This window comes from Aphelocoma coerulescens, chromosome 2 (genome assembly GCF_041296385.1).
Source record: "Aphelocoma coerulescens isolate FSJ_1873_10779 chromosome 2, UR_Acoe_1.0, whole genome shotgun sequence".
NCBI lineage: Eukaryota > Metazoa > Chordata > Aves > Passeriformes > Corvidae > Aphelocoma > Aphelocoma coerulescens.
In genome coordinates this window covers 57,166,790-57,238,878 of record NC_091015.1, presented here as the reverse complement: position 1 = coordinate 57,238,878, position 72,089 = coordinate 57,166,790, and the positions used below count along the sequence as shown (strand labels likewise).

The 72,089-nt window shown below is 40.8% G+C and overlaps 1 protein-coding gene across 1 annotated transcript; it reads right to left on the bottom strand.

Annotated features, from left to right (window-relative positions):
- Positions 1–11,477: 11,477 nt before the first annotated feature.
- TRANK1 (tetratricopeptide repeat and ankyrin repeat containing 1) lies at positions 11,478–60,989 on the bottom strand. Its single transcript, XM_069007653.1, has 24 exons — positions 60,960–60,989; positions 51,101–51,235; positions 49,903–50,026; positions 48,602–48,752; positions 47,494–47,612; positions 44,454–44,537; positions 41,568–41,706; positions 41,012–41,143; positions 39,117–39,284; positions 37,194–37,349; positions 36,571–36,822; positions 35,523–35,699; positions 31,226–34,102; positions 30,422–30,621; positions 29,823–29,960; positions 27,565–27,705; positions 26,703–26,859; positions 25,747–25,835; positions 21,642–21,745; positions 20,043–20,175; positions 19,047–19,192; positions 14,952–18,028; positions 13,284–13,385; positions 11,478–12,340 (listed from the first exon to the last, which is right to left on the bottom strand). The coding sequence occupies exons 2-24, from the start codon at positions 51,232–51,234 to the stop codon at positions 12,228–12,230; spliced, it is 8,913 nt and encodes a 2,970-aa protein (XP_068863754.1). The 5' UTR covers position 51,235; positions 60,960–60,989; the 3' UTR covers positions 11,478–12,227.
- Positions 60,990–72,089: the final 11,100 nt, after the last annotated feature.

Below are 72,089 nucleotides of genomic sequence, written 5' to 3'. Positions count from 1 at the left end.
TGAGTTAAGCTAATTTGGATGGAAATATCAATTATATATAATAGGCAAAAACTTGATTACTTTAAGCAAATAAATATAATTACATGGAATATTATGATTAATAACAACACATTTATTGAATTATATTTTGAAGTTAAAACTATTTGAATAAGGACTTCTTTGTGGTCATATGTCCTTCAAGACATCTAGAAGCAGAGGAGGTTAACTCCTCCTCTTCAAGGTTTGTCATTAGGTTGTAAATTCTCTTCCACCCAGGTTTCAACACCCAATCAACTTGTCAAGTTCTAATGGTCCTTGTATTGAATTTAGCTTTTCATGCAGAAAAAAAGGATATAATTTATTCCTTCAGCAAATCCTACGCACCAAATCACAAGAGGTGATTTCGCCTATTACACTGACTGGACTTCTGTGACTGACAACAAATACAGATATTTTCCTTGGCATAATTTGCAAGGATTTCATAATAACTCTAATCTGCAATACACATTTTCATGGCAATATTCAGGACATAAGCAGTAAACACATTTTAGTAGAAAGCATTAATGACAGTGGGCCCAGCTGTAGCTCTTTTTTGAAGCCACTCTTGTTTTATTCTGTCTTTTCATACCAAGGCAGAAAAATAAACCAGCAAACTATACATTTTAGTTTCTTTGTTAACCTACTCATAACTTAGTCTGGAAATGGATCAGTTAATGCTCTTTCATTCTGCTTAAGGTATTTTCCTGATACATGAAGCAAAATAATTTTCTATCATTGTTTATAAGGCTGGTTTTGCTCAGGGCTCTTTATCTTGTCATATCAATTGGCCAAAGCTAATATGTGTGATGGAAAGTAGGACAGAGATCCCCAAAGAGGGACGAAAAAATGAAATTACAAATAAGCTGGAAAAGATGCAGGGTCATTTCCCTTTCAGCCTCAGTGAAATACCTTGCTTTGTGAGTCAGCATTGAAGATATAAATAGTTTGCAATGATATAAATAGTTTGCAATATAGTCAGATTATGAATGTCAGACATTTGCAGACTGTATTTTGTTACCTCGGTTTAGCAAGGCAGGAACAAACAGGACTGATTGATCTGAGATAGCACAGTTCAAAAGCATAAACCCAGGGGTGAATCCATGTTTTGGTTACCTAATCAATCAGCCAGAACACCAGGCCCTTGTGCAACACAGGCAGAATCACCTTTCAAAGGCTGAAAAACAGCAATCAGTCTTTGAGACTGATTTGAGACCATCAGCTGAGGAAATCCTCCTGTGTACAGACACACTCTCCCAAGCCACAGGAATAAACACTTTCTAGAGCCAGAGAAAGCAAACAAGAGCTTCATTGGTGTGCAGCCTTCCATTCAGTAGTATCCATGTCCAGTCCAGCTGGCAAGAGAACATCCCTGTTTTGATTTCTGACTAGATGAACAGGTCAGGAGGTTGGTGTAGTTCACAAAGTACACCTCAGCTTGTACATGGAGACCTGACTGCCCTGCAGTAAGACCTCAAGAACCTGACCCTGGTTCTGCTTGTTTTGCCTTTATGGCAATGGAAGTAATCTGATTTTTACCAGGTTTACTCCACTTTTCCACAAGTATAAATAAGATTAAGATGTGTTTGGAAGCATTTATGCTGGGTGCAAATATAGTTCCTTCCAGTGCAGGGGCAGCAGAACTTAAGCTCTCTCTGAGCTCATGTTTAAACATTTCACCCAAATACATATATCTTCATGTAACCGTGGTTTTGACCTTGTTTTAAAACAGCAGCCCTTTTTTGAGGAAATGTAGAAAGCTAATTAATTTATATTGCAACAAATTATCAGAGATGATTTTTTACTCCCCCCCACCCCCTATTTAAAACAAAGGTCGAGGGAGGAATAAGTAAAATTTTGCAGGTGGAAACAATACAGATACTCTCACTTCGTGATTCTCTCCCTGCCATTTTCAGATGAGAACATTTGCTTTCCAGGAGAGTTTTAAAGTCATCAGTTCTAATGAAAGTGATAGGTAAATTAAGCCTGATCATGGAAAGCATGCATTGCAGTGTATTCCAAGGGGAGGCTGGGTTAGGCAGAACTGTCCATGTTACTCCAGGCAGCTAGTCAAAGTCTGAACAACATACAGGGAGTGAGGTCCTGTATTGGAAGCAGAAGATGACAATAGCATGAAGTCCAGCCCTACAAATCAATATTCTTTTGCACCTAAATCTTGCCACGCACTTTCTATTCCTGAATTTCTTAATCTCTAAATAGGAATGATCAATACCTGTCCACTGGGATATCACAAAGCTCAGCTGTCTGGTGTTTGTAAAGCATTTTGACAGTTCCAGATGGAAGCTGCTCCATGGAGAGTTGCCTCTATCTCCTTGATGCTGCTACACTTTTTATTCCACCCTTTTATCAACTGGTATTTCATGCACTCTCCCTTGCAGACGAAGCAGTGAGCGAACAGAAATGACAAAGTGCGCTTCCAAACTTCCCTCCCACTCACCTCTCCTCCATCTGTTGGAGAGAGAGATTTTATTTGCTGCAGAACTGCTGTCTGGCTAAAAATGTGAGCACTTTTTACAGCACAATCCCACTCTCTCCTCCACACACACCCACTGCCCAAGTGCTTCATTTTGAAATATGACATTGCTTCTTAGCTAATCCCCTGTGTAAGAAGAGGCTTCTACAGCCCATTTGACTAAATGACTAAAAAGCTGCTGTAAAATCCCACATGGTGTTCACTGCTGATCACCTCCACCCTACCTATTAGGAACAGAAAGAAACAGAGGATATCTGACAATAAAGACTATTTTTCTTCCTCTTTTCCCTGCCACAGTCAAATTCAGTCATACATCTCACTATTTCCAAATTTTGAGGTTTAATCCTGAGTCTTATGGCCAGTTGGTATTTATCTTTGATATCTGGCTCCTGGAAGGAAGTGCTCACTTCAGATTTTCTGTTTCTTTTAAAGAAAGCAGTAAGTCAAGTACTCTTGGATGGGGAGGAAAACTAGGTTTGGCTGAAGACAGTCGAAAAAACTCAGGAAATAAAGGTATCAAATTTCATTAAACACACAATGTAATCCTATGGCTTTAAGCTGACTATTGTGCAACAATTCTAAATTGGTGGATCTGGCAGTATGAGGAGTGGGGGGAAGTTGGTGGTCATGGAATACAAAATTGTCCACCATGTGTAACTAAGAAGAATATCAAAACCTGTGTTCAGACAGTATTTTAGTCCAGATCTCAAGGTCTGGAATTGAGATGCTGCTGAAAGAGGAAACACAGAAAAAATCAGGCAAAAAAGAGAGACAACATCCCATTTATCACTGAGGTGAAACCTCTCAAATTCAAACACCTCCCAATTTAATTCTTACTGTGGATATTGCAGCTTTCATAAAGAGAAAAGTTTGTATGGCTTGGGACTTTTTCAGTTTGAATGCTCAAAGGAACTATTTTTCCCCTTGATTACCTATAATGGTCTATCTATCAATCAAACTAGGTGGATAGATAATTTTATTCCACATTTCAGGTAAATTTTTTAGTAATCTTTGCAGAATGAGTTAAAAAATGGGGATGGCTGCAATACCCAGGTGTTAGAAAGGTTGTTGGTGGAATTGCCTTGTTAAGATTGAGGGCTTGATCATTTCAATGATCTCAGACTTAGGGGAGAAGGATGTATTACTATAGTAGACAAAAAGAATGCAGAATTTACGGGCCACAAGGATGTTTGGAAAAACTCCCAAGATAAGGAAGAAACTAACAAGCCAACTCAAGCAACTGTGCTGAAATCAGCTCCAAGTGGGTAAAAGGTAGTTCTGGCAGGGGGATTTCGTGACTACTGACTCAAGAAACCCACTATCTGAAGAGAAAAATTGAGCATGTGGACCAATCAGCATAAGAAGTGAGGGACTCAACCAACAGAAGACAGAATACTAATTAATAAGAGAACTGTGTAACTTGAAGCAAGTGAATATTAATGTCTTTGTTTGTTAAAATGTATAAATAGTGAAAGTTTTTGATAGCCATCATGATGGCTTTGTGGATTGGCCACCCAGCATCCCTTTCTGTGCAGAACTCTAAATAAATACCTTGACTCTATGTTTGGAATGCCCTCATGCACACCAGGTTGAAGAACCATATTTTGGGACAATGCTTTGAAAATAAGCATCAGACAAGACATGGCATTTTCTCTTCGTTCTCACCCCAATTTAGTTAGAAGGAATAATGGTGATGCCTTGGGGGCCTACCTAAAAACAGAGGCTAGACAAAATTAAGAGGATAAAAGCAGGTATTTATTGAAGGGCCTTCAATAAGGTAGACTATGGACAGACAGAGCCCTAGGGCTACATTCAAAATGGACGACGGGTGATGGGTTTTTCACACTTTTTTAAGTTTGGCCTATTTGCATATTGGCATTAATCTTCCAATTACAATTTCAGGTAATGATGTGATTACCCCAAGTTTGTTCCCCTTTTTAAGAGGCTTTGTTTACATATTTCAGGGCCTGGGACAACAAGGTGTCCTTGAGTCTCTGGCCTAGAGAAGATTTGTTATGTCTAACCAGAATGGGAGAACAGTAGCTAACAGGCTATATGGAGTTTTAGAGTTACACACTAAAGCAGTACAGGATCTGAAAAATATAAAAGCCAAAATCCTAAGGCATCATGGGGATGGAGGTCCATACTACAACTTCGAACCTGGACAGATTGTGTCCTTTTTCCATAAGGACACAACTTTCTCAGTTTGTGCTCTAGCAGTTTCAATCAAAAGGCTTCAGTCAGACAAGCAGATACATCACTGTTTCCAATTAGAGGCCAAGGCTAAATTACTAGGTGATTACAGCTCCTATTAAAAACTCATTACTCCTAGAAGGAAATGTTTTTCAGTTGGGGAACAGTGAGTAGTCCCAGGTGGTGATCCCAGCCTTGGACAAGATTCAGTCAATCCTGACAGCTTCTCAAGAGAGTTACAGCTCCTGCCAGACAAAGGGGATTGTCCAACCTAGGTCCTCAAAAGCAGGAAGTTCAGCATGTTTATCTTGTCTATTCACAAGCCACAAGAACTTCAAAAAGATCCTCCAGCAAAAAAACAGGTGGAGTTAGCAATTTATGAACTAGACAACACAAAGTGGGCAAGGTGAGGTCATAAAGGACTTATGTCCTTAGGTTGGTGGTGGAAATAGGCAAAAATCCCCTCCCCATATCGGTATTCACTGTTCAGTGAAAAACAGTAACCTAATTTTAATTCACAATGCAAAACATATTCCACACAACAACCAAAGCCTTTTCTTCGCCCCTGCAACCAGACTGCTGCATGAAGCTATAAATACCCCAGCTCACAGGTACAGTTCACTGTACTACAAGTTTATTCCTTTCTTAAACATCAGACTCCTCCAGCAAAAGTAAAGAATGGAGACAAACTGTGAACGTAACATCAGGAAATTCCCTCCTATTAGCTGGTGTTGAATCTTGTCTGAGTAACATTGGCTCAAACAGCAGAGACTTTCAAAGTGACAGGGTCAAAAAAAAGTGATAGTTACCCAGGCATGTTATTTACAGAGACAAGCAGAGCAACTTGGATACTGTTTTTTGGCACTTATTTATTTCAGCTTGATCTTTCTGTTCTTTATGCAGGTCTCTAACCAAGAGTTCCTTGTTAACTGCTCGAAGTGCATCTTTCAGGGAAACTTGACCATGTTTTATCTAGTAACTGTGGAAAATATGGTTCTGCATGACTTGTTAAAACTAAGTATTTAAGTGCTTTATATCCGCCCAATAATCATGATTCAAATAAATTCAACAGCACTGCTTACTTACTCCAGTGAAAGATTATCATACAAGATTGCAAAGCACCAGTTGCCCTAAGATCTCTCAATTCTAAAACTGATGGAGTTATGTGAGGAATATTAGTATCTGCATTTAAGGGACACAAGGGCAGGAGTAACCTCATCAGTATGGGGATGGCCTGTGGGGCAGCATTCCTTACCTTGAAGGTAATGTCACTTTGAACATGACCCTACACAGCAGCAGAATGACTGGGAGAAAGGAAAGGGCTCCAAAATGGGTGGGATTAGCAGTTGCCCAGTATCAAACCCAAGATACTGGTGTGCATCACACTTGGTTTGACCCTGTACCTCTATCATATGCCCAGAACTGCCATATTTTGACAAATTCGGTAGCTCAACATGTTAGGTATCCACCAAGTCCAGCCAGGATCCAGAAAAAGGCAGCTCTTTCTCATCATCTACTTTAGATCAATAAAGCACTCCCCAAGATTCTTGCATACCCATTGGCATCTTCATAAAACAGTCACTGTTGACTAGCTCCTGAATCAGAGCGTTCTCCCAGGGAACAGGAGATCCAGGTTTTACTCCACATCCACCTATCACTTAGCAGTGGTGAGGCTGGTCGGGGGGCTGCTGGCAATCCCACCTCCCCTACTGAAACTGTTTCACTGCACAATGAATTCAGCAGTCATTTATCAAAGAAAGGGAACTCAACCCCACCCTGGAAACCAGGCACCACCAGCACTGGAGACGCAGGTCCCCTTCCAAGATCTGGAGGATCTTTTTCATGTGTAGGACTACTGTGTTAACACCTGCAACTTGAATGCATGCATTCCCTTCCCAAATGGGTCCCACTTCCACCCTCTCTCTGGCCCCAAAATATCCTGAATTAGGCACCTTCAGCAGCAGCTGCAGTGAATGTTTTCTAGGCAAATTGGCATCCGATGGCTTAGAGCATCCTCCTGGGAGGGCTGAGTTTGAAACCTGGCTGTCTCAGCAGCCTGGAGAAGTATTCCAGCCACTTAGCTGTTACATAAGTATTCATCATCACGTATTCCTCCAAGCAAACTTTTTCTGTCTGTCTCCTGGTGAAAGTGAAGAACTCTGATACATTCTTTTGACAGGGGGATGCCTGAAGGTTTCCACACTTCAGACACTCCTTCACCCAGACTTCCCCAGTCAAAGCTCCAGTGATACTGAGGGTCGGTAACTCACCTGTATTCAGCAGTTTCCTTTCTGCACGTCTTCTGGCATCTGAAACGCCATTTCAGATCACCAGCACCTTTCAGCTCAGTGCTCTTTTGCTCCATAAACCATAATGTGGTACCCAACTTTCTCCATAGAAATTAGGCACCTGCATTACTCTGCTTCAGCATCCTGTCAAGCTACTCTGTGTTCAAAGGCTCTTCTAGTTTTGGGGACCCTGTCCAAAACTACCATTAATGTAGTACAAGACCAGCTAATTCTACAATGAATAGTATAGAGTGGTATATAGCACTATACTCATGTAATGTAGCTTCAGTAATGATCTACTCACCCCTCCCTGAAAGAGAATTGCAAGGATTTACTTCTACAAGACCTTATGAAAACCCTGGTATCGCTATTTGCCTGCAGAATGTTGAAGAGGCAACCTAATTCTGTCAATTATTTGCTAAAGTTTCAGTGCTGGTTTACACAGGACAGTTTAGAAACCAGTTGATCAGAAGACCAATGAAAGTAACTTCTAAATGTCTAGAGTAGCAACATTACTTAAATCACTAGCAACTACACCTTTAAACCATGAAGCTTTGTGTGTGGCCTAAGCAGAAGATGGGATGTGGGGAGGTTAAGAATCTCCTACCAATTTCTTTCCAAAGAAATTTGAACTATTTCCATAGATCAAGCAGCACAGAATGACCGTAACAGGCTTCAAAGACACTGCAACCCATCCTCTTGCAACAAGGCAGGATGAACACAGCAAAGGTAAGAATATGAATAGACATTACCTGTGCACATGCATGTTCAGATGACAGGCTGAAAACAGTTACAGAAGTCCATGTCAGAAAACTGAAATAAATGCTCTGATTCACAGAATACTTATTTGTAATGGTTATTAATCTGACAATTCAACTGCTTTGGTATCTGACTCTTTAAGTATTTCACACTGATGTTGAGTATATGTAGAGTCAGAAATCTTGGTGTATGAATGTAGTCATGAAAATTACAAACTAAAGTACATAAACTCTTCCACTCCCCACCACACCAGCTCTTACAGAGAGGGAAGATACTCAAAATTTCTGCCATCTACCAGAAGAAGATAAAGAGTAGGGGTGTTGCCTGGTACTTTGCTAATATATTTCTGAGTTACAAGCTAATGCAGACATGCCATAAATCTAACACCAAGGTGTCTCTGGGTCTTGCTGTGTAAGTGTAGATGTGAAGGTTTTAATGAGAAGTGAGTTATAGAACAGTTTGGATTGGAAGGGACCTCAGACTGTGTGGTTCCAACCCTCCTGCCATGGACAGGGACACCTTCCACTAAACCAGGCTGCTCAGAGCCCCATCCAACCTGGCCCTGAACACTGCCAGAGATGGGGCATTTACAGCTTCTCTGGGGAACATGTTCCAGTGCCTTACCACCCTCATAGAAGAATTTCTTCCTAATCTCTAATTTAAACCTATCCTCTGTCAGTTAAAAGCATTTCCCCCTTGTCCTATCACAGGTACTTGTAAAAAGTCCCTCTCTGGCTCTCTTTTAGGACACCTTTAGGTAGTAGAAAATACTCTAAGGTGTCCCCAGAGCCTTTTCTGCTCCATGCTGAACAACCTCAACTCTCTCACGCTTGTTTTCACACGGGAGATGTTCCAGCCCTCCTACCATCTTCATGTCACTCCTCTGTACTCATTCTAGCAGGTCTACATCCTTCCTGTGTTGATCAGCAATAACCATTTCAGTGAATACAGATACAGTAGTGTGTCCCTGTCTATCATTATTTTAGTTGCCACTTTGTTGTTGCTGGTTATATTTTTTTTAGCTCTTTTTTTCTGTATTTAACTTTCTAAATACTCCAACAAAAAAGGTTGAAGCTCGGTAGCAACAGCTGTGGTCCCTTTCATGGTAATGAAGGGTGCTTCCTACTGGTTTTCAGCAAATACTGTCACAGGGATTGCTTGCAGGAAAAGCTTTTAATTTATTTACAGAGATAAGACAATTTCTCCCCTCCTATATTTTCAGTAAGTACAGAAGTAAAAGGCTTCCCTTTAGGAATGACAGCAAATGCTTAAAAAATGGCAAGTGTTTAAATGATTTGCTGAGTCAGAGTTTGTAACAGCTGACTGTTAGAAAAGTGTTTTGGATAAAACTGTGGGCATGTATTGGTTTGCCAGTATAATGAAAAAACGTTTTTAAGAGAAATAAAAGAAAAAGGTGAAAAGTACACATCATTTACCACACGGCCCTTTGTATTAATATAAGATTCAAGCAAGCAAGAGATTTTTTTTCTTGGAGAGTCTGAAATTTGGAGACTTGTCTTCTTTAGGACCACACACCCCATCTTCCAACTGCAGGAAATAGTTTGTTCTTCTTTTTCATTTAGGTGTCATTTTTGTATCACCAGGGAGAGAGATTTTAAGTCACCAGTTTCTGAGCTTTTGAAGCCTTTTCAAAATTCTTTTCAACATGGCTTAGACAGGCAGAAGTGGGTGGATTAGCTCAACAGCCTGCATCCACTGCTTAGTTCCAAGGTTTCAGTGCAATATGCATCTCACACATACCAAGGCACCTGTCGTGGGTCTTAAGCCCTTTGAGTCATAGGCATTAGCTGATGCCAGAACACTGGGGCTTCCACCAGAGGTGGGAAAGATTTAAAAAAAAAAAAAAGGAAAAAAATAGAGCAAAAAATCCCCACAACCTAAGGGTATATCTGGACGAACTCATTTTGCTAATGTAACATGTAAATAGGATTAATGCACTGAGATCACTATTATCTGAAGAGACTGCCAGGGAAAGGGAAGGTTCATGTTTATTTACGCAGATCAGCACAGGGGAAAAAACCCTTAAAGCAGTGATATTGGTCTGGAGATCCAGCTAGATTTCCCATCTCTGCTTGAACATTACTGAAATCTTGACCTAATATATCTCTGAAACTGTAACCTCTGAAATTTGAATTGCCATTATTTTTGTCTAGCAGTCAGTATTTCATATGTTATTGAAATAAGTTCCATCTGGGAGTGCTGATTCAAAGTCAGAGAAAAACCAGGGGGTTGCATGGAACCACATCAAGGATCACAGGTACCCAAGGAAAGGTACCCAAGATTAAGTTCTTGGCAACTTCTGTTCTTATTTCTTTTTCTTTGTTCCCCCTTTGCTTGGTATTTCACAATAGTGTTTAAGTTGGGATTTTTTTCCATAAAGAGAAAGAAAAAGTATAATCATTAGGTCTTTAAAATGTGGCCAGCCAGGATTCTGAAATTGTAATTGTCCTTAAAAGGTTTAGGTAGTGTTTACTGCCACAAACATAAACAGTGAAGCTGATAAACCAAACAGGAAAAGTTTCTGCAAAATACCCATCATAACAGAAAACAAAGCCAAATTAGTTACATTAATGATACAGCTTTCTTAATTCTTGACTTCTGTACAGTGCAAGTGACTTGCATTACATTTCATCAATGTATGTTTCTAAACTATCTTCTAAATGCTTGCTTAAGCAATAAGACTTCTTTAAGAAGAAATACCTGGAAAGAATCTTTTACAATGCAATAGAAAATTATTACTGCTACCCACGTAGCTCCATTCTACAGCAGCATTTCATTTTTACCCATGAAAATGTCCCATTTCCACAACACTGAGCATAATAATAAGTGATTATGTTTTTGACAAAAGGTAATTATTGAAGCAATTTGTTATGTATACAAAGAGGAACCCTTTTAAAGGCAAAATATTTCAACAACGAAATAATACTCTAATTATGTTTAACACACAAATGTTTTAAATAAAAGGGTTACTAAAGGGGACTACGTGTTGTGGTTTAACCCCAGCCAGCAACTAATTACCACACAGCTGCTCACTCACCCTCCAACCTTCCCTGTGGGATGGGGAGGAGAATCAGAGGAAAGGGTAAAACCTGTGGGTTGAGATAAGAACAGTTTAATAATTGAAATTAAGTAACATACAGTACTAATGACAATAATAATAATTTTAGTGAAAAGGGAGATAAAAAAGAGAGGGTGGAATAAAACCCAAGAAAAACAGTGATGCACAATACAATCGCTCACTCCCCCGACCGATGCTCAGCCCCTCCCTGGTAGTGATCAGCCCCTCCCATCCACCTCCTCCCAGTTCATGTGCTGAGAAGATGTTTTTATGCTGTGGAATGTGTCCCTTTGTCCAGTTGGGGCCAGCTGTCCTGGCCATGCTCCCTCTCAGCTTCTTGTGCACCTGCTCTCTAGCAGAGCACGGGAAACTGAGAAGTCCTTGACCTACGGTAAGCACTGCTCAGCAACAACCAAAACATCTGTGTGTTGTCAACATTATTCTCATCCTAAATTCAAATACACAGCACTATACCAGCTACTAGGAAGAAAATAACTCTATCCCAGCCAAAACCAGCACACTACAGTATGCTGGAGATCCACTGAGATCCCATCAGAACAAACTGATACTCTGGACCCAATTTACAAATCCCACTCATGCAGTCACATACGGCTTTTGGAAAGCATTCAAAAAATAAGACAAGATCAAGTGATTTTAAAAATTTTATAGGTTTTATAAAAACATCATACATTACAAAAATGTATCAATTAAACCTTACAATTACAAAGCACTAAAAATGTGTAACATTCTTTGAAATTAAGATTATCCATTTTTTCAACAGGTACAGGTAGAAGTTTATATCAAAACTTTATCAAATAAAACAACCCCTAACATTCATACCTATCTAATCAGAAGAATATACAGTGTCAGAAATACGAATGTGTTTAGAGATTTCTTGTCTATAAAAATAGAAAAGAGGGATACTGTAAGTATCTCACCTGAAGACTCAAAAAGTTCTAAACATACCAGGACTCTCAAAATCAGAGAAACTATCAATCTATTTTTCTGAGGATTCCAGCTCAGAGGAACGATGATGCAAGTTTACAAGGAAGAAGAAAAAAAGACTGAGTGGAAAAATAACCCTGAGATAAGTCAGAATATTAATATTTTTTTCTACTTGCTTGTTTCTTTGGCTTTTGTTACTTTTAAGCTACCACACAGGTTTGAAAGGAAATTGGTCCAGTCATAGGTTTTAACAATTACATTATCATAACATAGGTAATTATTCTGACACAATACAAGCAATAAAAAAACCCCAAAACAAAACACAGCATAAGCTGCTCTTTTTCTTCAGATTCTTCCCATTTCTGATCCCATCCCTCTATTTTTTAAAAAAATTTTTCATTCTAAACTTAGATTGTTAAGAGGATAAAATAGCCATCTGGAGTAATTTTTCAAATTATAGTTTCCCATGTCTTCCTTTCTTCCTTGAGATTTTTTTATGGACAAGTTCTTCAAAAGCCATAATTTCATCTTCCACTTCATTTTCCAAGTCTTTATCATGCACCAAGCCTATATTAAAAACAATAAATTAATGCAGAATGGAAAACCCCAACACTTTTTGCTCTTAACAGCATGACAAGCTATGCCATTGCTATTTTATATGTCAGCAATATACCTTCATATGCGCATAATCATGTTTAAGAAGTATTTAGCTTAATATGACAATGTGCTTAAGAGCTCTGCAAGGAAGCAGCAACTGCTATGCCACTTGCTGCACTACTAATTAATTTTCACACTGATAATCTGTTTCTATTGTTATTTCCTTTGACTTTTCTAAGAAGTTTGTCTCATCTCTCTCTCAAGATTCCGTTTCAGCAGACACTACATTTGCTTGCTGATTTTCAAGACAGACTCTAAGGTTGCTTTTGGGACTACAAGAGCACCCCCAGTCTTATTACCCATATCTGCTGGAATAGGAAGATGCAATACAAGGCTTTAATTACAACCAATTTTTCTAAAATTGAGCTACTTTAATGCTTTACATATGGTCCGTTTTTTAAGTCTGATCACTTCACTGCTGCCTGTTTCTGCAATTGTTGTAATCCCACCGCCTAAACATATGTTTAAACCTGAACATTCAGGGAGGCACAAGGAAGTCTTAAACATGCCCTCAGAGATCTGTGATGCAACAGACTGCATCAATGTATGCTACTTTTTGTATGAAACCAAGAGAAATGCAAGTGAAAATAAAAGAAACAAACACAAGCTGGGATCCGCCGAGGGCCAGCGAGAAGGCTTGCTCCACTCTGGTCACCCTGCAACCAGCTGCCCTGTTTTGAAGAGCCACTGAGGAAAGCCTGGTTATCTCATGTTTCCCAGAGGGGCCCTGTGGGGCTGCCTCTCAAAGGTCAGTGAATATCTGCAATGCTGCTGACAGGGAGACTGAAGTGATGCTTAGATACCACTACTGTTCAGTAGTGGGCACAGAAAGCTGTGCAGTTTTAAAACATACCTTCTTCTGTTATCCTGTGAGAGTCCATTTGCTTCAGCCACTTACGAGCGTCATCAATGGTGCCAACCAATTTGTTGGCATGTGTGGTTATTACTTCTTCAGCTGAAATGGAGCACAGTTAACATTCTGTGAGAACACTTAGCTGAGAAATGGACAGCAGCTACAGGTCAAGCACAAAATGACGTTACACAGAGCCATGTTGGATGATGATGCTGCAAACCCCGAAGTCATGGTCGCCAGTGATCTCATACGGGGCATATTTCACTAATGTGGATGAAGATTATGCATGTATGACTCCCCATTCCAATCAGCATTACTAGCACTGTCAGAAGAGAAGTTCTACATCCTTGTGCTGCCCTTTTTGAGTTACATCTGAATCCTGAAAACATTCTATTTTTTTTTTGGGTATTAAAATTCTGACTTTCGTTATCTCTCTGAAATTATACAAATCAAAGTAAAACTGAGATGTTTCAGCTTTTGCTGAAATGCACCATTAAGAACCTGAAAAATGCCTGTTATAAAGAGAGGAAAAAGTAATCTCAGAGACTTATATAATTTCTGTATATATATTTTCACTGAGTGGAAGAACAAGGTAACATTCATCGAGCAATTGTCATAAGGAAATCCACTATTACCTAATTAAGCCTACTACGTCTATCTTATTCATCACTATCATGGTTCACTGAGCAGAAAGCCAAGTAAACAATAAGCAAAACTTCATGGACTTCATCCATATGTAAAACTTTCCACTAGGACTAAAGATAAAGCTTACACGTGACGAGCACAACCTAACATTTAGTTACAAATTTAACGTATTTCACTGATCAGAGCTGATGAACATATCAAATACTACAGGTTTTCACTACTGTCAGACATCACAGGCAAAATGACAACTTGACAGGACTGGTGGATTTCTACAACTGAAGCCAGTAACAATGTTATGACTTAAGTTGTCACTTTCCCGAAGTAAGTACACCAAACAATTTTGCTTCTAGGCCACTCATTCAGTAATTCAATTTTGCTTGCAAAAATCAGCACAGAATAATGCTTTAAGCATATAAGGGGGGGAGAATCTAATATCAAAATATGTATCTCAAGCACCGTAATTTACTGAACTTTTTAATACTAGGGTGGCCTTTGAGTACCTGACACACCACAGATTTGTAGTCAAGTATCCATGTCTGTTTAGCCCTAGCAAAATTACAAGTTCAAGGGCAGAATAGTCAGAGATACCCTTAGTCAAAGACTCCAAGTACTCCCACCATGCTACCCCTGCATATCCAAATTACTGTGCCTGGAAGAAGTAAATAGGAAAAAGTAGAAACAGTAGAAAAATTAGTAAAGATGACCTGTCAGTAAAACTGTAAAGTTGATGTAAAACTACGTAAGTTCAGAGAACACAGTACACCTGACCATGCGGTTAAAATTCACTTTACTACCTATAAAAAATCACTACTATTCACTTTACCTGTACTATGTAATTTATTAAGTTGTAAGAGTTTAGAATACATTTTCAGTATTTCCAGCTCTCTCAGTTCTTTTCCTCAGCTACCTGAAATACCTTTCTCTTGACCACATTAAGATTTTCAAACAGAAAATTGTCAGGTCTAGAGGTCTGGCCAAAAAATTACATATTAAATTGTTTAAAGAAAACTGTAAAGGTCCTACCTTTAGCCCAGGCTTTTTTCTCATATATTTCCTCTACTGCATCTGAAATTTTTTTAATATTCTCTTTGATTTTCCTCTGGCATAAGTTGGAACCTTCTTTATATGCCAAACGGTCTCGGGTGTAACCCCTTTCTCTAATGGCCTCTGCTACTTCCAGTCCATCATGTATTATTGGATCTATCCTTGTTCTGAAAAACTCGGCATAGTGTCTGTAGGCAGCATGGTTATTTGTGTGTTCTTCTGTGTTTCTGTGCTCCATGTAGGCCTCATTGGCCACAGAAATTGCATTTCCTTCTGCATGCAACTTTTCTTCCCCACTGTTCTCTGTTGGTGTCAGAGGTTCAGAAGTGTCTGCCTCCATGCTTTCTGACCGGCTGAAATAGTTCTCAGAGCTCTGGATGAATCTGACTCCACAGAGGTCACACTGGGTTTGGTCAATATCTGCTCTTTTGAATATCTCTGATAAAAATTCCTCTTCTTTCATTGCAACAGGATGAACTCTGGAGCGGGCCTTCCTTTTCCACTTCATGTATAGAGAAATGAAATGGAACATACGATACAGCTGGCGTTGAGCAGATGCTTTCTGCTCTTGCTTCTGTTGCTTGCTGAGTGCAATGACTTCCAGGGGATCCTTTTGGTCCTCTAAGCAATGAACCTCTTCAAATTCCTCTTCCAGCTCATCAGCATATTCTGTTTCATCCAAAGAGGTTATAAATCTGTCAAGGTTTACGCGTTCATACTGGATGCCCCGTATGGGTGAATGCCCCTGAGTGTAGGCAGTGTCCCACTTCCAGCGGCAGTCAACCAAGTGCTCTTCATCTCGCTCTGTCAGCAGCTCTTGCAGGCCTGCAGCAACTTCTCTTACATGTGTAGCATCACTCACTCGTTCCACGACCCTCAGCAATCTTCCAGGTACTTTAGAGGGAGAGGCTTTTCTCATGGATTCCAGCATCGCCTTGATTTCAGGAAAGAGGTGGCGTAAGAGGGATCTATCTTTAGAACTCTGCACCTGGTCAGCATTCAGTAACATCACTAAGCACAGCACTACTGTCCGCTCAGCCTCCCCTGAAGTTATGCAGTCGGGATCCCTGAATGCATCCAGGAGGACATTGAACCTTCCATGAACACCACACAAGACTTCTGATAGGTAACAGAGATGAGATCTGAAATGGTAGACAGCTGCATTTGTGTCCTTTGGTCTGTACTCCTGTATAATAGAAAATGTGTCTTTAAGTTCTTTGTAATGGTCCTTGCGTCTGAACAAAAAGTCCCAGTAATAAAGGAGAGCAATGTAACTCTTTGGAAGGCTGAGAATAGTGTTCTTGGAGAGTCGCATCAGGACAGCACAGCAGAGAATATACTGGAATTCCAACAACATCACCGTATTTCCTATGCTTGGAATCAGGTATCTTGTGCATTTCTTGATCAGGACATTCATGAAACGGAAAAAAAATCTTTTGCAGTTTTCTGGGTTCTTGTGAACATAGAATTGCTCAAGTGAATTTTCAAGAAGTCGGATGAAGCACAAGTGTGTTCTTCCTGCGTTTTCAGCATTTTTGTCAGGTAGCAACATACCATGTCTGCCTTCTATTCCTTTGGTCTTTTCTCCCTGGCCTTTATTCTTTGGGGAACTTTTTGCCTGTGCCAAAGCAAACTTTAGCTCTTTGTTATAATCATCCTCTTCTTTAAAAAGAAGCTTCTCAAATTCTCCAGGATATCCTGAAGATAAGATAAGAACTTTCATGGCACTTAGCCACAAGTCAGTTGATTCTCTTCTGGCTGCAGTGTCTTCATTAGCAAACTTAAATGTGATGTACTTCTTCAACATCTCTCTACAAGGTTTGGAAATAATACTACTGAATTGCAGTATTTCTTTGCATGCCTTTGGGTTCTCAGACAGTATTCTCAAATGAAAATGATTAGGAAAAAACATTCCTAGGAGGGATTTACATGATGCATATTTGTCAGAAGTCAAAATGTCCTTGAAGTTTTTGCACTGATTCAGTAGCTCTTTAGGGAAAGTGCATGTGGCTTCCAACAACAGTCCATTTATTGCCACCAGATGCATTTTACACTGAAATACTGTCTTTGCTTCATGGCGCAACAAGGGCCTGTGGTAACCCTCACAGGTTTCATCTTCACAGTTCAATCCGGCAATGAACTTCATACAAATATCAGGGTACTTCTTGCTCAGTAACTCACGTGTGATAAAGCACAACCTGCTTAACAAGTGCTGCTTCAAAGCTGATTTTACTTTCTCTGTGCTTACTGAGAAATCACCTTTTGCCTTCCTCTCTTTTAGACTTAGCTTGTCTAACAAAAACTTGAGAATGGGTTCAGCTTCATTCTGAGACACCTGGCAACTGTCACCTGTTGGGACAATCCCAAAATAGGCAAAGCATAACTTCACCATATCTTTCTCTGCATTGGTGGCTGCTTTATTCAGACCGCTAACAAGACTCAGAAGAGCCATTAAGCCATGTGTTGCCATGAAGAGGATGTTCTGACTAGGAGTGCTGCAGCGACATAATGCAAAGAGAGCTTCAACTGCACCAGCAGAATGATTCAGAGATAGGAACTGACAGTACGCGTTGCTCAGCTTCATGAAGTCTCCTTTCAGAGCTCCCTGCAAAAACACAGCCTCAGCAATGCCAGACTTCTGCCTCGTTTGTTCACAGAGTTCGAGGGCTTCTCTTAGGATGCTCTCCACGTTCCCCAGGTGTAATTCTGAACCACGACTCAGCCTGGCACGCGCCTCAGCAAGCAAACACGATGCGCGAAACTCTTTTATAGCCGTGAGGTTGGCTGCTTCCAGAACAAACCCGTGTTGTTTCATCAACTTTGCAGCCTCCTCCTGGCGATTCTTCCTTTTCAGTAAGTCTGCTGTTTGGTGCAAGCATCCACGAGACTTCAGAAACTCAAGCTGATCCTCTATATCAAGTTTTGAGAGGACTTGCATCATTTCCTCAGTCCTGTTCATACTCAGGTACTTTGCAGCTGCTTCCAAATACAACTGATTTGCTGTACAGGAGAGTTTGGAAACCATTTGTCCTTTTGCATTCAACATATCTTCATATCTGAAATAGCAGATACATCAATTTACCACCACAGATGAAAAATCTAGACAAAAAAAAAAGCACTGCAATAAAGAAAAGAACCATTAAACAAACAGTTGTTCCTAGAAGCCCTTCCTTCAAAAAGGCCAACTGTTTCATGTGATATGCCAGCCAGGTAAAAGAGGATCACATCATCTTAAAAGATCTGCAGAAGGAAATTAATTACAACATGAGGCTGTCAGAATCAAGATTATTAAAACTTCTGGCACAAACAAGATCACAAGGTTTACAGCATTAGTGAAGCATTCTCCACACTGTCAAATCAATGTAAAAATTATTTTAACACATTTTATCAGTGTTAATCTTCCATTTATAAATAAATATGAGTTTCAGTGAATTCTCCATGGGTCAATATATACAATAGTCTCTAAAATTTACATAAACTTGTCAGTTTAGAGAGAATTCTTTCAAGTCTGTTGTACGTATCTGCATATACTTTGTAGCTTATTGAGTGTCTGAGCAAAACGCCTGGTTGCATCTTTTGTAACATGCACTTTAGAATATTCAGTAATTCATTGTTAATGGCTGATGTAAAATTATTAAGGTATCCCCCAAGCCAGTTTTGTGAAATAGTCTCTCCTGCAAGCTGAGAACAAGTAATTTTTTCCTGTTGGGTGAGTAAATTATCGTTAGCTTTTCGTTATCATCTTCTCATGATAAACTTCAGAGTGCACATTTTTTGTGTCTATGCTGATAAATTTGCATGAATGGTTTGGGGGGCTGATTTAAAAACTTGTTAGTTGGTAAAGTGCCTTTAATGCTTGAACTTTTTGGTCATCAAACAATCTTTACATATTAAAGAAGCCTTAATCCTTCAACAAAGCAGCTACCATTACTAAAGGTACATCACAAAGGATTTATGTAAAACAAAGTCAGCAGACAAAACCCTTCTGAAAATTTCCCAGTGAACCAGCTGCATTATATGGAATTTGGAAATGGAAAAGATAATTATATTCCAATACCATCTTGCAAGACATACCTTTCAACGGCCTTTGCTGCTTCTTCATAGAGCTCTTCCTGACAATACATTTTAATGGCCAGATCAAACTCCTCAATTAGTTCATAACATTCAGATGCTTCTTTGTAGCACTGGCTTTTCTGATAGTAAACTGCAGCATCTTTCATCTGCAATGCAGAAGTCAGTAATGAAACTGAAGTGCTGTAAACAGTCAAAAGTACATGAACAGAATAAATCTTGTCATTCCATCATGTGTCTCATAAAGAAGTACACTTTAATAAAATGTAACTAAACTATCTGAATGTAATCAAATACTTGTTAAACTAACCATCACTAGAACTTCAAAATATTTTTAAAAAACCTCAAAATATTTGTGTCTGAAAAACTAGAGTGTAAAATGAAAGGTATTATACAGGATTTTCAAAATAATTCTATCTACCCAGCTCTGCCTGTTGTTAGAAAATACCACACATGCTTCTGTTGCTTTACAAATTTGTCAGAATGGATAGTACTAAATTAAAACAGTTATGGATGCAGAATGAGAACCCTAGCCTTGTACCTTGAACTTCAAATATATGGGAACATTTATTTTACATTCTTTTAGTGGAAATACACTGCAAATAAAAAATATTACGTATTGTTAACACACTAACACTTCCAAGTTTTAAGGTTCCATTTAAATGGCTGTAATCAGTGAAGTTTCAGTATCATCAGAGGACTGAATGAAGCAACAGCTTAAGTTTCAGGACATCAGTCATTCACTAACTTTTGACTGCAAATGACTGATGACAATGTTTGAGGAAAGCCAAAGAAATAAAGCCAGCCTGCGTAATTGCATCATTCTCCATTCCTCTTCTGCCTATTCTCTGACAAATGATTCTCTTTGAACAGCCCAGCTTAAAGAGCTTGTTTCATTCAGGTATTACCATGACACAAAAAGATACTAATACTTTCTGAGTAATAGGAGAGGAAAAAAAGCTGTAGGAAAAGGAAAGTGAAAAGGTGAGGATTTAATACCTTTCCTAATTTTTTACACAGTTCTGCACAAAGACGGAACTCCTTTGATTGAATCAGACATTTTAGTGATAGTTTTGGTTCTCCACATTCCAAGTAAGTTTTAGCCAATGTCATATATTCCATCTGTTTCTCCCTGTAGAAAGTAAGAGAAAATTACCACTAACATCCAAATTAAGTTTAGGATCACGTGATCTTCACTGAAACCAACCAACACTGACATCACACATTATTCTTCACACATTACCTGATGAGTTATGATCTTACAATTAGTTATATTTTGGGCTGACACTGTTCTGTCCAGAAATCTGTTCCAAAATATGACTGCTCTGGCAGTCAAAAGACTCTTTTGAGGTTTTTTTAAGTAATGTATGGTACTGTGATTTTGTACTGCTTCTCTTCTCTTAACTTTTTCTCTTCTTTCTGCTTGGTGTTAAGCACCAAGCCTGGAGAATCAGAACTGTACAGAACATTTCATATGAAAATCTTACTTAAGCTTTTTACACCAGCATTAATACCTCTATTAGAAAAAAATCAACTTTGGCAGCTTCATCATTACATATGTTCTGTCAACATATCCTAATACACCAAATTCCTTCTCCTCAAATTTTATGCAGTTGACAAGCACCCCAGCATACAGGGAACTGACAAAAAGTTTTATCAGTCCCATCAACAATTTCTCTACAATCATGAAATTTTATGAGCATCCTTATACTTTTAACCCAGGCCACTAACATAAAGCATGTAATTAAGGAAGATAAAATCTCAACTAATTCCAGTAACAGCATTTCTTCAGACCTTCCCTCTTCTCCCTTGTGTGCCAGCTTCCTTTGATCTAGTCATTCCTTTCCCCTTCTGCTATCATTGCTAGCTTCTGGTCTCCCCAGCAGGAGCAGGAACTGATTCACTTAGGTCTAGCTCTTTCTCCATTAAGTTTTTTCTTGTCTTATTTGAGATGAGTCCCAAAGAGTTTCCAAGCCTCTTCAGGAAACTGCAAACCCTCTCCCCTGTCAAATCCTTGAGCTATTTTACTTAGCTGAAATCATGAACTAAATGATTCATCTCAAAATCTGTTCCTTTAAAACTGTCCTGTGGTTCAGATCTAGTTCAGCTTGTTTAGTTTAAAATGACTGTAACACTAATTTTACCCAAAGCTCACTTTTGCTGGCAGCTTTTCTTCCCCAATGTACACCACCATTCCTTCTTCTTTGTTGAGTGAATATGCAGTGGGATTAACCGAAGTTGAGCACTGATGATGGCATATGCTCTTCTATCCATATCTAAGGACATAAAGCCTCTTGACGTAACGCAAATCCTGTTGCTTTTCTCTCACACAACCAGTAAGCCCTTGCAAGGGCCACATTTCATTCAGACAGCTCTTCCACTACTCTCCATAGGGAGCAGTGCCCTGGATCCTATTGTGTGAGACCTTCCAATTTCTTAAATCCCTTTTGCAACCCACAGACACATAAAGACACCCCTCTTGCACTGCTCTCCGACGTCTCCGGTCCAGTCCCACAGCTGTGGTGTGAATCTCACCCCCTGCACCCCGAGGGGTCTGGCACCACAGAGTGGCACTCGCTCAGCTGCACTGACACTTACCTTGGGCTGGCTTTCTTCGCGTGCACTTTGAGAACAGCGTCGTGCGTCAGGGCCAGCTTTGACTTCTCAGCTGCTCCTCCCTTCTGATAACACTTGGCAGCCACCTGGGGTGAAATCACACACAGCATTCACAGATGTGCATCCAGCCCATGGCTTATCACATAAAAGCAATACTTAATTTTACAGTCACTGTAATGGAAAGCAGAAAGACTGGCAGGGTGCCTGGAAAAAGGAAAAGGTAAAACATTGTGGTACATTTTTAGGACAAAAAGAAAAGCTTTGAAGTCAGTCCACATGCGATTAGCAAAATTAGAATATTAATTACAATATTGTCCATGGAAGTAGGGAAAGCAGAATTCCTGGTAAGCTGATAGAACAAATACCATATGCAATTTGAAGGATAGCCTAAACCATTAACTGGTAAGTCACCAGGCACCTGCCCCGTATTAATAAAAGTGAAGAAAACCAACATGTGCAAGTGAAATCAAAAAGCAAGGAACATTTACTCAATGCTTTTATCATACTGGGCTCTTTCTGTGAAAACTAAACAGAAACACCAGGAGTTGCCATGCTTCTAGCAAGCTTTGCTTCATTATCACCCTGCTTATTCTGCAACACCATGATTTCTTTATTCTATCCATTAATTTAGTGTTGCTTCTGTTTGGAAATTGCACACTGCAAGCCACTCTTAGAACTGCCAAAGTCGTCAGATAATGTCTTCTTAAGGTAGCATTGACAAGCAAAGATCAGGGTTATAAAGAAAACAGATTAGCAGATAATATAGGTAATGCATTTCAGATTTCAAGATTAATTTTTTTTAGCTGAGTGGGTTTTTTATCTAAACTCTTTTCTGTCCATTTAGGAAATTCCCTTTTATTTTCAAGGGGAGATAAAGACTGTCTGTATAGTAGCAGCTGATTATTTTGGGGTTTTGCCTTGTTATAAATACCTATTTTCCCTTCAAAGAATTATATGTTGTTACCAGCAAAACACAGAAGCTTTCCCTCTGCCATGATCAAAAAAGTATCTAAAATTTTATTTCACAGAATCACAGAACATCTCAAATTGAAAGGGACTTACAAGGATCACAGAGGCCAACTTACTGCTCCCTGCCGGACTACCTAAAACAAACCCGCATGACTAAAAGTGTCATCCAGATGCTTCTGGAACTCTGAACTCATGGCTAAATGCCATGACCACTTTCCTGGGGTGCCTGTGGCAGGCCACTTTCTCAGTGAAGAGCCCTTTTCTATGTCCAATCTGATCTTCGTCTGATGCAACTTCATTCCATTTCCTTATGTCCTATCACTGGTCACCAAAGAGAGGAGATCAGGACCTCCTCCTCCTCTGCCACTTCCCTTGAGGAAGTTGTAGACTGTGATGAGGTCACCCACCTCTTCTCCAAGCTGAACAAGCCAAGCGACTTCGGCTGCTCTTCTTAAGAAGTGTCCTCTAGAGCAGCCCATGGCAATGGCAGTGGGGTTGGAACTACATGATTTTTGAGGTCTCTCAAAACCAAACTATTCAATCATTCTACCACTTTTCACCATCTTGGTCACCCTCCTCTGGACACACTCTAATAGTCTGATGACCTTATATTGTGGTGCCCAAAACTGCACAAAGTACTCAAGGTGAGTCTGCATCAGCACAGAGCAGAGAGGGACAATCACATCCTTTGATTGGTTCGCAATGCTGTATTTGATGCACCCAGGACACCGTTTGCCTTTCTGACTGTCAGGGCACACTGCTGGCTCATATTCAACTTGCCATCAACCCAAACTCACAGATCTCTTTTCATGGGGCTGCTCTCCAGCCTCTCATTCCCTAATTTGAATGTATAACCAAGATTACTCCATCCTAGGTGCAGAAACCAGCACTTCACTTGTTAAATTCATACGGTTGGTGACAGCCCACCAGTTTGTCAAGGCCTCTCTGCAGGGCCTCTCTACCCTTGAGAGAATCAACAACTCCTCCCAATTTAGTGTCCTCCTAATTTAGTATTGGTGGCAAACATATTTAATGTACATTCCATTCCTGTGTCCAAATCATTTATAAAAACATTAAAGAGCACTAGCCCCTAAATTGAGCACTGGGGAATCCCAATTAGCAACTGGCCACCAACTTGATAACCCCCTTTATTATAACTCCTTGAGCCAGACTTGTCAACCAGTTTCTCACCTAATGTATTATGGACTTGTCTAGCTGTGTGCTGAACATTTCATCCAGAATGAAGAGTGACTGTGAAAGAAACTATTAAAATCCTTGCTAAAACCAAAATGTACCACATCTACTGGCTTCTCTTGGTCAACTAGATGAGTGACCTTGTCACAAAAGGAAAGTTGGTTAAGTAGGACTTTCGGAGAGTGAACCCATGCTGCCTATGACTAATGATGGCATTGTCTCTCAAGTGTTATTTTCAGTAACTCCCAGAATAACCTCCTCCATCATTTCACCAGGCACCAATGTGATACTGAAAGGCCTGTAATTACCAGGGTCTTCCTTCTTACCCTTCTTGAAAACTGGGACATTTGCCAGCTTCCAGTTGACTGGGACCTCTCCAGACTCCCAAGACCTTTGAAAAACAATGGAAAGGGGCCCTACAATAAAATGGGCCAGCTCATTCTGTACCTGGAACAAATCCCATCAAGCCCAATAGATTTATGTGCATCCAGCTGCAGCAGTAAGTCTCAAACTAATGCAGAGTCAGCTGGGAGTTTATCATCCCCCAAGTCACAGTCTTCCAGCACATCACCAGTGTTAGAGGTGAAGAAGGCATTACATGTCTCTGCTTTGCTTATGTCCCTTCTTGTGAGGTAAATGACCTCATCAAGTAGAGGACCAATGTTATGTCCAATCCTTCTTCTGCTGTTAATGTGTTTTAAAATAACTTTTTTGTTGTCTTTCACAGTGCTGGATAGCCTGAACTCTATTCAAGCTTTGGCCATGCAAATTTTCTCCCTACAGTGACAAACAGAATCTCTGTTGTCTTCCTGTGTCGCCTCCCCTTGCTTCCAATGTCCACACACTTTCCCTTTTCCCCTAAGTTCAAGAAGATTCCTGTTCAGCCAAGCCAGACTCTGCCACACTTGCTTGGCTACTGACACTTTGGAATTTCCTGCTTCTGCACTCTTCAGAGATGGCCCTTAAAAAGTGCCTAGCATTCATGAATTCCCGAGGGACCTTACTAGTTAGCTCCTTCTGCAGACCAAGTCTGCCCTCCCCATATCCAGGGTCAAAGGTTTGCAGGACTTTTTCGTCTATAGACAACAATTTGAAACTCAGTTACTTTGTAGCCACTGTGACCAAGACAGACACAAGTCACCACTTTACTCACAAGTGCACCTCTCCTCACAAACAACAAAATGTAGGAGGTCACCTCTCCTTAGTCAGCTCCTTTAGTACTTGCACCCAGAAGTTGTCTTCAACATGCTCCCGAAATTTCCTGGACCTCTTTGTGTCCACCGTATGATTTTCCCAGTTGATGTCTGGGAAGTTAAAATTACTCATACAAGAGCATTTGATCTAGAGATCTCCCTTATCCCCCTGCAGAGTATTTAACTGATGTTGTTGTCCTGACTGAGTTTGCTTCCATCCCATTAACTGTCATCCCATATGTGGACTGTATTAACTAGGATGCTAGGAAACCAAAGACTGTAAAATCTCCATGTTCTTTAAACAGAAAGGGGATGAAACCATCATTTTACTACCCAAATTAATACACTTCCAAAAAATGCTTTCATTTTCCTACTGTATGTGCAATGATACTGTCAAGAACATGGTTTAGATTCACACATTTCAGTCAATTCTGATTGTTGCTAATTGTTTTTCCAACTGTCTTCTGTTTGTGTGCATTAAGATGTTTTTCCCTCATGGGACTGCAAATTTCTGGGCAGTGAATTTAAGATTACAAACAATAGGGTTCTGCTTCCTGCTCACTTCTTGTAAGTCATTTACAAGTAGACACTTACACAGCTACAAACCACAAACTAAGACAGACTGCTATAGAGCAACTGAAGGTTTACAGATGATTTTATGCAGACAGAGGAAATAATAAGGTTTCAGAATAAGCAAGAATCCTTATTTCAAATAAACATTATGTTCTTACCTCCCAGAACTGGTGTTTGGCATAGTAGTCTCCCTGTGCAATCCATTCTTCTGGGGTTGAAGTTTTAGCAAACATGCTATCATCTAAGTCTACAAGGGCAGGGGCGACCATTTTATGTTAGAATGGATAAACCACAGAAACCACTTATCATGTACCAAAACTAAGCATTATCTCACAATGTTCCAAGTTCTATAATTTGTGCTTAAACCACTAATAGTAACTATGAGTCAAGTGTGTTAATACTGTTGTGTGAAGCTACCAGTGAGAACACAAAAAATCCCAGAGTCTGGCTGGAGACTGGGCTGGTAAGTGGCTGAAGCTGCATTAACTCAGCAGAAAATCTGACTACAAATTGACCACTTTAAGCGATAAATATCTGCAGCCACCAGGGTCCATTGAGCTCTCTCCACAGTAACTGGCTGAGCGGCAGTGACCTGATCTCCCTTTATGTAGGAACACCTCTCAAGGTCACCCCTCAAGGCTGAGAGATCCCTTACCAGACACCAGACACCAAAGGGCTGGTAAATGACATTTCTGCATGCATGTAACATTTAAGATAGGTATAGCAGGCTTATGTAAAAAGTAGAGTATTGACCACCAATTCATCTGTACTTAATGAATATTTTACATATCTGAATTTACTGGCTAGAACTCAATAAACTAATTACAAGATCAGATCTGTCTGAAGGATCACTGACTCTTCTCCTGTGACAGCAAGAAAACTTAAATCAGTGAGTTAGCAATAAAGTTATACTCTAACATATACAACTGATCTTTAGAAACAAAAGAATTAAGATCCACTGAAATAAGTGGAAATTTGCAAGGGCAGTTATCAATGTGTATCATTAGAAGGATCAAGGAATTTAACCTTTTTTATTACACAGCCTAAAAGCAAGAAAACATGAGTAGGCTGTCCTGTTTGACAGTCTTTTAAGAAGGTTTTAGGACAACTTTACCTTTCTTTTCATCTGTTTTGACAACTTTAACAAATTTTCTTTTGATGAAATACTTAAAAGCTGGAGCCCGTTTATCACGGTCCTCATCAAAGATCCAAAGATTGACTCTGGCTCTTGTAATTGCAGTATACAATTGCTTGAGTTCTCCATTCAGCATCTGAAGCAGAACAAAAAAATTAAATTAAATAAATGAAATGCCAGATGAGCTAAATTGCTAGAAAGAAGCATACTTTGAAGTTATAAGAAAACAGAGAATTTATACAGAATTAATAACAAGTAAGGAAGTGCTTTTAAATAAGCAAGACTAAATATTAAATATGGGATTTCAATTACATAAGCCATTGTCCAGCTAACTTACAAGCAACCACTGGTACAAATCAGTGGCAGGTATGACAGGCTATTTTCCTTCTAATCACTGGCACATATAATTATTAATTTACCATTTAATCCTGAAAATATCTGACTCACCAGATTCTAAGAAACTTCCTTAATTTCAAGCTAATGACACCAATCAGCAACCAGACTACAGAAATAATAAATATTGACAAGCTGATTTACTATTTGCTTTAACCACAGTTGTTCTATAAATATACCCAAAATTCTATAACACAGGTTTTTGTACTCTAATCAAACTACATTTGCAAATAATCTCTTATTTTTTAAAATCAGTATAGTATTACATTATATTTTATTGCTATGATATTATACAAATGTGAACAACTATCAAAAAGATAGTTATTTTAGGGGAAGCAACCTTGATAAACATGGAACTACAGGATGAAAGGATTTAAGAAATTTCCCTACTTTTAAGATTTAAGAATTTAATTTGTCCTTCCCATTTCCAGTGTTACAAAAAACTCACCTTGTACATTTCTACATTAAATGGAGTCCTTTCCTGCATACCACTGTCATCCTCTAATGGCACTTCAATTAGCAAGTTGCTTCCCACTTGCACATCCAGATCAGGACTATAAGAAGAAATTATCTTCCATTCTTTGCTAGCCTGAAATATCAAGAGAATGAGGCTTACTTGTTTGTAGTAACCACTACTGCCTACATATGCACAAGATAAGGTTGTATGTTGTGACCTATTCACCCCTACAAGGCAAGAAGGCTTAGAGGAGGAGATTAGGGGAAAAAATTATCTCAGGGTAGAATTTAAAGAATAATCAGCAATTTTCATCAAGAAAGCTGAACTTCATCTCAACACAGCCTTTGCCTGAGATACTTGTCTGTACCAGGTGGTCATCAAGGCATATAAACAACTATCTAAGATATGTTGGAGAGAACTTGGCCTGCGGGTTAGGATGGGGAGCCACTAAGTCTCCTTGACTCTACAAAACTGACAAGCTTGGTGAGTTAGACCCACACAAATCCCATGCTGCCATATATTCTCACCCTCAGGGTTCCCAGAAAAGATCTGGCTGGTCATTCATGTGATGAATGTATTAAGCTTGGTGTTGAACACCAGTAACTGGTAGTGCTGGTCTCAGCCAGGGGGTGGAATGGCACCTGCCAACACCTCCTCTTGTAAGAACACTCAGAGGTGAGCAAAAAAACCCACTCATGGGGAAAGTCTAAAAAAGCGTGGTCAGAAAATATTGGACTCCAACATAGAGACATGTGAAAGATGTCTATAAATATGCACAGACACCCTTAACTACAAGTTAAGTGTGGCAGCAGATCAGTGCTGTGCACTCTCATGACATGTTGGAAATGCCAGCTCCTGATCACACCATTCTGCAGGTTCCTCATCCCCTGCAAAACTAATAACCTTTAAATCGTGACTATTCTAAGTTTTGTTCATTTCTCCCTTTTGGTATTTAATTGACATGCGATTAAATACTGCCAAGTTTCTGGCACAAAATAAAAAATACTCATAGTAAGGCCATAACAACATTTTTACAATCTATATATTTCTGAGCTTTGAGCAACACCAAACAAGTTAACTGTCTTCCCATGAGGGATAAAAGCAGGAAATCTTTCCTGCAAAGTGTATTTTGAAGTTAAGATTTTAAAAAATCAACAATGAAAACATTCCTAAGCCCTCATAGACTGTAACGTGACAACCAGCTAAAGGTATCAGCTTGGTCAAGAGCTTGCTGTGTTTTGGGGATTTGGTTTTTTTGCCTTCTAGATTCTTCAGTCACATCTGCTTCCTGAAACAAGACTCTTCTTAACTCTCATTTTCAAGACAAATAAAAAGAAAATCCAACACTTTACAAAGTGCACACAGCCACACTGCTGCGTTTACAACGGTTCACAGATTCAGCTTTTCTAAATTAGAAAAACTCAGGGTGAGCTGCTTTCTTGCCTGCTTGTTTAGCTGCTCAAATCAACTCAATTACTCATGAGTCACAGGCACACGGAAGAATTGTATGAAAACAGTTCTGCAGGCCTGACATACATTAGTCTGAGCTAAAATGCTCTACACAATTCAACTCTGCTAAAGTGATTCTGCTAAATTCTGATAAATGGCTTGTTGTTTTTCTGATTACAACTTGCATCACCAGAACCAAATCTAACTTTGAGAAATGACAGCCAGTATTTACCTCAAGCTCCTTCCTTCTGCCCTCATCACATAACATTCACTAACCTCTGTGAAGAGCCACCAGTAAGCTGCCCTCACTTTCCTAGCGGTTTTCATCTGCTGAAAACCACATGAGACACTGATTTGAGGGGTAGAGGCAGAGGACATCTGCAGCAGGGCTGTTCACACTGAATGTTTAATCGCAGAGCAACTCAGTCATGGGTACATGGAGCATCTGCAGGTGTGCTCAGTAAGGAATACTTGCCTGGCTAAGGGCAAAGCAGTAGTTTTGGTGTGCAGCAGAAGCATGTGTGTGTCTGTGTGTGTCTGTGTGTGTGTCTCTGTGTGTGTGGGCGCAATGTTGTGTGTACCCCAAGGCTCTCCCTTAAACTGTAACAGTAAGCCTGATGGAAAATGCAGCACTTAAGCAAACGTTCTCAATTTATAAACCTATGACCTCTGTTTTCTACTGTGATGAAACCACTCATCTTCAGAGAAAAGAGGGAATCCTTTCCCAGCTGCAACACCAACTAGACCATAAATAAGATCGACTTTAGAAAAAATGCAGAAAATGGTGAAGAATTAAATACCTCTGAATCTGTGAAAAAGTTGTAAAGGAGTACATCGTCAAATTCCAAGCCCTTTGCTTCATAAATTGTCAGTACAAGTGCCAAACTAAGTTCCTCAGGTATCTTCTCCTTGGCAGTTTCATTTGCCACTAATACCACCTGCCACAAAATACATTATTAAAGAACCATATTAGGAAACAAAAAGAAGGAAAAAAACCAGTTGCACAGAGAAAGACAAACATTATGATAATACAAAAGCCTTCTCAAAACCAGACAACATTTCACAGAGATATTTCAGCACACTCCACAAGAAAGGTCACAAAGCTGCCACTAGAAGACTGACAAATGCGTGGTATGTGCAGACAGTTTTAGATCTGGTGTAAGAAAATTTGGAGTTAGAAAGGAACAGGTCAGACAATACCCCATGCCAAAAAAAGAACAGAAAGAACCAGACGTATTAAAAAGAAAGAGAAACCAACACAAAAAAGGTTCCTAAGTTTAAAAAGCCTGATTTATCAGTGAGACAAGGGCTTAAAAAAGAAAGTTGTGGGCAGTTCATACAAAATTATTATTTAGCAACAGAACTGGCAGAATCTGCAAAAAGCCTAAGAAAAGCAAACCTGATGTGCCCCAAATTCTATGGGTTGTGTTTTCCTTTTGTTGCCCCTCAGGAGAATTGCAAGGTCACTAACGCTGCAGGACTCCAAGACTGTAGGTTTCGGCCCATCAAAGAGACCACGGTCCTGAGGAAGGCGATCAAAAGATTCTGGAAAATAATGCTGGAGCAAATCAACCACTCCAGATGCTAAACGGAGGATGCCTGAAAAAAGCAGAATACAGGTTTTAAACTTCAGCCTGAAGCCCTTAAAAAGACACTTTTAACAAGATTTTGTTAGAAATCTGGAATCAAGAAATATAACAACAAAAACACTAGTCAGGGAAGACTGAAGCTGTAAGCTTCAATTTATGTTTCTGCCAATTTGAGTGGATGTCATTCTTGGGCCTCTAAAGATCAGAAAACATGCTACATCAGCATGGCAGCATTCTCATAAAATAAAGGTCACAAATGAGAAACAAGTAAGAAAAGCAGAAGCAGCACACCAATGCTGCAAAATCTAGTGCTTTGAGGGTAAGACAACAGAAACGGGTGTGATAATTTGTTAAATTTTCCCTCACACAAACACTGTCGAGGCATGCAGTAAGCATGAGTGTTCAAAACCTGAAAATTTTAAAAACATTCATTTTTGGTTTTCCAGTTGAGATGTCAAAAAAAAGAACTGACAAATCAGAAAAAGCTGTCCATCTAATCTTTTTGAAAAACAGGCCACATAGAGACTGGTTTTGAATTGGCCAGTAGAAAACTTCTATCATTAGTGACATCTGAAGAGCACAGGCAGAAGTTATAAATAAATTTGTTACTGTACCTGAATGGGACCTGTAGTTCTGGTACAACTGATATATCCTTTTTGGTTTCCTAACACGTTGCTTCTTGTTCACAGAGCTCTTGCTTGCATAATGAAACAGTGACCTCAGGTCACTAAAACGAAAAGCAACTCCTTTCATTATGCTCTGGGCAGTGTCACCAGTTAGAAACATGGCATTAGGGTCATTGATGCACTTCATTAACAGGGCTAGCTCAGCTTGCGTGAAATCCTGTATCTCATCACCATAAAACTCATGGATGGACCACGGCAGCTCCCTGAGCTTTGAAAGTCTTTGAGATAAATTATACAGCAAATCTTCTTCATCAAAGTAACCTCTCTGTGATCGTATCTGCTGATAAAGACAGAAGAGGTGATAGATCTCGCTCCTGTCTTCCGTGAAGTTTGGTGATCTCTTTCGGCCTAGCTTTTTGTACTGCTCCTCAGTAAGCTTGCCCCCAAAGCAACTCAGTGCCTCAAAAGAGCCTTTCAGAAATGATTTTATTTCTTTCCAAACCAGTGCTGGATTGTACAAGCTTTTACCTTTTATCATTTTTGGCCATATTTCATTTGCAAATACATTGTAAGTCACAAAAGTCCAAGGATCACTTTCCCTAGAGCATGTATCTGCAGCTCCTCCATCATCACCATGTTCTGCTTCAAGATTACCTTCTTCATCCTCATCCTGCCAATTTGGTACAACCAAGTCTTCCTGAGGACTCCAACCAACAATGACTCTTTTAAGACTTCCATCTTCATTTCTTGGAAAAAAGGGGTCAGGCATGGATGCATCTAGTAACAGCAACAACTGCTTGGAGGTGACAAACAGTGGAAAATTTTCGTCTTTAATGTCTTGTAGCCTGTGAATATTTGGGTCCAGAGGCTTGAAGTGACTGGTCACCTTGGAAGACTTGCTAAGTTCAATGAAATTCCTCTGAACTTCTCGGCACAAGACAGGATTTTTTGTTACGAAGATCTGGTGCAGGTGCTCCAGCCCATTTGATGCTTCTGCACTACACGTTTGGTCTTCTTCATGGACACCACACAAATTCATTTCTGCACCAGCTGTGCCCACAGAAACCTTTTCATCTTCACTGTCCTGGTCTTGCTCATCACTCACCTGCTCCTCACTTGAATCATCACTCTCGTGTTTTAGTTCACTCTCCTCCTTCCCTGAACTAGCTTTTTCAACATCACTGCACTGTCTCTGCTGCCATGTCTGCCTCTCCAGCAGAGGTCCCTCTGCCAAGGTAGATTTTTCCCAGTATGAATAGAATTTCTTCCAAAGTCTATACAAGCAGCAAGTCGTCTTCCCTGTCCCACTTCGCCCAATTAAAATGATTGGTTCCATAGGCTTTGGATTGAGAGCAATTACTGCATACTCCAACTCCCCAACTCGGAAAGGGTAATCAACAGAAGACTGTACATCATTTATAATGTTAAGTGCCATGTTAGTACTGAAGCTGTGAAATTTCATTATATTGTATTCCAGTTCTGCTGCACTAGCTGGAGGGAAATACTCAGGCATGGTATGTTCTTTTGATTTTTCTGCCTCCATGTCTTCAACATAACAACGTGGAACACGCTTCTGTGTTGTCACACTGTGGTTCTGATGTCCTTCATTTATACCCTTGAGCTTTTTCCTCAAAATGCAGGACAAGCCACGGTTGTAGGAAATACAGATATTTTCTAAGGCACGGTTCAGCTTGCAGTGGTCAAGAACAATGGCCCAAATTCTAATTATTTCTGTGTAAACTCTACCTGATTTTTCTGAATGACTTTTTGTCTGTTCTGTCTCCATGATCTTTTCTGGACTCTCGCTGCAACGAGGAGAAAAGTCAATCGCAAGTTCCCACAGCATTCTCGCACCTTTGCCCAGTTTGGCTTCATACAGCTGGATATCAGCTTTCAAGTGTTTCAGTGGCTTCTGAAGGCTCCTAGACCACTCCCCATTGCCAAGCCGCTTAATTGTCATTATAGTTTTAGCTTTCAGATAATGAGGCACAGCTTTGCTGCTCAAAGTCTTTAGCATTTCAGGAGTGCACTCTATTTCCCAAGTCATGTTATCAAACTCCTGCACATATGCCTCAATATCCAGACTCTTCCCTTTTTCCTCCTCTGGTTCTTCCTTCTCTCCATTAGGCAGGGCCATACTAAATTCCCCTGCTCCCTTCTTTTTCTCCCAATCATCCCCTTTTCTTTCAGGATGAGCTATGCTTCCACAAGGTTGTGAGGAACTCCTTCCCTCTTCCGAATTAGTCTGGGCTGACGATGGGTTTTGCACCAGAGGATGATCCTTTTTCACGGTGTCACTCACTTTCAATTGCTGAATTAAAGCTGTGATTGCCTGCACAAGACTTTCCTGCAGTGTTAAGGAGCTGGTCATTCCTTCTGTTTCCTGCTTTCCCAAATGATCTTTTCTTGTTTTTACAGAACATGGGGTTTTTAAATCATTATGCACTGCGTTGCCAGATGGTGCCTTTAATGAGAACCCAGATGAAGAATGCCCTGTGCTCTTTGACTGTGAAATCTCAGAAGCTGGAATGGGTTTAGATGTTTTACCCAACTGCCCTGCTCTATCTTGGCGGTGCCTCTTCTTCTCCTGTGCAGCATTATTCCAGGCAAGTAGCAGCGGATCTTTTTTTTTAATTCTATGCATCACATCTTTTCCTGATTTGTTTTTTATGTTAAAGTTAATGTCAAATTTTGCCAATAACTCTGTTATTCTCTTAGTCTGCTTTGAAAATCCTTTCTGGAAAACAATATGCATCACTGTATTTCCATTCTCATCTTGTATGTTTGGATTAAGATATGGAAAGTCAGATGGTCTTGAAGCAAAGAGGTCAAGTAGATAGTTTAGGATGTTTAAACCAGTGCTATCTGAAAGCAGAAGAACAAACAGAAAATAAATAACCTGCTTTACAAGGCTGCATTGTATGCCAACAATTTTCAATACTTTCTTTTTCTGCTGCTACTAAATTAAAATCAATTTGTTTTAAAAAGAAAAACGAAATCTACATTTCATGCTTATAGAATATGCTTATGTGAAACAGCTCAAAACTGAGCTTTCCCAAGATTCAGGGAAAACAATACAAAGGCAGCAAAGCTTTAGAAATCCCTAGTGCTGCAATTATTCCCATAGCATCAGTCAGTTTCATTCTTTTTTTAACCTCCGGGTACAGACAGATTTGTTCATTTTCCAACATCAGCCCTGACTGCTACCCAAGGGACACTGGTGACCTGTCATCCAGACAAGCAGCAGCTCGAGGTAGTGCTCTGGGGTCATTTGGTTCACTTTAATATGCCACCCAGAAGTAATCTGCTGCAGATAACTTTGTTTTACTAAAATAACCTGCAGGAAATCCCAATTATTTCCTGATATTTGAGGTGCCTGGAGCAAGTTCCTACAAAACAAGATCAGCTACCTCCCTGAGGGGAAAGAAAATACATATATATTCTACAGCTTTCTGGATTTTCCCCAGATAATCTATGTGATTTATATGAGACAACATATGCGAAACATTTCTTTTCCAGCGGTAAAACAGTGACATGCCAAAATCATTGTAAAGAAATTGCACATCAAAAACTTTACACAGTGAAAAATACTTAAGAGAACAGATTGTCATGGGACTTCTTAATCTTTTGATTTAAAAATGACAACCGGCATTACCTATGCTTTTAGTATCTCTAAAGCCATTCAATGAAATGTTTGTGCTTTAAAAATTAATAAATTCAATATTTTAAATTATTTTAATCCTTCAACTCAAAAACATTTTGTTGTTTTTTTTTTTAACTTAAAATCAAACCTGATTTGGGGGCTTAATTTCACAGTTTGTCTTAATTTTTTATATTTTTACGTAAGCCCTACAGTTCTTTCACTCAATTCTCCCCTGAAGAAAACTTTGCTTGATTTACAACTGAACAAAAACTGATAAACAGATTTCAGATGCCACTGCTGGATTTCCTCCGAAGTCTGCTGCCACTGCTCTCACTCTACCTTTGTTTCTTCCAACATACTTCCACCCCACATATTCCCACCTAGCACTCATTTTACAGGGTTTCAGAGAGGAGCCTTCCTTGACTCCCCGTGTCACCTGAGCTGCCATTACCTCTCCTCACAGTCCCAGCCACCAACACCACAAACAAGAGCACATCAGCTTAACAAAGACTGGGTGCATCCTCTGGCCTTGCAGACTTTGGGGGCTGAGTGAGACACAGTCAGACAACCTGATCCACTGTCCCTGCAGCAGCAGAAGGGGCAGGTAAGGAATGGGGATGTTGTCAATGGCAAAAGCCTTACCTTTATTATTTAAACAGATGAAAACTGCAGCATGCAAAGGAGTATCTCCTTGTGTAATGGAGAGGTTTCGAGGGTCTGCGCCTTTGGTCAGCAGCAAATATACCACTTCAAAATAATTCTTTCTGAGGCATATTTTTAGTGGTATTTCAGAACTGCTTCCAATCCCATCAGGCAGAGCTGGTGTGAAGGACAGGAAAATACCAGGGTTTAAAACTGATACACTGATCTGCTAACTACAGAAAGTTCTGAACAGATGCAGTCAGATGCTGATTGCCTGGCAGGTGACAGCAAGCTGCTTCTTTTTTTCACAGCTTTTTACAAGTATCTGTTAAAACACTTTTTGACTAAGAAGATCTTCATCATTTCCCTTTGTCTCCCATTAAACTGAGTAAACAGTCCTTCTGTTGTGATAGGAAGACATAAAGGCCAGAACATATCTTCTCCAAGTCAGTCAGTCACTGACTAAAACACAAAGCCTCCTTGCACCTCTGGCATTCACAAGGCTTCAACAGGACCATGTGTCCCTAGCTTACAGCTGACATCAAGCTGGAAGATTAAATGAAATATGCCAGAGTGATCCTAGGAATAAGCTCATGCAAAACAAGTACGATGATGTCTACACTAGTTAAAAAAAGAAAGACATCTGGTCATGCCTTTGAAATCAATTAAGTAGTCCATTCCTTGTAGCATAACAGCAGACTGAACTGAAAGACTGTGTCTTACATTTTCTGTCAGGACAATATTGTGGCTGAAGACATAGAAATTAATGCCCAAAACAAACTACAGGTGCAGGAGCAACAATAGTTCTTGGCCTTTTACCAACCCTAACAAACTTCACTTGGTAAACATCTTCCACCCATGTAGCCTTACTAGCTTCCCCATGTCCCACACAGCAGATGCAGCCAATGCACTGCACTCCAACAAGCTGCTGCACTTATACAGAGCCACAAAAAACCCCATGTGTTGGTATTTCTGAGACCATCTTGCTCCCAACATGTCAAAAAACATACTAGATCTCTTATAGCACATTAATATTGCAGTTTTTCACCTCCTCGTTCAAGCAAGCATCTCATGAGGTGCACTTGTGTATCCGATCTTTCACACTGTTGGATAATGTTGCCAATGTCAACATCTGAAAGACTGCAGGTTTTGAAGAGTCCTCCACCTGATGGATTTTCCCCATTGGCTTTCCCTGTTAGCAGCAGCAAAACTTTATGCCACATTTGCTTCGCCAGCAACTGTTTTATGAAGCTGTTAGCACAGGCATTGGAGATGTTGCATGAGACTTCTTCAGGGATTTCTGCAACAGTCAAGACAACGTAACTCACTCAAAGCCATATAATGAAATCCACCTCACTGTAAACAAATTTCAGAATAATTAACACATTAAATTGAAAGCAAGGAACAGCAAAATGTATCTTTCCATCCGTATGCTGTCAGCCAAGAAAGTTTGAACATTTTGATACACCATGAGTTTCTGTGCATATTCCATTGGTTTTGAGTGCAAAACACGACATTAAATATAATTAAAAGTACATTATTCCAGTCATAAAAGTTACAGAAGCAGATAAGAGGAGGAAGGGTAAAAGGGCAATAAGTATATGTTAGCATCAAGCACATTTTTCACAGCAATTAAGTTTTGTGAAAGGAAGAAATGGGAACTCACTGCACCTTTCACAGAAGACAGCCATTTCAGAAATTGCTTAACTGCATCTTCCTTCAATACATTTTTATTATGTGCTCCATTTTCACACCTGTAGAACTGGACAAACTGTTCCACAACATCCTGGAGAGAATTTGTATCAGCTGTGGCACTTTCATTCTCTCCTGCAAAACATTACAGAAATTGAAAATCCACTTCCTTGCCAGGATGTTTTCAGGGCAAGACTGTAATGCATTACATCCCAGGGCTCTAAGAAATGTGTAGTGGCAGATTAAAAACAGATGGCTGAAACTTCTACTGCCAATGCCAGTCCTGTGATGGATTTCTGACCCCAAAGGAAATCTGATACTTTCATCAAATACACTCTTGTCCTGGTTTTGCCTGGGATAGAGTTATTTTTCTTCTTAGTAGATGGTATGGTGCCATGCTTTGGATATAGGATGAGGATACTGTTGATAGCACAAGTGATGTTTTGGTTGTTGCTGAGCAGTGCTTACCCTGAGACAAGCACTTCTCCATGTCCCATGCTCTGCCAGAGAGCAGGTGCACAAGAAGCTGGGAGGGAGCATGGTCAGGACAGCTGACCCCAAATGTCAAAGGGATATTCCATACCACAGAATGTCATGTTCAGTATATAAACTATGGGGAATTGGCCATGAAGGCACCACTGCTGCCTGGGGACAGATTGGGCATCAGCTAGTGGGATGTGAGCAATTGTACTGTGCATCACTTGTGTTTCTTGGGTTTTATTCCTCTCTCTTTCTGCATTTCATAACTTTAATAATAATAGGAATGGTAGTAATTTACTTTATTTCAAATTTTAACTGTTCTTATCTCAACCCACCATAGGAGGGAGGGGAAAGTGAGTGGCTGCTCAGTACTTAGTTGCCAGATGAGGTCAAACCATGGCTCTATTTACCATAATTCACTAGGCTGAAAACTGTAATAGCTTCTGTATGCAGGCAGGAAAATTCTGCCTCGCAATTATATCATGGTTCAGAATTTTTAGAGTAGATGACTAAGCCAAATAATGTTTGCAGAGCGCAGTTTTAATGGGCTTGTCTGATTCCTCAGGGTCACTTCAAAAATACAGCCATAAAAGAATTTGTCCTCTTAAAATTAAAAAACAAAGCCAAAAATATACACCACACCAAAATGTTATCTTCAAATTTAAGAGATATGTATGTAATGGGAAATAGCAGATTTTAAATGATGTCCCAATAAATGCCCTCAAATAAACACCGAAAAACTTGGCTTGAATTTCCTAAATGCCTTAAGGAATTCAGATACATGAAAGACCAAACGAAACAGTAGCTTTACCTCTTAGGACAAAGAGAGAGGCAAGGTTGGTCATCTTTTTAGAAAGAAGGACTAATCTCAGATTGTTACCTGTGAAGCTGGGGCTTATTCTCCAGCCTCTCATTTGTACTAAGCTTAGAAAACTCTTGTGGGCTGTGCATCGCCAAAAAAAACCCACAACCAAAAAAAAACCCTGGCCACAGTAGACAGGCTGTGCAACCTGAAATGCCAGCCAAAGAGATCATTACCACAGAGGTATTGGTGTTAACCTCCTAATGGAGAACCACTGTGCTGGAAAAAAAAACCTGTGGGAATTTCTTTGCCAGGAGCCGTAAGCTGCAAGCACAATGAAACCCAGTGTTTTCCAATAAACATATATACAATACACACATGAAAACTGAGATGTAGTCTAAAATCTTTGCTTTATGCCAAGCTTGATCTGAACATCACTTGGACAGCAGTTGCCTTCAGGCAAGGACAAAATGTTCACTATTGACTGGTAGGAGATCACAGTGACAACTCACAGGGAAAATTACATAAAACACACCCACTACTACTTCTTTGAAATAAAACAATTTTGTACCTAAAGGTCATAATTTTAAAACAGGAAAAGCACACACTGTATGTAGTACCTGTCTGCTTCCCAGAGGAAGTGTGTTTCTCAATGTGCTTGCTGACTTCTTTTACAGCATCAAAGTTTTTGTTCTTTTTCAAGATATCTATGACATATCTTGATCGTGCATCTGGAACAGTGGGATCAACCCCAAAGTTCAGGAGCATGATCACATCTTCTGTTTGTCCTAAAGCAATACATGAATAAAAATTAGAGGAAGAATGATTCACATTGTTCAGGAGTTTTGTTCTGTTTTCCTTTTTATTTTTAATTACCTGGCACAATTTCTAGCACAATTTTAACTTTAAAAAAATCTAAATTTTTCCAGTGTCATAAGCTGACAGGGTGATGATCAGTCGAAGGTTGGACTTGAAGATCTTGGAAGCCTTTTCCAAACTTAATGATTCTGTGATTGTATTCTATGATTTTATGGTTTAGAATATTTATAATATATAGCTATAAAGAAATAAACTAATAGATACATGTAAAGCTGTATGTTTTCTAATAATATATACAATATATAAATAAAAAGATACAAACTTTAATAAATAAATACATACTAAAATATATACTCTCTTTATAAAAAATACCATATGAATATTACTAAATAAATTTTAAGCATCGACCCCGTAAGTCTGATGTTACCTAGGCATTGATGTTTGCTTCCTGTTGCCACCTGGTGGGCAGAGTAAGAAATACAAGGAAAAAAGCTAGGCTCACATAAATCCCACAGAAACTGTGAAGGAAAGCATTTCGTTTTCCTCCTCTGACAAGGCTGCTATCTAGGTCTTAAATTTTCACCTATTTAAAGGAACAGGAGAGGCCTGATAGCAAGTTGTATCTTACTTAGCCAGGAATTTTGTGATCCTTTAAAAATTTTGTAATGAACTATGTTTACTTAGTTAAGGAATGTTTGACTATGTCATTTTAGCTGGTTTTAATTTAGATCTGTGTTGGCTGAGTGTCAGTACAAAACCCTGAGAAATTACCTCACTGACCTGCAGAAAGAAACTCTATGGACCCACACCCCTTAGAGAACTTAATAGTTGAAGAACAAAATTCAATAAAGGATTGCCTAATGGTGCCATATAACTAGAGAAGAATTAAATGCCACAGAACAAGAAAGGTATCTTGAGAGAGTTAAGGAGTCAAAGGCCTATACAATCCAGAAAACATGATTAATACTTTGAAGGTGCAGTGATGGAGCCAATTCATAGGCTTACACACCCCAGAAAAGTTAATCAATAGTAATTGTCTAACCAGGACAGCAAATGTAAAAAAAGTACTGTTTAGCTGGATAAAATTTGGGTTATCCATTAAACAAAGATAAATGAGATGCTCTGGTGGTAATTAGGAGGAACAAAATACCTATACCATGATGCAAGAAATTGGGTGGGCTTTTGGGAGTGTCTATAAAAAAATGTTGGATGTTATAACGTGTATAAATGAACAAAAATTGTTGTTTCTTTGAATGTGTCTGTGGCAAATAAATTCCCAATATGTTCCCAATTTTGACACAACATTGTTATTAGGAATGTTCGTCTCACAGCTTTTTGCTGTGAGATTTAAAACTCCTCATTTCAGGCCTCCAGGTGGTCTAACGTGATTTTAAGGGCACATCAAAATTTAAAAGGTAATTTCTGTGATTCTAAAAACTGCAGCATACTTGTGAGAAAATCCTAACCAGCCAAACCAAAGAGCAGAGGAAATGATCACACATCAGGCACACAAATTTAAAAAAGAATTCTTGGAATGTTTAAGTATCAGTTGCCACTACAGGTCTACATTCAGATACTTTCTCATTTTCTTCCTTAGCATGAAACAGTAAACACCAGGGTCTGAAACTTTCTTCCATTATAGATTTTGCCATATGAAAACAAAACAATACACACACACACAGGAAATTGTACGTACTGCGTTTCTGTGAATATTCACTGGAAGAGGCCACAATATGCAGCAGGGTCTGTCCATCTCTGTCTTTCTGGTTGATCCTATCCTTCAGCTCTGGCCTCCAAGTCAGCAACCATCTGAAGAGATGGTTCTTCGCTGAAATGATAAAAAAACACCCTTAAAGAAACAGATCCTGGGGGTTTTTTCCCTATGGAGTGGCAAGATGAAAATCTATTACACACAAACTGTTGCTCCACACTGAGATGGCAGGAAGAAACATTGTACCTTTTTTAAAGCTGATATATTTGGGTTACAGAAGAGCCATATCAATCACACTTTTGCTACAAACCACAGAATTATATATTAATTAATATATTAGGTTTCCACCACTATCAGGCATGGGTGATCGAAGAGAGTGTTTACAACATTTCTAAACAAGTGCTTTATTGGCATGTGCAAGGTTATACCTAGATGACCTGACCCGAGTTGTTGGAACTTTCTTTTAATTTAAGAAAGGTCTAGCTGTCAGTTCTCTGATAAAAGGCAGCATTGTTTTATTTTAGCTGCAGATGTCACTCACTTGCTTTGATACACAGTCTGATAACAGCATGCAGCGGATACACTCCGATGGACTCAGCCTTGGCCCCAATGGAAATCAGCCACTTGACTAACTCTGCTACTTCCTGCAGCTTCTCACCACGACCATACAACTCAGAAGTCTGGTAGCAAAGAGAACAATTACAACACATTATTTTTACATACACAAAAAGCATTTATTTTTTAATATTTTCCATATTTTCATGATGAGAATCAGTGGAACAACAACCAAGCCATATTCACTGTAAAATGGAACTATTTATTTCACAGACTTTTATAGAACAGGCTTGGGTTGGAAGGGACCTTAAAGATCATCTAATTTCAACATCCCTGCTGCCAGCAGGGATACCTTTCACTACATCAGGCTGCTCAGAACTCCATTCAACCTGGCTTCAAACACTTCCAGGGATGGGGCATCCACAACTTCTCTGGGCAGCCCATTCCAGTGCTTCATCACCCTCTGAGTACAGAATTTCTTCCTAATATCTCATCTAAACCTACTGACTTTCAGTCTGAATTCATGCCCCCTTGTCCTGTCACCATATGCTCTTCTAAAAAGTCTCTCATCGTCTTTCTTGTAGGCTCCCTTCAGGTACTGGAAGGAGCAACTAGGTCACCACAAAGCCTTCTCTTTTCCAGGCTAAACAATTGTAATTCTGTCAGCCTTCCCTCACAGGAGACGTGCTTCATTCCTCTGATCATCTTGGTGGCCTCTTCTAGACTCAATCCAACAAACTGATGTCAGGAATAGTGTAGCCAGCAGGACCAGGGCAGCAAAGGTCTCTCTCTACTTGGCACTGGTGAAGCCGCACTGCAAATCCTGTGCTCTGTTCTGGGCCCCTCACTGCTAGAAAGATATTGGGGTGCTGGAGCATGTCCAGAGAAGGGCAGTGGAGCTGGTGAAGGGTCTGGAGCACAAGTCTGATGAAGAGAGGCTGAGGAAGCTGGGGGTGTTTAACCTGGAGAAAAGGAGGCTCAGGGGTGACCTCACTGCTCTACAGCTTCCTGCAAGGAGTCCGTAGCCAGTTGGGGGTTGGTCTCTTTCACATGTCCCAGGTGAAATAAGAAGAAGAAGCGGCTTTAACTTGTGCCAGCAGAAGTTCAGATCAGATAATAGGAAAAAAATTTCACTGAAAGAGTGGTCAGGCATTGGAATAAGTTGCCCAGGGAGGTGGTGAAGTCACCATCTCTGGAAGTGTTCAACAGGCATCTGGATGTGGCACTTGGGGTTTAGGGGAGACTATAGTGGTGCCGGGTTCATCTTGAAGGTCTCTTCCAACCTCAATGATTCTGGGATTCTGAGAAAGCACACAGCCTGAGCAGAAGCCAGCTGAATTTAAAGTATGCTCTTGCAAGGACTTAATGAAGATGAAGCACAGTCTACAAGGGGTAGAGCAATATAGGGTACTCTGGAGGTGTGCAGTGGAAGCTCAGATGGAAATTGAGACAATATGCCAGAAGGATCAGGACATGAGGAGGTGGTCGGAAACAGTGTTCAGACAAAACTTCTCCATTTGTGCCAGTCATCTCTAAATAGCAGTTTTCACACATGCTTCCAATGTTTACAAATAAATATTTTTTTTCTAATACTTCATGCCAAATTTTGACTGGCAAGAATTACTCTTTGAGCACAGTTATCAAATCAAAATACAACAGATTACAGGGAGAATGTAGCAGCAGCAGGCGAAGTTCGAGCTGTCAGAAAGCCATATTTTCTAATTTTTACAAAAGAGAATCAGCACTTAGGGATTTTTCATCTTGATTCTTTCAGCCTGCCATGTGCACAACAAACCTACCAGAACAGATAAGATTGGTTGGGCCAGTTCAACAAAAAAAGGACATACTATTTTGAAAGGCTGCCTGCTTTTCCTATCTCAATGAGGCATTTTGCTTTGCTTGTCCAGGAAGATACCTTGCTAAGACCCTCTGCATGGGTCTTCTGCTGTGTTGCCATGCTTCATTTCCAGAGTGAAGTTACTCTGCTAGCACTGGCACAGCACATCTGCCTAATGATACCCAACCAAGACACGCTTGCATTTATCCATTCACTAATTCTTCTGCTATCCCTAAAAACAAGCCTGTGAAGAGATGTGAATTTACTTCCTTTGCATTACCCTCAGAATTACTCCTGCTCACTCTGTCAGGCACCTAACTGAAATACAATCATGGAAAAAGCACCCATTTGAAATTATTATGACAAGTACCACAAGCACTCCAACAGCCAAATGGCAAATTCTAGCATATTCCACAAATATGCCTTAAACCTTAACTTGCCAGCCAGTAAACACCAAGCAGAGGTCCTGTGTAGCCTTACAGCTAACATCTTCCAAAGTTCCTGTCAGGGAAGAAACTGTAAGAAATCCAGAAATTATTTACGGTGAGGGTGGTGAGGCACTGGAACAGGTTGCCCAGAGCAACTGGGATGTGGAAGGTGTCTCTGCCCATGGTGGAACTTTAACATCCCTTCCAACCCGAATCATTCTAGGACTCTATGGTGAAGCCCAATGAAATTTCTCAATTTCTCACACACATTGTGAGATGCCTCCAGAAAGCTGATATGTCACTGCTATGGAAACTGGCTGCTCCTGAGTTGCAGAGCTGGTAAACTCCCAGCAGCTCCTGGCTCACAGAAAACTGCCAACTACACCTTTGTAATACTAATACACCATGGAAATACTAAATCTCATTCAGAAATATTACATTACATGAAGTTAAATTTTCAAACGAATAGATGATAAAGCATAATCATAAAATGTCTGTATATTACTTTCCATTTTATTTTTCTTAGTTCGAGATGGAAAATCTCTCACTAAAGTGATCAGGAAGAAAAGAAATAAATACAAGGAAAAAATAAAAAACACTACTTTACCTCAAAGAGATTCTTCAGAGATACCTGGTTAACTCTGAGATCATGAGGCAACTCTTGCTTCTCAGACAACAACAACAGACAAGACTGAAAAAAAAATCCCAAACATTAACACTCGTATAAGTACACTTAAAACTTTGTTTTTCACTGCCTCATCAGATCTTGTAGGAAAACCAACACAGGCTAACAGTATTTCAGATCTTTTCATAAGATCCCAACTGAATCTCCCTTTCTAATTTTCACCTGAATTCATGTAATACACAGTAAAGTGTAGGAAGCTACAAGTGATGAACGTTTCCTCAGAAATAAAAACCATGTAAAAAGGTTAGGTCCTAAAAGATTCTCCAATACTTGGAATACTTCCAATACTTGGAAGTAACCCTTTGCTTTAGGAATGGACCTTTACATTGGGTACAAGACTCTCCAGCTAACACCAACACCGCAAGCAGAGAGCAAGAAATGAATATTGTATCTTCTTCTACTTTCTTCTTTTTTCTCAGTTTCTATAAAAGACTTTGCCTTGCTCCTTGAAAACCCACCAAGCTTCACCAGAGGACAAGGGAAGAACTATGGATGCCATCTACCTGGACTTCTGTAAGGCCTTTGATACAGTCCCCTACAAGTCTTAGCTCTAAATTGGAGAGATATGGGTTAATGACTGGACTGTTGGATGGATAAGGAACTGGCAGAATGGCTGCACCCAAAGAGCTCTAGTCAATGACTTACTGTCCAAGTGGAAACCAGTAGTGAGTGGTGTCCCTCAAGTGCCTGTACTGGGACCAGTACATTCATTATCTTCACCAATGACATCACCACTCAAATTGTGGGGTGCCCTCAATCACTCAGGCAGTTTGCAGATGGCACCAAACTGAGTGGTGCAGTTGATAACGCTCGAGGGAAAGGGATGCCATCCAGAGGGATTCTGACAGGCTTGAGGAGCAGGCCCATGGGAACCCCAGGAAGTTCAACAAGGCCAAGTGCAAGGTCCTTCACCTGGGTCAGGGCAATCCCCAGTATCCCCCACAGACTGGGGAAGAAGGACCTGGGGGATAACGGTGGATGAAAAAATAGGACAAAAGCCAGCAATGCGGCTTGCAGCCCAGAAAACAAACAGTATCCTGAGCTGCATGAAAAGTAGCATGGTCAGCAAGTCAAGGGAGGTGACTCTACCTCTCTACTCTGCTGAGACCAACCTGGAATGTTACATCCAGCTCTGGGGTCACCAGCACAGAAAAAACATGGATCTGTGGGAGTGAGTCCAGAGAAGGGCCACAAAAATCATTAGTGGGATGAAGCACCTCTCCTATGATGAAAGGCTGAGAAAGTTGGAGTTATTCAGCCTGGAGAAGGTTTCAGGGAAACCTTATTGCAATAAGGTCAATATAAAAAGGGGGTTTAGAAAAAAGATTTTTTAACAAGGCCTTGGTGGCAGGACAAGAGGCAACAGTTTTGACTTGAGACTACGTTTTTATTGGACATAAGGAAAAAATTTTATGATACAGGTGGTGAGGCACTGGGACAGGCTGCCCAGAGAAGCTCTGAATGCCCCATCCTTAACAGTGTTTATGGTCAGGTTGGACAGGCCCTTAACAATCTGATCTGGTGAAAGATGCCCCTGCCCACAGCAGGAGGCTTAGATGGGGAATGTGGGGCTGCAGTGAGTCCACAGCTCTAGTGTACATCCTCCATAAGCTGTGGTTCCTGTCAAAAGCCTGCTCCTTCATGGTGTCTCCACAGGCTGTGTAGCACGATGCTCTACCCTAAACGGTGGTAAAACAGCTTGAACTTTACCTAAATTGTAAAAGTTATCAGTGATGGATAGAGAAGGGAGAGTCACACTACTTATGGTGTTGAAGAATGCTGAGACCAGCTTGACTCATCAATCCCAAAGTTACACATTCTGAGGATGTGAAAAACAATGTTTCCTGACCGAAACTGGTACCAGTGACGATGCAGCAAAGTTCCTGATAAAGGAACCAACAGGTGATACTACTGATAACTTATCAAAAGCTGCTAAGCTGACACAGCCAGCCTAGAAACACATGACTGACAGTCACTTTATACTATAAAAGCACAGTCACACTTTTTAAAGGCAGGGTCTTCTAGCAAATCCCTTCCTGAAGTGTGTGTGTAAATTCCTCCCTTGAGTGGAGATTCCCCTCAAGGTTACTCCTGGAGGCTGAGCAAAAGAGTTTTGCCCATGGCCGCTGGCATGGGTGAGTAACATCAATCCTATTTAATAACTATTTTGCTATCTTTAATACCTATGCTTCAATATTGCTTCAATAAATAGTACATTATACTTCCTAACTGTTATAACTATCTATACTGTGAGGTAAAAAATTCTGATTAAAGTATTTTAGTCTGATCATTATCACTGTCAATTTAAGTAAGTTATTTATTTTATTCATATAGATATATTTGGTTTGTCATCCTTAATCCTGTGGGACAAAGTTGTATAGAGGCTCGATTACACATATATAATCCTTTAAACGTAAACCATTCACTAAGTCTGGGAGTAGGATTGGATCCAGCCACACACACCCAGGAACCTCTCTGAGGAGTCTGGAAAGCAAGTGGGTCCTTGCTGAACCTTATGACTCAACAGGAGGTTTTCCCTGATAAACCTCAACTGAAGCTTCCACTTTGCTTGTGACAGGCTGCAAAGGAGCCCCTTGCTCTGGGCCTGGAGCACCTCCTCCTTCTCCTTTTCCACCCCCAGGGCTCGCAGGGCTGTTTCTCTCATTTGAATACTATTGAATTGAATAATGACTCTAGGTCGAACTATAAGAGACACAACAGACAGCAGCACGAGACAAGTAGGATTTCAAGTCCATCGTATCCCTCTCAGAAAGGAATTTCAGGAATTATTTATCACTAAAAGCATTTTTCAAAGCCTTGAAAATCAAGACATTTGAACCAGGTAGCAACATATATTCACAGTTTTGGCTTTTAAAGGTAACACGAGCTTATGCTGAAGAGGTAAGACATGAGTGCCCAACATGCAGTGGGAGGTGACATGGTGACACAGTGACACACTTACCCGCCACTTCCCTTTCTGGGCCAGCCTTTCTATCACCGCTTGCCAAATCAGTGCATCAAAACTTGCACTGAAAATGTAATCATATGCAGGGTGGAAAGTTGGTGGCAAGATTCGGTCATCTGCAAGAATAAGCAATAGAGAAAACTATTTGGTATACACAGCACTTCAAATGTTGGAGTCTCCAACTAAATTCATCCTACAGTGATAATTTTAGCACTAATACCCAGGGGATTGCCCAGTGGGGACTTAAGAAATGCTGGTCACACAACTGATTCAGCATCCTGTTATCAGTCACCAGACTTCATTAAACAAGGCCAAAAAAATTAATCCCTGCTCTCAGGAAACACCTCAAAGCCCCAAGACATTGAGGCTTCAATGAACCTTGTGGCAGGTCTCCCACTTACGGGTCAACCAGCTACTGACTGCAACAACTAATCACGGGGCTTAACATGGGGCTACAGGCTCAAGAAAAGGCAGCACAGGCACAACCTGAAATCTTCTGGCATGCCTGTAGGCCTATCAGACGAAGCATGTTAAACAGACTAAAAAGCAAGCAGAGGAGGAGAGACTGAGAGGAGGACAGGGAGGCTTAGGGTGGACATTGCTCAAAGAAACCCACACAGCGCCACAGGAAGGCCACATTTCCTCTTTCCATTGCTGTCCGTTACTAGCTGAGGGAAAGTCCTCCACACTGAAATACACTGCACTGTAAAAAAGTTTAAACTGCCTATCTTCTAATTATCTTCAAATCTATCTAGCTAAAAGAAAAGCAGAGTGGTCTGGACAAAACACACTTAAAGCCTCCAGGATCTGGAGCTCCAAACCTCCAATCTTGTCTCCCTGACTCTAAATTTTGACCTTTTCTAACTATTCCATAATTGAAATGTTCCTGTGAGACAACTCACTCCCCTGCAGTGTTTTGAGATTGTTGGCATCTGCTGTATTCAAAATGGACCAAGTTCACCATATCCTCAATATATTCATAATCCTCAAACAGACCTGAGGCACTGAAGCATCAAAGGAATAATCTCACAAAGAACATGCTACTAAGTGTTGTCATCACTACTGGAAGGCTCTTAGAAAAATTAAGCTCTTAATTTGAGTTTACCATTGACGCTTATGAAGATTCCTGCTATAAACTCAGCAATTTGAGTTCGATCTGCAGAAGAATTCAGGAGAACCAAACCTCTGTGGAACATAGAAACTGCCTCATAAGACATTGATAACATGATTAATGAGTAGCCAGCTCTATAATAAGCCTGGAAAGAAAAGGAGAATAAAAAGATATTGGGAAAATATTCAGAGATATTTACTACAAAACAAAATGTTGTAATTGTTTTTTTATATTCTCACATTATGTTATAAAAATGACATGTAGTACTATTTCTACAGCTTCTTATACACAGATCGAAAAAAAAAAGTGCAATAACTATTCTATTCTAATCTCTTGAAATTCACAATGTTCTGCTGATATTATCACAGATACTAAAAGTGATAAATCCTGAAATACAAAGCTTGGAAATTAGCTACGGGTTGAAAGACATACTTTCAGCAGCTGTATGTTAACCTCCTCTGGACAAGACTGGGGTTTTTTGTGTCACAAGGTCCAGAATATATATTGATGTTTCCACATCACTGCATTTTGCAGTATTTCCCACACTGCATATATTCTTCAGCCAACAGCACCTGAATGTGTTTATATGCACCCCTGAATTAGGTTGTACCAGCTCGTACCAGCTCAGGGTCACAGCGGAGTTCAAATCAAATAACTGGCATGCTGCAACACAGCACAAGTTAAAAGGGTATTTGGATGCAATTTTACCATATCTAAATCAAAAACGTTCTACTAAAGCCTCTGGGAGTCTTTAGTGGTTAGACCAGAAGACTGTTTATTGCACATAAAAGCCAATCCAAGAGTATGCCTCCATGTCATAAATACTGTACAACTCCTACTTATTCCTAACAGATGGCTATTTGAGTCAGGTGTACTTAATCAATGTGTATTTAATCACAAGCTAAGCGTAGTGTATTGTTCTGTTCACTGGAAATACAATACGACCTCGATCACCAAGTACCACTCCCAGGAACTGGCGACTTATTAACAGGTAACCCTTGTTTGGGATATTAATAGCTACATTTCTTGAAAGCATTGGTACCTCTCTCACCAGGACCCAGAGAGAATCAGTATCTCCTGGTGAAAAAGAGAGCTGATTAATTTTATTAAATGTACCATTACAGCCATAAATCTGATGCTTATGTATAGAATCAACACCAATTCTGGAATTTGATGCTATATTTATTCATCACACCCCAAAGACAAAACACAATAAAAAGAAGATAATTACACTTTTATTAAAAAAAAAAAAGCATGGAAGGCATGCAAAACTGTCAGCTTAAGCATGTGAATACCTTAACATACTCTGGATCCCACTGTAAGCTTTGGCGGGCTAAAACCATTGAATCCTTCCATTTGCCCAGGCAGTACAGGGCAGTTGATTTGTTGCACAACAACACAGCGATGTCCCGGGAACACCTAAAGATATGGTTTTAGCATTACTGTTTATTCACTTGAAAAAGGATCATACTTTATAGTTAGCAATATGAAAAAACTGAAAAAATTACACATTCACCCACGTAACAAAACGAGAGGTAAAAAATGTAGTTGTAGATAATAAAGATCATTTGAATATTGGCTATAAAATGTCTTAGAGACATCCTAATTATACCTTAGTGATACCCATAATGATAACCTGGTCTCTTCTGAAGCAGAAAGCCAACCCACTGGAATAATGAAGTATGAGGATTTAGAAAGAGTTCAGACCACCTCAATACACCTACATATGGCTCAGTGAAAGCCAGCAGCCAGGAATAGGGGAAAACAGACACATGAATGGAAGCTGTGGGATGGAAAGAGTACTAAACTCACCAAAAAACAACCTCAATGCATTTTAGCTTATCACCACGTGGTGAAGTCAACAGAAAAATCCACATTTAAAATAAATGAGTGGCTGGTGTTAAGTTAACAGCAGTGTTAATATACAGTAGTAATGAATACTTAATAGTCAACATAATACTCAGCTATTTAATCATTAATAACATTAACAACTGACGTTAACTGAGGAAAAGCACTTAACATCTGGAAAGAAACACCCAAAGGAATTTTCTGCTGAAAAATTATTTTTAACAAGCCTCAGAATACTAAGAAGACCAAATAACAAGAACAAAGTAACCTGCATGAATCATTTTACAGATAATCAAGTGACTCATGTAACAACAGGCCAGGACATGGCAAAATCACAGCAGGATTAATCCACAACATGTCAACTAAGAAACAGAAGTAATTTAACAGAAACCAGAGCAGTTTTTGGAAAATCAATTTGAGCTTTAATTGCACTAACTTATAATTGAAATTTATGTAAAAATATTCAGATTTAAGTCATTAATTAATCTCTCACATATATGTAATGAACAGGGTAATTATAAAATAATACAAGAAAATCAAGTGTTAGGCCAAAAAATAGAGTTTTGAATTAACTGTACAACCATACATCTTAACATATTTCAGGCTTGTCTTGTGGTTTACATCTCACAATTCAAGAATACTTACGGGACCCATTGCATTAAATAACCAAGCGTTTGTAGAGCTTCATCATAGTTTTTGATGGCCAAAGAGTAATTTCCATTTTTAAAATCCTGGTTCCCAGCTTGCCTCTTCAACTGTGCATATGTCATGGGATCCATGCTAAGGAAAACAAAACAAACAAAAATTTTAAAAACAAAACCACTGACTTATTTGACACTTCTTTCTCTAAAATTGACTTAAATTTTTATCTTAGTTTTTGCATATTTGAAAAGGAGGACAAAAGAGCACATCTTCTCTGTTTGCTGCAGTTGGAATAGTAAAATAGAATTCAGATGACAGCCTCATCTTTGCTGTTGATGTCAACTTCCCACCTACTTTTTAATAAACTTCAGCTAACCAGATCTACACCACTGGTACCCATTTTTTTCAGTTTTTCTCCTCAGGTCTTAAACCACATCTTTTAAATTAAGATTCAAAATTATTTCAATGTGTGCACATAAACTCAATGCAGGAGGAAATATCTGAGAAAACAAACAGCATTTGCATACTTAAGAAACACATGAAGCTATACATTTCAATTTATGAAACACAAAACTCGTTTACTTGCTTTTTATTTATGACTTTTTTGTCTAGGTCTTTTGTCTAGACACTCAACAATCCAATGTATACAAAACTACTTAGAAACTTAATTACTGTAAGAAAATATTCTAACATAGTATAGTAATAGTGCATGAGGCCCTTGAATCACACTTAGACAGTTATCAAAATGAAAATAGGAAGTGGCCAAAGAAAACAAACGTTGAAACTAGACTCAACTGTAACTTACTGAACTTATTTCATCATTAAAATTCTAAAATCAGGGTCATTAAACAAAACTAATCACATGGTCAGGCAGCTAGATGAAAGAAACAAACACAAGAGGAAAACCAGCTACATGTATGTTAAGAAACAGCACATTAGAAACAGACAAGAGAAATATCCAATGGTAAAGTGTTGTGTAGAATCATTCTTCACAGATCGATTTTATTATTAAAAGCTGTTTCCATTACCTGTAAAAACCTGTATGAATCTCACAAATCTCAGCGCAATTAAGTAAGATTAATTCACCAAATAGGAACGCACAGATTTACTTATTATCCAGGTATTATTAACAGACCTGTAACAAAACCCTTAAAATCTGTAACCTTCGCAACCTGCTAACATAATGTCAAGGTTTAGTCTTGACAGGCAGCTAAACACCCCACAGACCTCAGCTCACTCCCCCACTCCCCGAGCAGCATCAGGGAGAGAATCAGGGGAAAAAAGTAAAATTTGTGTGTTGACATAAAGAGAGTTAACAGGACAGAAAAGGAAGGGAAAATACTAGTACTGATACTACTAATAATAAACTTAGAATATACAAAACAATGAATGCACACTGCAATTGCTCACTATCCGCTGACCAATGTCCAGTTCCTGAGGAGCAGCCCCTGGACAGCTTTCCCTCTTAATTTATATACATGACATTCTATGGTACAGAGTATCCATTTGGCCAGTTCAGGTCAGCTGTCCTGGCTGTGCCCCCTCCCAGTTTCCTGAGTCCCCCTGCAGCTGACAGGGCAGCATCAGAAGCTGAAAAGTCCTTGACTTAGGGCAAACACGGCTCAGCAACTACTAAAACATCAGTGTGTTATCAACATTATGCTCATACTAAATCCAACACACAGAACTGTACCAGCTACTCAGTAGAAAATTATCCCAGCTGAAAGCAGGACTAAAATATCTGCAAGATCTCTTGACAACAGAGCAAACTAGATATTTTTAAGTATATGAATTTACAGACAAAGCAAGAAACATTACTGATGTATTTTCTCTGTAGTATTCCTCATAATGAGCCTGAAGCACTGAGAATTGGTGCTGTCTTGTGAACACAGAGGTATGATGAGGCACACTATGGATGGTACTGTGCCTTCACATTTATCCAAGCACAAAAAGCACTTGTCAGGCTCAAAATGAACTAAGCAGACAGGAGAGCAGCGGCCCACAACTCTGAGGAGGCAACAGCAGAAGAACCAGGTGCAACCATAAAGCTCAGATCCAAACTTCTTCAGACTGACTGGGAAATGACCTGTCAGAAGTTATGTCTTAATTAAACAAATAAACAGTCCATGCTAATGTCTGTAATCAAATCATCACCTTGCTAACTCCAGGGAAGCATGAAGAAAAGATGAAATCCTGGCTAAAAATTAAATTGAAGAAAAAGAGGTCCCATCTACGTGGCGGAGATACAAAAACCAGTCATGCTAGAGGAGTAATTTTTACATTTATCCCAGGCAAATTAAATAATCACTTTATTGAGCAATGTACCTACAGCATACACTTTAAAAATACTACTTCTCCAGACAGCCAGTCAAGTGTACTCATAACATATTCAGGACTTCTTTTACACTGCATGGTATGAGCATTATCAAGGTGAGAAAAAGGAAAAAATAGAGCAACAGAACAAAGGAAAAAAAACAAGTGCTAAAAGATGGTTCTACCTCACCTTTTGTGTAATTCTTTCAGATTTCAATTCTTTATCATCTGAAAGTTTGACAAATTATTATCTCAAGAATAATACCAAAATAGTTCAGCTACACAGAAGTTTCTTCAAGAAAGAATACATGTGAACCAGTGGTTTTTAAATTATAGCTGAATAGGTTTTTCTTTTTTTTTAAGAAAACTATGCTGTTACTCAGTGTGATTTTTTCCCCCCAGAATTATACTTTTATCTTACTTTTCTTTGGAATATACTAAAAGTACAAATACAAATAAAAGATATTTGCAAGACATTTAAAAGATTGTTCTTTCCACAGTACAGCAGAAGCACCAACAAACATTTTAAAAGGCCTTTCAAATGTGTCCTGTGCTGAGAAATTTTGGAACTGAATTCCCTGTTTCAGACCAGAGGGCGGCATGCCCTCCCCTTTCGAGGCAGCAGGAATTTTCACCAGAACACAAATTCTCATCCTTTTCCAGATCTGGAGTTTCCCAGCCAAACCTTCAAACTGTAGATCTTTTGAATAACTGAGACATCTGCTGCAGGCTTTAGCAACTACACCCAAGTTTGCAGACCCAAGAGATACAGTGGGCATGCAAATCTGACATCTAAGTTAATGATCCAAAAGAACTGCCGTGCAGACTAGCACAGCATGTCTTGCTATTGCCCAACATCTTCCTGCAGCATAAACAATTTTAACTCAAAACCAGTGGACTAACTGAGGGCCTATTATGTAAAGTCTGTCGAGCGTGAGGAGCATTAAACAAAACTATTGTCTATTACGCTGCCTTAACTGCACAGGTAAAAGTCAAAGCTGTATCTGGATATAACTATAGATAGAATTTTTGGGGGTAAGTGCTGTGGGTTAACCCTGGTGGGTAGCTAAGTACTTGCATCCCCCCACCCCCCCCAAGTGGGATGGGGAAAGAGAAAAGCAAGAAGTAAAGCCAAGAAAATGTGTAGGTCAAGATAAAAATTGTTCAGTGACCACAAGAGACTTGGAAGAAGAGAGAAAGAAAACAAAACAAGTGATGCAAAGGCAATCATTAACCACCTCCCCTACACAGAATAATGCCCATCCAGTTCCCAAGACAGGGAAGGCTAACTCCCAAAATCCCCTCCTCTGCATTATCATTGCTGAGCATGATGCTACATGGCACTGACTATCCCTTCAGTCAGCTGGGGTCATCTGCCCAGTTGTGTCCCCTCCCAACCTCTTGTGCACCCCCCAAATCTATTCACTTGGAGGCAGAGTGAGGAACAGAGAAGACTGTGCAAACACTGCTCAGCAACAGCTAAAACATTACTGTGTTATCAGCATTGTTTTGCTCACAAATTTAAAGCACCATACCAGCTACTATGAAGAAAATTAACTCCATCCCAGCCAGACACCTGTTCCCCTCGTGAAGCAGGGATTTCTCCAAAGCTATGGAGTCTATGAAACACATAATGGTGTGGGGACACCCTAAGGTCTAGAAGTGCATTGTTCAGACCTTATCAATCACAGAAATAAAACAGAAACAAAACAAACAAAAAATCAAACAGACAACAAGATCTACTTTGTTTAGTTTTTTTATGACTCCTGAGACCACCAGCACAACCATGACAGCAAAATGAAGCACATTAATTTTTACTCACAGAATTAAAACAAAAGATTATACAGTTAAGTCAGAAACAATCTGCTCCAAACCCTACTGCTGCCAGTGGTCAAAATTTCCATTTACTTTACATGCCGTCAACTCTTATGTTACTGGGCTGGTCAGTGTCCCACTGAACTGCTTCAGTCAGACTGCTCTCAGAAGCAGGGCAGATTTAGAGTGGTTCCAATGCTAAGTTTTGATTCCCCTCGCTTCAGAAGATAATTTTGAAAACACAAATGGAGGCTGCCCAGAAAAGCCATTTGTCACTATTGAAAAATGTTGTGTTCCTTATGCCAGCTATCGGTCTCAAGAGGCCAGCTTGTGCTTTTTGAACATCTGAAGCTGGCAGTGCTAAAAACTTTAGAAATTTGAGAGTGAACCCGAGCCATTGGTTTTTCTGTCTGCATCTGCTTTACACTTTTTAAAAAGAGAAACTGCATGACAGTGTTAAATTCACAGGAAAAAAAGTACAAGGGCTACACAGCCATGCTTTTATTATTGTTAAGTTAAGCTTTAAGGATACATCCGTATGGCATTACTCAGTGGCAGAATAAAAATATTATTCTCTGGACACAGTAGATTTTCATAAAGCAAGCAGCAAACGAAGTACAGCAATCTTAGGAGCCTTGCATCTGAATTAAAAGAATGGTGACAAATAAGAATCCTATTTTCAGGAGATCTGACTTCTAAAGACTGTGCTTTCCTCAGTCCTATTAAGCAGATGAATCATTCCTTCTTCCTCGTTAACCCAAAAAGCAGACATTGCAAACTGACAATAGGCAGTGAGAGAAAAAGCCCAACAATGCATCTGGCTTTGGCTTTAGTTACAACTAAATACATTTCATCAGCATTCGAATAATTCATGTTTTCTCAACAGGAAACCTTAGGACTCTATTAGCTCTCGTTCAACAAAAGCATGCTGGCTCCAAGAGCATGATGCCACCAAGAAAGAACTGTCATGCCACCCCTTCTGCTACACCAGACGGACTCCAGCAGCCACGTGCCCACCACTGGCACGAACCGTGCAGGCAGCCCTGCGGTCACCCAGCAAAAGGACACTGCATTCTTCCAAATGACACTTCCCTCGTGACCTGATATAGGCATATGTGAATGTCAGGGCAGACCCAGTAAAAGAAGGAAAAATATAGGCTGACAAGGCTGTAAGAGGCCGTAACCATGGCAGTGCTCTGCCTGCTAGCCAGTTTTACCTGTTTTCCTGACAACAACAGCTACCAAAGACATATTTAGAGAACACAGACTCCTTTGAATGTGTATAAGCCTAACCTTGACAGTGAAAAGCAGGGAAAAATGTACTTCTCTCAGTTTTCCACTGAATGCTGAAAAGTCAAATGAAAAATCTGGAAATCACCTGTACTTTCAGAGGAGGCCCTGAAGAAACAGCAGAGACAAAAATGAACAGCTTTTAACTGACCAGGCTACAAGCAGAGACATTTGGAAAGCTCCTGTAGAAGAGAGGAAAGAAGCTGAGATTTAGACATGGACATCCTCATGGATCTGTTTAGTCTGAAAAACGTCACAGTGGTATCACAACTATCTGAACAATAATTTAGTTGAATATTCAGCCAGTGTCTCACGAAGAGAGATACTGAAGAAGGTGAACATGAACATGAAGATCTCATGTTCAGCCCTGGCAAAATGTGAGCTCATGTTGGAGAAACTGGTCAACTCAAATGAAGAGCCTATAATTTAGACAGCTTCTCATTAGACATCCCTACCATTAGGGATATATTCAGATAAATAGATGGAGATAGCCTATCTATAGATAGATTCTCACTCAGCCCTATGAAACAAGAAAAAAAATAAAATTCTGTAAGAAGTCACATTACCAGATTTGTAACAGACCTTGGAAGTGCCAAAGACCCTTTGCTCCCAGTAAAAGCCAGCACCACTTGGAAAATGATGAATGAGATTCTAGAGCAGATTTGGATTAGATTAGGGTAATCAGAGCAGAATAGTGATAGCTTCTTATCAGTTATTACGTTGTCCTGAACTCAGCACAAATTGGACCAAATGAAGTTTCTTTACTGCTTCTGGGCTCTATAGCCAGTGAGTGTCCTATACATCACAGTACTCCAAAGATAAAGACAGCATGCATCTCTGGAGCTGTTTGCCTCTAAGAAGACAAAGCAAACCATTTCCCAGGTAGAATAGAGAGAAAACTTTATTGGGTTGTTTCAGTCTGAACTGGAGACATGTACACAACCTCCATCACTGGACACAAGCAATCCTCAACACCACTTACAGAGTTTTGCTTCTCCAGATACCCTTCCTTCCTAAGTGTTCAGGCAGAAGTAGTACTAGAGGAATTCAAGCTACTGTTCTGTAGCTCCACCGGTGCAGTGCCACACTGAATCAGTACACCTTGACAGCACAAAGCACCTCTCACTATTGAGAAAGGATTCTCACCTAAACTGGGTCTAGTGTGCAAGAACTATTTCCGTATTTTAGAAGCCAGCTGTGAGACTTCTGAGTTCTGGCTGTGCTTCCAAAAGATGTTAAATGGCTGGGGTGAGAGAGCAGAGAATGAGACAGAATATCCCAGGCTGCACTTCATTTTATACCAAGCTTTTCCCTGGAAATGTGCTCTGTAGTAAACTGATGAATGTAGGGCACAGACATTGTCAGAAACAAGACAAACATCCTTATCAACATTTGGCAAATGCAGCTCAGGGCTCGATTAGCACGGATGTCTCAACTCAAAGGCCTGTTAACACCTCAAACACCACATACAAACCAGATAGGGAAGACGTGTGCAAGGTCTGAATGAAACAAGGGATATAAGTGGAATACACACACAACAAGAGTCTGGGCAAGGGCTCTGTTCTGGGCATATCTGGCCAGTATGACCTCCCGAGGTCCTCCTTTTTCAGATTACCACTGTATGTTGCTTTCTGTTTGTGCAAACTGTCAGAAAGCAATTGCTATTAATAACAAAGCCCAGCTACCTGATGTCTCCAGCTAGCCACGTACCAAACTCACAGCTGACACAGCTTGGCAGCTCAGTTCTTTGGATGCGTGACCACCAAACAGGACTACAGAAACGGGACCCAAACCCAGCCAGAAGTTGGGCCTGACCTGCTGATGAGCAGAAAACCATGCAAAACCACAATACGTGGACATTGAAATGTTACCGATCTTTACAGCAGGGATTTGTGGTTCACTTGCACACAGGAAAGGTACCAGGCAAGGAAGTGACACAGCAAGGAAATGGACATCAGAAGCACATCACCAGGAACAAGACAACACCTTTCACAAAAAGAGATGGGTGCACACACCCCAGGACACCAGCTCTGCACCTACTTTAGACCCTGGGAAACCCATGGACAGGGCAACAGAAACCTGACAGACCAGCATGACATTCTATGGGATGGAATATCCCTTTGGACAGTTCGGGTTAGCTGTCCCAGCTGTGTCCCCTGCTAGCTTCCTGTGCCCCCACCCAGCCTCCCCACTGGTGGGACAAGCTGATAAATGCTTGACTTAGGATAAGCACTGCTTAGCAACAACAAAAACATCAGTGTTTTATCAACATTATTCTCATCCTAAATCCAAAGCACAGCACCGTACCAGCTATTAGGAAGAAAATTAACTCTATCCCAGCCAAAACCAGATGACACCTCAGAACATCCTTCCTCCTTTCCTTGCAAGCTGAACTCAGGCCAAACACATGTGACTAGCCTTCCTTGAAGACTGCTTCACAGCTTGCAGCAGCAACAGGTCTGTGGCCTTGCTCCCCAGCACATCCTGTTTTGTTAAAGGAAACAAAACAGGCTTCTTTGCCTTCAGCTTCAAAAGATTTTTCCTTCTTTGTAACCTACCAATAACAAATTATACCTAAGAAAACATAAGGTTGAGCCATGTCTGGAGTTGCTTTTTCAAGAAACACATCTGCTTATACATACAAATACCTATGATTTACAGTAAATTAAGAAAATACTTGCATTTTCCATTTTATATACAAAAAAATTATGCAAAAGAATGTTCAATATTCTGTTCGCACAGTGTCATTACTGTGTCAACACCAAAACCACCGAAACCTCACAAGAATGGGAAAAGTTAACCTTTCTGTTTCTCTCTGAAACAACAATCTTGAAATCCCTAGTCTAGCTCAGACATACAAGACCTAACTCAGTCCAAGAGGGAGATGTTTACACTGCTGGAGTTGTTTGCTCAGCCTAGCAATGTTCCTGTCATCATTATCCTGCTCTCCTTTGCACTGGTGTGGCCTCACCTTGAATACTGTGTGCAGTTTCAGGCACCACAAAATAAAAAAGACATTAAGCTGTTAGGGAGCATCCAAAGGACCGCAAGGATTGTGACAGGTCTGAAGACGAAGCTGTATGGGGAGTGGCTGAGGTCACTTGGTTCGTAGTCTGGAGGAGACTGAGGGGACATCTCGTTGCAGTCTGCAGCTTCCTCGTGAGGGGAAGAGGAAGGGCAGGCACTGATCTCTTCTCTGTGGTGCCCAGTAACAGGACCTGGGGGAATGGCCCGAAGCTGAGTCAGGGGAGGTTTAGAATGGATACCAGAAAGAGGTTCCCCAGCGAAGTGGTCACAGCACCAAGCCTGTCTCAGTTAAGAGGCATTTGGACAACACTCTCAGGCACATGGTGTGATTATAAGGGTGGGTGTCCTGTGCGGGGCCAGGACTTGGACTCGATGATCCTGAAAGGCTCTTCCAACTCAGCATTTCTTATGATTCTATGACCAGGTAAGAGAAACAGCAACCAACAGCCTGCATATTTCCTTTGTATAGATTCACTCCAGAGGGTATTGACTCTGGAATGAGTTAAAAACAAACAAAAAATACCCCAAGACCAAAACACCAAGATTGCCCTAACACCAAGGTTTTCAAGTGCGTGCAGGTCACAGCCAATGCTTGACAAATCTTAATTGCATGTTGGTAAAAAAACACTGGTCGGAAATACTCCCTCTGGCATGTTTTCACGGGAAAGCAAAGCCTCTTCTCATTCGCAATAAATCTGAAGTTAATTCTCTGTAAATCGCCAAAAAAAAAAAAAATACAAAAGCTGGTGAGAGATCCTTTTGCATTTATTCTTTTGCAGTGCACACTGTGCTCAAACTCCTTTCCAGTTGAAAAAGTCTGTTTTGTTAAGTGACCACTCCACGACCTTGTAGAAGAGTTTTGCTTTTCAGGGAAAGGATCCAAAACCACTGAAGACAATGCTTCGCTCCGGGCTACGCTAAAGGAGTTCTCCCTCTTCTTTTCAAGCACGGACACGGCATCACATCTCCCCCAGCTCCTCCGCGCAAACCGTACCAGGCCAACACACACTCCCAGATGCCCGGCCGGAGCAAGAATGCACTCTTCCCCTTCTCTTTCAACCACCCCACACATTCCCTGGCAGGCTTCCCAACCAGCACAGCCACCCCCGCTGCCCACACGCCAAACCCCGCACCCACGCTCCTCCTCGGGGCAGCACGTCCCCTCTCCGGAACTGCTCCAATATGCAGGAAGCTCCCACCAGCTCCACCGAGATGGGAAGCCACCCCCAGGAGGCCGCGGCTGCCCCCGCGCTGCACGAAGCACCGATGGAGCAGCGCGGGGGGCGCGGGCAGCTCCCGCCGCGGCTCGCCCGCCGCACCCCGGCATCCCGCACGGAGCGGCGGGCGGCCGATGCCCGCGCCCGCCTTACCGGGGAAGTGAGGGGAGTACAAGGGGTCGCCAAGGAAGCGCATCTACCTGCCGGCCCGTTCCCCGCCGCCGCCGGGGCGCGCTCCGCTTGTCGCCCTTAAACTCTCCGCCCCGCGTCCCGCCCCCGCCGCCCGCGTCACCGGGGAAGGGGGGGAATTGAAACAAATCCATCGCCCTCGGGAAATCGAAACGAGACCGCCCCGCCCGCGGGGGATGTCCCCCCCCGCCGCCCCGACCCGCAGTGGGGGTGGGTGGTACCAGGAGTCCATTTGCGCGGCGGAGCGTTCAGGAAGTGGCTTTGGGATGGGTTTGGGCTCCCTCCGCAGCGGGAAGTGTAGAAAGTGCCATTTTTTAAAATGACGTTAGCGGTGCTTTCAGGATACTTGGAAAATCAGCGTTCGTCTGCGCCAGGGGCACCCCGCGTCCTGAGGCGCCGTGCTGTCCCTCTGGCTTCTCACGGCAGCCCCCGCGCAGAGGAAGCTGTGGCTGCTTTGGTCTTCCACTGTGCAGGGATCACCTGGGGAATGAAGGCTTGTCCTCCTGCGATGCAATTGTTTGCTAATTAATCGTTTCCCGTGGTCTTTTCACACTGTGAAAAGCGGCTCAATAAGCCAAAGATGAGTACTTCGCAGGAGATCGATCGTTCAATAATTCACCTCCCTGTGAATCACGTTTCTAAGCGAGTTTTTCTCTGGCATTGAGTATTATCGCCTGCACGTCTTCCTCTGTATTCGGGAGGGCTGGGATGGAGTTAATTTCGCCGCCAGCAGCCCCCACCGTGCTGTGCTTTGCTTTGGGAGCTAAAAAGTGTTGATAACACACCGGTGCTTTGGCCACTCATCTCTCCAGCATTCCTCCCTCACCAGTAGGCTGCGGGTGGGCAAGATCTTGGGAGGGGACACAGCCAGGACAGCTGGCCCAAACTGGCCAAAAGGATATTCCAGAACATATGACGCTTATTCAAATATAAAAGCTAATTGCAAAGAGTATGAAGGTGGGGCATTCATTATTTACATTTGCCTTCCAAAGCAACCACTACACACGCTGAAGCCCTGCCTCCCAGGACATGGCCGGATGTTGCTTGCTGATGGGAAGTTGAGAGTAATCTTTTGGAGTTTTTTACCTTTGCTTGAGCTTCCACTTTAATAAACTGCCTTTATGTTGACCCATTAGGGTTTTTTCCATGTTAGTTTCTTCCCCCTCCATCCTGCTTAGGAGGGGAGTGACAGAGCAGCTTGATGGCCTCTTGATTTCCCGACAAAATGAACCCATCACAGTCCTTTTGATACCCAATATGGGGCATGAAATAACAAGAGTTTTATAAGAAGTGTGCTACAGCTGTATGGTTATTCAGCATCAAGCTCCTATGCAGGTCACAGAGATTGTTGGCTGCACTGCTTATTTCTTCATTCAGTTGAGCTTGAGAACATGTTAATAAAAACAATGGTTCTGTCCTTTGCCCTGGTATTTCTGGCCTTGCTCTTCTGGAGGAAGTATCTGGTGGAAACATTGGCTTTCACAGGTAGTAAAATGTAAGAAATATTATGTATCAGAATATGTTAGGAAATATTATGTGCAAATACATTAAGAATAACTTTGCTATGCAGATATTAACTAGTTAACATTGTAACTAGGGTCGAAGTTACAAGATGCTTATATAGCTTGAGTTATAAGATACCAATATAACCCGAATCATGACTTTCTGTACAATGTAATAGCTAGTATTATCGCTTAATGCTTAAATAAATGGCAACTCACCAGGTGAATAATCTCAAAAATAGACAAGTATCGCTATATTGGGAAGCAGCAGGATGTACTAATGAGAAATTGGCAAATGTAAAGTCAGTTAGCCACAAAATGGGGAATTTAAACCAGTTAGATCCAGAAAGACCAAGGAACACCATAACTGTGCATGCTCTGAAGACAAGGTTGAAAAGTTCAGATGAGAGGAAGACCTTGAGCCTTCATCGAAGAAGACCCCTGAAGACCCCCACGATCACATTATGCATGCTCTAAAAGACAGACTGGGGGAGGAACTATGTTAATCCCTTCTAAGAAAATGTAAATCAGTTCTTAGAAAAATTATGCATAGGCATTGTGGTTTATTAATATGTATAATGTTAAAGCATATAAACTGGAAGTTTGTGTAAGTTTGTGTGCCTCTGGCCACAGCCAAGCACCCAGCACTGTCAGTTTTGCTCTAAGTGACCCTTGTCCCCTATCATCCCTTATTAAATATATAAAACCCCAAAATCAGGAGTGGGCTTCGTTTCTCACAACGAGGAAATACGTATCTCCCTCCATACCCGGGAATGATGCAGATGTTTTTATTGTCCCGGCTTCTGAGGTCCTTGTTCATCCTAACATGAGCTGTTTAATACTACTAATTAACACTGTTAGCATATTTTGGGGTTTGTGGAATCTGATATCATCCTGATCTAGGAGAAGACAATTTTTGGATGAAGTGATACTGAAATGTGCCCTGAGACAGCTGGTTCTGGGGTGGCAGGGTGTGTGGAAGGATTTGGGCAGATTCCTGGGGCAGTTATCACCTACTAAATCCTGGAAATTCATACCTGAAGAGGCAGGTTACCCTGGCAAATTGATGTGCCACAAACGGATAGAAAGGTGCCTTGCCTATCCCAGTGAAAACCAGCAGCTTCTAGTACTGTACTGGGTCCTGGCCTGTGCCTATGGAGCCAGTTCAGTACTCTCAGAGGAATGTGGTTGAGACAGGAACAACTACACCAACTCTCCCAGTACTGAAAAAGAAACAGTGGAGGAAGAAATAAATGGATCCATATTGTCAATTAGTAAAGGAGGAGGAGGAAGAGTAAAGGTCTGATCAAGAAGCTGGTCCTTTGACAAATGGTAGGAAAAATGGGTGCTAATGTCTTCACAAATGGCTCTATCTGGAAGATTGGGTTTGGGCTCTTCACTAATGGTAGAAGAAGTGGGTTTTAATGTCTTCACTAATGCCTAGGTGTGAAAGAACTTTACCACAGAAGTAAAAGGCCTTGGTAGGCATTGGTGTACAGTGTACTCTGGTGTCATCAGGCTACAGGGGCACAGAACACATCGGGATCTCTTCAGTGATCGAGGGGTGCCAAGAATTGTCTGTATAGAAGGCAGAGTAACCAGTATGCATACTACAACCCTACTTCCCGGGAAGTGTCTGGATATTGCCTGCTGGGACATAGAGAACAAATAGTTCGTTATCCTTTGCTTCTGCACTCAGCCATTGTTTTTGCTTTATTAAACTGACTTTGTCTTGACCCGTGAGGGTTTTTCACCACTTTATTCCCCACCTCCATTCCTGCTGAGGACTGATAGAGTGGCTTTGGTGGTCACCTGGTACCCAGCCAAGGTCAACTCATCCCGTTCTCATTAAAAAATGGATTTCTGCTACTCATCCATCTTCTGCACTGAGATTTCATATAAATTACCCTGCTACCCATTAAGGGACTAGAGAAATGAAGTAATACTAACCTTGGCACAGATGGTTTTGTATCACCTGGCTCCTAGTGGAGTGCATCAAAATAACAGGCAAGGCCACTTTTAAAGAAGGCAGTGAAAATACAGCCGAAATTTGTTTGTAGCTGCATCCACACAAGGTGGGAAAAGTACAGTGTAATCTTGTTTCTTAAGTGACTTGAAGAAATCAAAGTACATGGGTGGAATTTTGGAGTTCTTAATCAGGCAAAAGTGCCTGCGTGAATCAACACGATATAAATGTTGAGAGGAGTGAGTGGCTGAGGGATACTAATGTAGGAATGAGTGGCTGATGGATGCTAATATATCTGGAATTTCATGTAACCTGTAAGGCCCCAAAAAAACTTGCTAGATGAGACTTTTAGAAGGGCTTAAAGTTGTTCATGTACTCTTGAGTTAGGCGCATGAGAGAAATACTGACAAAATATGCTCAAAAGCTCAAAACAACAAAAAATACTTTACTGGCCACTTTAGAAAATCAGAGGACTTTAGCAAAACATTTAAAGCAGCATTCAGCCAACATGAAACACTTCCCAAAGCATTAACTTGGCCCATTCAACTTAGCAAACTCTAAGCCTGTTCAGTTTTAAGTTACTCAAAAATTACAAGAGGAAATTAGAAGAAGTAGAGAGAAAGACAGAAAAGATAGAGAAAAGGACACATACAGCTACCCACAACTGGGTTCCAGCCGTGTTCAGATAGAAGTTCCAAGAGGAGATAGGGTCAAGACATACGCTTGCCTCATGTTCAGCTTTAAATACACCTTGGCCTTCCTGGGTCCTTCCCCCGAGTCTTCTGGTCATTTGGTCACTCTGGAGCTGGGTTAGGGGCTCCAGAGGCAGGTGTGGAGATTTCCTCTGCTGTGCCAGGGACTGGCAGGCACTGTTGGGCTGGGATACAGGCTCTAGAGCAGGAGGGGTGTACAGGGTAGTGCACTGCCTCGCCAAGGCAAGGCTCAACTGCCCCTTCCCCCATACACATGCACCCCAAAATGTCTCGAGACATCAATCTTTACAGTCTCTGACACCTCTAAACTCCCCATCATTGTTATTTAGGGATGTGCAGACAGAGAAACCAAGGACCAACCATTTTAATACCAATGCAGAAAGTGGAACTCTTGCTTTTTGACTCAGCAGGGACTCTGACCTAAACACTGACACAACAGTCTTTGCCACATCTGTTGGCATGCTGTGGGTGTGTTTGTCAAAACAGTCATGAGACAGAAAACTAAACTCTTTTTTTTTATAACTCAGTGAAAATGAAACTTGGCAGCGTGCAAGCCTCTCTGGGTGCAGCAGGGCGTTTCCTTCTCATGCAGTATGTCATCTGTATTGCCAGTGAATTACTGAGTCTGCAAATTACTGCATTTCCTGATCTATATGAGAAGAGAAGCAGCAGAAACTGGAAGGGGTGGACCCACTTGGGGAGGCAGTACTGTATGTAAGCAGTAAGGGGTTAGGTGTACTGGTTGATACGGGATGCTCATAAAGAGCAGAGAGCACTGGGAGGAGGTGCTCATAAAGCCCAGTAAGGCAGCAGAAAATTATGTATAAAGCCCTTTGTACATAGTTCCTAAATCCCTTCTGTTGTCACTGTAGAGGTGTCCGTGTGGGTAAATTTCTAAGGGAAAACATTTCTTTTGCATGGGAGATTGAGTAATAGATCCCCCAAATTCCTTGTGTACCTGTATATCAGAGCTTATGGTGCAGGTGCATCCATTGCATGGAAGGGATGGGTCTTGGCATAGTGCTACCAATCCTACTTTTTATCTCTGCTTCTTTTTCAATGATGGGAAAACCTCACTTTGAGGGGAAGAATACCCTTCATAACACATCCAGGAAAGAGAATTGCAGTGCATGTCGCAGGCCTTGGGTCATGTTGAGCTTGGCAGAGCTACTCCACCAGCAGCTCTCACTCTCCTGTGCAGTCAGCATCTGCTGGCTCCTGAGAGTACAGTGCCAAGCCTGCATCAGATATTGCTGTGTCTTATCACAGACCTTCACTGGTGTGAGGCAGACTCAGCTCTCAGGTGAAGGCACTGTATCTATTGCAGTGGCAACATGCGCCTGACACCAGCACAACTGGACCTGGGAAACAAACATCACTCCCTCTCCCCTGAGGACAAACCACACCATACTTCAGGGCCTGGGGGCGCCCACCAGCCTCAAGAGACCTGACCAATCTCACCTGGGGCACCCTTTGGCCCATGTGATACCAAAAAAGTTTAATTCAATTTCTACTGTAACTGTGAGCTTTTAGTAGAAAGACACTGTGACTGAGAACTTTTAGCAGAGAAGACACTGGGTCTGCGGACCTTTAGCAGAGAAGCGAGGCATGCAGAAATTATTCTCCATGCAAGGACATAGGAAGATAAAGAGGGGACATCTGGCTAAGGAATACAGCTGAAGCCAAAACGAAGACTGAGTTTGGGAACTTGGGGAACATGGTTTTTTATGGTAATGGCCAAATTATAATAGGCATGTAGCAACTGTATATTAGCAACACACTTGTAACAATCAGGGGAATGCTAGGAGGAGTGATCCCCCCATGCCTTCCAGGCATCTAAATAAATGATGCCCTCTTTAACACAAAAAAATTGGTGTTAAGGTGTCTTATTCCAGTTTTTGGAGATTTGGTAACACATGGGCCTGGCAATCCCAGGGCTGAATCTGACCCTAGTTCCCCATCACCAAGCCTATTTCTGACCCATGCCAGCAGGCAGATATCCCAGCCTGGCCTCAGCCCATCCCCATGGGCCCTGGGCTGGGGGCTGTGCCTGGCTTTTCCCCATCCTGCCACCTCCCTCACTGAAGGCAGCAGAATGGACCCTGGCTGAGGAAGCCTCTGCTTCACCTGTCCCTTGGGGATCTCCACATGTCCCAAACCCTTGGGAAGGAACTGGCCCCTGCTGCTTCCTGATACCATACATGGAAAAACATGTATTTCCTGGTATGTATATTTCTTGTGCCCCACACAAGACAGCTAGGTAACAAAAATACACCTGCCATAAACAATATCTCCAGCTATTACAGCTATGAGGGCAAAAGTTTGTGGTGTAGGTGTGGTTTTGCGGAAAGCTGCATCTTCCACCAGCATGATTATTTCAGGATGTTTAATTGACTTTAAAAGCCTATCTCCAAACTGATGTAGTAATACTGGTGATGGACTTCTGCTTGCCATGGTTTATTTCTGAGGTCAAGAAACAGGTTACAGAGAAATCAGGTGCTTCAGAATAACAGCTTTAAAAGAACTTTTAATTAAGCACATAACAATTAAAGGACAGTGCAACTGACGGCAAATACATGCTGTCTTGGGGTGACCTTATGATGTGTATCCCATATCGCTGCCTATGCCCAGAAATTAATTTTTTTTTCCTGAACCTGGTGGGGGAGGAGTGGTTGTGCCTTCTCTCAGAGGATATATTTCTAAATTTGGCCAAACCAGAACACATGCCTAAGTTTTTATTTTGCTGCTTGTTGCCCTAATGCTGAAAAATCAAAGATGCAAAGGCATCTCTCCTGTCTAATGCTTCTTCCACATTATCCTTCTCTGTTACTCCTTTTCATTAGAGCCCAACTGCTTAACCATGCCTGTCCCAGAATCATATAGGCCAGTACACTGGTAAACCACCTGAAGGACTATTTATCCCCCATGAAGAAGTCTGTATGATTGTACAGTTGTCAGTGATGCACACACAATCTCTGGTGCTCTTTCCAAGACAAAGCTTTTTGTTCCTCTTGTGTCTGCTACCAACACAGCCATTCTCCAGTCCTATTCTTTACACACATAAAACAGTTGTGGCACAGTATGTCCTAAGTGGGGACTGGAGTCCTGTGGCAGCAAGAATTGTGTATCCTGTTAGTAAAGCAGTATAATCTGTTGTGCATGCCAAGACTTCTAGCAATGTCTCTTAGCTAGGCTTTAACCCAGCTATTGACAGGAGCATTGAAACTGCACAGCAATAAAGCTCACTGAGTATCACAGAAATAGTTACCTCCCTTTGCTGTTTTTATTTCTGGCTGCTAAACAATTTGGAATAACCCAGCCAGTTCAGACTGCTTACATAAAGTGTAGTCACTCCTGTGGAAGCAGTTAGAATAATTCTACAGAGACAAGTGAGGGACGAAGAATGGGCAGGGAGAGCAATAAGTGTAACCAGGGCAAAGAAACATGCTCCTTCTGCACCTGTCACCTCAGCCTATTTGTTTTGAAGGCAAAAGAGCTGAGCAAGGAGGAGTGAGGGCAAAAGAAGAAATAGAAAGGTGGAGAATAGAGGAGATGATGAAGGTTTTGGGAAAGGCACTTCTTGAGGCTCATTGGTGCGGGCTGGGACTGGTAAGTCTCCCCAGTGTGGTGCCTGAAAGAATCTGGAGAATTGGCAACCAACAGCTGGCAGCAGCAGAACAAACAAAACCACAAGGCTTGTGGTCAGAGATGAGTTATCCTGGAAAAAAACTGAAAAAATAGAACAAAGATACATGGGTTTGTACTCTTGTTTTGAATTAAATTTCCCCAGCTCTTGTTCAGGTAATTTTGGGTCAGTAACTTCAGACTCATGTCCTTGTTGCTTCCATCCTAGTATGTTCTAATGGGGTGCAGACACCTGTGTGTGGTTGTTACGACCCACTGCAGAAGGCAAAGGTAACCCAAGTTGTTGGTAATAGATCCCTTGGGGCAGATTAGAGTGAAAAATGGCTAAATGGTTGGTGTTGGTAAATATACATATGTTGGGTTTATTATAGTACAATTTGGTTGCAAAGAAAAACAGAAATATAGCCATTTTGGTTGTTTTTATTATCTATAGTAATATAACAACATGGAAGCATCGCAATATGAAAGTGCAACATCATCACCTAAGGACATGCACAAAGGAGGAGAAAGAGAGAGAGAGAAAGGATGAAGGGGTGAGGCTCTCTCCACCTGTAGGCCCAGGGACAAGACCTGGTTGCTGTGCAGTCTTGGTCAAAGTGGTAGTTGCAGACCAGATCCATCGGGTGGGGGTGAAGTCCCAAAGAAATAGTGGGGAAAAATCCCCAGGAAAATCTGAGGAAGAGAAGGAGCCCCACAACCCAGTGGTTTGTGCAAGTCAGGACAACTTAGACAACACATGACAAGAGGCACCATCCAATCTCTAAGGATTATCTCCTAACTCATTCATAGCCCATCATTCACCCTGTGTTTTATCAGATCAGAGATTAGCCATTACACACCCAAAAGCTCACCTCCTCCATTTCAGGAAAGCACCCTGGCTTCTCCACTAATGAGGGAACGTTTTGAGTCATTATCCCTCAGCAGTTCAGTCTCTCACAATTGTGTGATATGCAAATGCCAACTCCCTGAGATCACTAAGACTGGATGAAGCCAATTGTGAAAATAACAGTAGCAGAGGGTTATCAGGTGCTCTGAAGCACGAAGACCAAGTTTAAATCAGCAAAGAACATGTCCATCTACTACACCAAGGACTGGACGGGATTTTAGCAAGAGAGAGTGGCATTGAGCCTTACTTCATGAGAAACAGAGGTGACTGTCTGGTGACACAAAGGAAGATGATCGCTCCTAGGAAGAGATGTCCAAAGGTCAGGAGATGTTTATGTATCAGGAAACTAGTCAAGAATCTGTGCACATTTACTAGGGCAGCTAATTCAAATATGTTCCAATCCACATCTCAGCCCGAGCATGCTTCTGGCAGCACACCAGGAGAGACTGGCAGGATTTTCTATGTTTTTGTAATGACTATGTGTCAAGTTTTAAGCAGGAGGTATTTGTTTTTAGTGACCACAGTGGGCACCGCCATCATGGGTTCAAAAGTGCAAGCAGTTTTTCTAAATTTCTCTTGTCCCCTTTTGTGATTCAAACTCTCAAAACGAATCCTTGACAAAGACTGCTAAAAAGGACACCTTCTGCCACCCATCCTCCAGGACCTTGCAGTGGAGCCAGTGTGATCACCTCCATCCCAGGGGTACAGCGTGGCTGATGTAGCCATTCCTGCACAAATGAGCATCTGTGCAGGACATTTCCTCCAGCTGTAGGACTGCTTGCTTGGTCTGTATCTTGACTTTTGTCTTGTTCTGGAGATGCTGGCAGGATTTACTCTTCCTGAATTACATACTTTTTACCAAGCACTACACCCAACCCTCTCATTCACAGAGGAAGTTGTGAAAAACTTTGCTGATGTGTCCATTCCAGTTTGTCAAAAAAAGAGCCTCATCTGAAAAAAGGCCTATGTGTTTTACACAGTTACTGTCATACTACTAGAGGAAGACAATATAGCTGTGATATACTCTGATTACCTTCAAAAATAGCAGGGATCGCTTTAATTTAGCATCTGAATACTACTTATTCAAAGGTCTCAGAAAGATTTCCACAGCTCTTTTAACTCCTACAGGCTTACAGAACTGTTTCATTATATTTTTCATTATAGCACAAGCAGGCGACCAATTCTGAATTACCTGCTGCAGATAATTTTATCTAAAATCCCCAGAAATTTCTGCAGAATACGACACAAATGTTTTGTGTATCTGGAGGTCATGGTGTTCTTACAGTTATGGAATATAGCCCATATTGCATTAAGGGATCTCCCTCTGTTTGGGTTTGTAGCTATTTGCTTTAGGCTTTCTTGTTATTGGTGCATGGTGTCTCCACACAAGAGAAACTCAGAAGTGAAAATTTGGCAGAGCTGAGGGAAGTCCATGGTGCTTTTTCTACTGTTGATGTCCATTAAAAATACAATAAATATCCTGAGAACAGTGGTAAAATTTTTCCAGACCTTGCCCAGTACCTGAATCACCTATATCCTAAAATGTGACTTGTAGATTTTAAAGCATGCAGGTCGCTGACTGGCTGTGAAAAAGTATATGGCTGATCCTCTACTGCACTTCTTTCTTCTTTCTGGAAGTAAAGCTGCTTTTTTTTTTTTTCATTTATTTTACCTTAGAAAGTTCAGTAAAATTGAGGTCTTTAGAGATTTCTTAGCCCAAGACTCAGATGTCCCTCAAGAGCTAGTTCATCTGTTACAGGAAAGGCAAAGGTATTGAAATTTCAGCACACATATTTTGTCCATTCTTGTAATGTATTGAAGTTAAGGAGCAAAATCAAAATGGGACTTCATTCACAATAAAAATTAGGTTAAAACACTGCCAGTATTTACTGGCAATGAAAATATTAGAAAACACTTTTTTTTTCCTGTAGACCAGTCATGCAATAAACATAGAACCACAGAAGAGCCCAGGTTGGAAGGGGCCTCCAAAGTTCACCCAGTCTAATTTTTGGTGGTAAAGGGAGCCTTGATGACATCTAGCACCGTGTCCTGTTGCACCTTGGAAACTTCCAGTGATGGGAGGGGTCTTCTGCATCCTTGAGGAGGTTTTTCCAGTAAGTGATTGTTCTGACTGTAAAAAATTTCTTTCTTATGTCTCAAGATGAAGACACCTGTAGATAATTCCAAACTTTTTTCTCCAAATTTTTTCCACTAATATATAATAATTCTATGTAGTTAGTATAGTACTTTTAAGTTCATCTCAAGCTTCCTCTGACACTATGCCAAAAAACCTGATCTTTCAGAAATACTAAATCTCTTAGGAAAAAAACAGTAACAGAATACATACAACATTATGCAGTAGTATTACACCATCCAGACCTCACAAAATACTTCATAAAAGTAACTCTTACATGCTGAAGAATACACAG

Bases quoted from the DNA above. Each gene is read 5' to 3' on its own strand.
- TRANK1 (XM_069007653.1), bottom strand. From the start codon at position 51,234: ATGGATCCCATGACATATGCACAGTTGAAGAGGCAAGCTGGGAACCAG. The intron at 34,103-35,522 runs GTAAGGCTTTTG...TTCTGCTTTCAG, and splicing joins CATCTGTTTAAATAATAAAG to ATAGCACTGGTTTAAACATC. The intron at 30,622-31,225 runs GTACAGTAACAA...TGCTTTTTTCAG, and splicing joins GAACTACAGGTCCCATTCAG to GCATCCTCCGTTTAGCATCT.